Source organism: Lolium perenne, chromosome 7 (assembly GCF_019359855.2).
Source record: "Lolium perenne isolate Kyuss_39 chromosome 7, Kyuss_2.0, whole genome shotgun sequence".
Taxonomy (NCBI): Eukaryota; Viridiplantae; Streptophyta; class Magnoliopsida; order Poales; family Poaceae; genus Lolium; species Lolium perenne.
In genome coordinates, this window is record NC_067250.2 from 192,316,810 (window position 1) to 192,386,935 (window position 70,126).

Genomic DNA, 70,126 nt, shown 5'->3' on the forward strand with positions numbered 1-70,126 from the left:
GCATAGTAACATAGCAGTAAGTGCCAAATGGGGTGATGAATGAGGTCGCCTTTTGGTCAGACTCCTTCATCCGGATCTGGTGATACCCGGAATACGCATCAAGAAAACACAGAAGTTCCGCCCTGCCGTCGAATCAATGACTTGGTCAATGCGCGGCAGGGGAAACGGATCTTTCGGGCAATGTTTGTTCAAGCCAGAGTAATCGATGCACATTCTTAGTATTTCAGAATTCTTTTTGGGTACAAGGACGGGATTTGCGATCCAATCAGTGTGGATAACTTCTATTACAAAACCTGCCTCTAGTAACTTTGCTAACTACATTCCTATGGCGCGGCGCTTCTTGTCTCCAAAGCGTCGCATAGCTTGCTTCATCGGTTTAGACCCCGGGTTTATGTTGAGGTAGTGCTCGGCGAGTTCCCTTGGTACTCCGGACATGTCGGAAGGCTGCCATGCGAAGATATCCATGTTAGCGCGGAGGAACTCGACGAGCGCGTCTTCCTATTTGGGATCCATGTTGGCTCCGACTGAGACCTGCTTGGAATCGTCCCCTTCCTTGAAGTTGACTTTCTTGGTCTCTATCACGGCCTTGAAGGAGTTTTTGTGCTCGGAGATCTGCTTCTTGGTGGTCTGCATTTCAGTCGGATCCACCACGGCTCTGTAGCCTTTCAGCTCTTCTCCAGATAACACAGACTCTGCGAAGGCGGCTTCGCCCAACTCGCACTCATGAGCCTTTTTGTAGTCTCCGGATACGGTAATCATACCCTTAGGACCCGGAATCTTGAGCTTGTTGTAGATGTAGCACGCTCTTGCGTGGAACTTGTGGTAGGTGGGCCTGCCAAAGATGACGTGGTATGAGCTCTTGAAGGACACAACTTCAAACGTGATTTTCTCTTCGCGGAAATTGTGAACATCGCCGAAGGCCACGGGAAGTGTGATGCTGCCGAGGGAATTCGCCTTCTTACCCGGAACCACGCCATGAAACTCAGTGTTGCTGTGTTTGAGCTGTTCCTTGGTGAGGTTCATCCGCTCTAGAGTCTCCAGGTACATGATGTTCAAGCTGGCTCCACCATCCATGAGGCACTTGGAGAAGTCATACCCGTCTATGCGGGGACTTACAACCAAGGCGTAGCATTCTTTTGGCACAATGGCAGGGTGATCCTCCCTGTCAAATGTGCACGGGACTTCCGACCACCTGACATACTGCGGCACAGCCCCCCACGCTCTTTTTCTCGAATGGGTTGGATTTACCTGCGGACCCTGCCTTGGGATCCGGCGAGTTATCATCCTCATCCATCGCCTCGGAACTGTCTTCCTCTTTGTCCTTGTTCTTGCCCTTGCCTCCCTTGCCGCGTGGGCGGTGCTTCCGGGCTCGCTTGTATCCTGCCTCCGGGTCGTTCTTTAGATCATTGACCCACTTGCAGTTGCGGTTGGTGTGAGTGGACTTCCCTGTAACCGGATCCAGGTGGGCCAGGCAGGGCATGTCTCTGTACTCCTCGTAGGTTTGCGGGGCGCGGGATCCGCCACCGTGACCTCGGTGCCGTGCCGTCGACCCTGCCGGCTCCGCCTCCACGGCCGCGTCCTCTTCCGCCTCCTGGACCTCCGCGTTGGAACGCCATGGCGACCATCTCGGATCCGCCACTCTTCTGGTCATCAGGGTTCTTGCGTTTATGGCTGCTGCTGTTGCCGTTATCACGGTTCTTCTTTTGTTGATGTAGGGGGATTGCTGTAGCTGCGAGATCACCGCCTGCGTCATCATCGGCGGTAGTATGATCACTGGCAATGGAGATCATTTCATCCAAAGTCAGTTTATTTGCGTTAGCCAAACAAGTGAGCTTATGCCTCAGCAATCCTCCTCTCTGCAGTCCACCAATGAAGGCGTACATGGCAGTGGTGTGGTCGACATTTTCGCACTCGTTCCTGCATGCCAACCATCGTGTGAGGAAGTGTCTTGAGGATTCTCCCCTCTTCTGGATACAAGCTTGTAAGTCGCTTGCTGTGGCAGGTCTTTTGTAGGTGCCTCTGAAGTGTTTCTCGAAAGCAGTCTTCAGGTCAAACCAGCAAAAGATGGAGTTCTTCTCGAGGTCGCTGAGCCAGATCCGGCTGGACCTACAAGGTACAACTGGAGCATGCGGCAGGCGATATTAGGGGTTCCTCCGGCAAAGGTTACTGCGTTATAGTAATCCTCTATCCAGGTATCCGGCCTTTCGGTGCCATCATAATGCTTCAGGTTTCCGGGTAGCTTGAGGTTCATCCTTGGCTTTGGTACCTCTCGAATCATCCTGCCAAAGCACTTCGGGCCGATGTAGTCGGTTCTGTATTCGTTGAGGCGTTCCCGCGTGTCGCGCGGGCCGTGGCGAGGAGATTGTGAGCGAGAGCGAGATCTCCGGCCGCCGCCTCCGCCTCCACCTCCGCCGCCGCTAGGTGATGGTGAGGGAGACCTGCGAGGGGGTCGATCCGACTTCTTGCTTCCGCCTTCAGATTCTCCTCGGCCTTCCCGGTGCTGGCTCCGGCTCCTGTGGCTGCCTTCGCCGTGGCGCTGGCTGCCCTGGTCGTTCCGGCTCCGGCGAGGCTCCGGGTCGCGCTCCTCATTCCGACTCCTCCTAGGCTCGGGCTCACGATCGTTGTTCTGGTTCCGGCGAGGTCCGGCGTGCGCTCCCTGTTTCTGTTTCTTGAGGGCAGCACGTTGTCGCGGATAACAATTCCACCATGCCCCTGGGGCCTGGTGTTTCCGGCTGGACTACGGCGGCGAGGGGGACGCGGGTAACCATTGGGCGGAGGAGAGGTGTTGCGTTACTTGTCCCGTCCAGAGTACATTGCATCCTTTCCCTTTCTTGGATCTGACGGAGGCATCCTTGATGGGACGGGGATTGGATTTGGGTGTTCTCTGGCTTTCCTTCTGCGTTCCGAAGATCCGGTTCACGACTCGTCATCTCGATGGAGATTGTCGTAGGCGTCCTTCTGCGCAGTGGAGACGCAATGCTCCGGGTTGGATTCCAACTTGCGCGAAGTGTCTGCCTTGCTCTGCTGCCTCATTGCTGAAGCGACGAGCATGCGAACGTAGTCAATGTCGATCTCCTCGTTCTTTTTCTTCAAGATCTCTGCAGCCTTCGTCATATTGTCCTTTGGGGTTGCGAACGCCTGCTGGTCCGTTGGAGTTGCGAAGGTGATCCTGCGGGGAGCTATCAACTCACGCCGGACCCTTTTGACCTCATGATGAGCTTCAACGATCTTGTCCTCCCAATGCTTGCGGAGTTCCTTGACCTTTGCCAGTCCTTCGTCTACCTCCTGCTCGCGCTGGATGAAGTCTTCCACAAAAACTGCGGCGTGCTTCCTTTCCTCCAGCATGGCGGCTGCGGTGTCCTTAAACTTCTTGGCTGTGGCCAGCATCTCCAGTCTCTTAGCTTCTAATGCTTCTACGTCTTCGGGAGTGATGGGTTTGTTAAGAATATCCGAGCGATAAACTGCATCCATGCCTGCTTGTGCAACCATCTCTTCAGGCGACAGGAGGTCCTCCGAGGAAGAATCCTTACGGGGTCGCTCCCGCGACATTGGAGATCCCTGACGGGATGGCTGAGGGTCGGATTGGGTGTTTGTCCCTTCTGATCTAGGTTCTCCCAGCGCCGCTACAGTCGCAAGTACCTGCTTAGGCTGGGCGGAGTCAACTTCAGGCTGATCACCAAAACCGTATTCCCCTAGCTTGCGGTTGAACTCGTCAGTATCCATGGAGGGGGTATCCCCGGAAATTGGGCTCAGATTGCCCAAAATCGACTCTTCAACCGGAGTTTCGCTTTCTCCGACAGGCTCGACCTGATCCGGAACAGCGTCGTTTTCCGGTGCCTCGACCTGCTCGGGACCAGCTCCGTCTTCTTGAGGGGCGGTTCCGGCGGTATGGGCCAAGAAGTGTACGAAGTGGCACCTCTGCTTTTCTAACACCTGGGAGACCCAGGCGGATCTGCATTGGTCTTCCACCGTTATTTCCTGCTCAGGGGCGGATTGGGTGGGGTTTGAAATTTCCAGATCCGAGGCGGAATCTTCCTTGGGAAGCTCCTGCATCTCAGATCGGATCTTCGCGACTGCGTCCAGCTCTGCGGCGGTCGCGTATGTGTTACTTACCAGTGGGTTTCCGTCGGAATCGATGGTTTCCCCGATGAAGATGTGTATGCCGCCAACTAGGACGATGGAGAGCTTGATGGGGTTTGTCCTAGCCGGAATCCAGCACTCATCCGGAGGGACGAACAACAGATTTCCGGTGTAAAGGACGCGCCCCACAGCGATGGTGTCGTCGTAGCTTCCCATGGCGGAACCCTCCCGGTTCCGGCCTCCAGACGCCGCAGGCCCCACGGTGGGCGCCAACTGTCGTTGCCTAATCGACGGTACCTCGGAGGAGGGATCCTCACGAGGGGGAGTAGAAGTAGGGGTCATAGGGCGGAGTGCACACGGGATGGTGGTACGCGATTTACCCAGCTTCGGAACACCTGCACGATGATAGGGCCTACTGCTGCTTGTCTGGAATTATCTGGGCGCTTTCGCGATGTTACAATGAATTGAGGTTCTGCCTCTAGGGCTCCCAGGATCCGGCTTATAAAGGCGCACGGATCTAGGGTTTACAAGGAGAGTCCTACCCGGATACAGGTTACCTAACTACGGTACAATGTCTTGCCGTGCACGTCAAGGATCCGCCCTTCCATCTATGTCGCACCGGATCCGGGTCCCTTAATGGGCCTCCGTGGATCCGGGTTCCTCCTCGAGGTCGGTCGGATCCGGCTCCCTGCTCCTGGGCCGGACATCTTCCGTCAGGATCAACCGCAACTGGGCCGCCCGATGGGCCACATGCCTCATCACCATCTGTGGGCCACCCGGGCTTGCCAGATCTAGGCACCGTCGATGGTACACCCATGAAGTATACCCACAACACTGTTAGATGGTACTCAACTGCATAAAAACATATCAATGGACAAGTCATCTGCCAAAGATGTGCTTCTTCTAGACACTTTCGGGTTCAGCCTAAACAATATACATCGAGCAATACTCCCGGGCTCTCCATAGGGCTCCCATGTCACCTATGCGTAATACAAGCCTCAGGTTGGTTGAGCCATGTGGTGAAAAGCAAATTGAAATAAAGACCAATCAAGTTATTAAAGACCTTCTCCGGGGTAAGAGCGTCGAGTTGGCTGATGTACCTCATGTAGCATTCCTTAGATTCACCATGGAAAGGTTATGTATTGTCCCATATGTACGCCGCGGTAGGAAAACGTAATGGGTCTCTATGATCATTCCAATCATTCCGGCGCATCTCAATGGGACGGCCAACTGGCAAGCGCAACCAAGACCATATGGACAATAGAAGCATACAACCACCAATACTTGCTCCTTTTCCTGTTTTGCAACACGCGTCGCCCAACTGCACATACAAAAACAATATGTATATAGCGAATAAAGACAACAATCCAAGGTACAAGTAATGAACAATGTAGCGAAGAAAGACAACAATCCAGGTGGTACAAGTTATTACCTGTCGGTACAAGTAAGCGAGTGCCGATGTTCCCCAATTGAGATTATGTTCCCAACCCGCAAATAGCTGGAGCCACATGAAGGAGGCATTCGATCCAGTGCCGTCTAAGAAAAGAACCCTACTCACAACATACCACAAGTATGCCCGAGCATACATCTCAACCACCTCGTCCTCGGCGCCCTCGGGGAACTTCTTGAAGTTCCTTTGGATCCAAGAATAAGGAGCACCAACAGACATCTTCTCCGTCGTCGGTGCGTTCCCAATGAGATCCCTCATCGCTTCACGCCATCCATCAGAAGCTGTGTTCCGACACACATGCTCCCCTTTGATAGGAAGTGCCAGGATCATGGAAACATCTTGCAGAGTCACTGTCATCTCCCCACAAGGCAAGTGGAAACTATGTGTCTCCGGTCTCCATCGATCAACTAGTGCCGTGATCGCGCATGGGTTCATATGCAGCGTCGACCGGGACACAAGGTGCACGAAAGGGAGAAGTCCGGTCTTCTTGATATATTGTGTGTATCGCTTATCATATGTCATCTTCTTGCCATGGACCTCATGGCACCTCAAGTGCAACCATTTCAAAACCTCCCCTTTCTCCGCCATAGTCCTTCCGCGGTGCCATTTGTAATAGTGGTCATCTAGGATAGATTTCGGTTCCATCCTACATATGTGAGCAAATATAAACAAGTTACTTCATATTATAAGAACAATTTGGTATAACTATTTCATAAGAATAAGAACACATTGAGAATAATAACAATTCTATTTCCATCCTACATGTGTGAACAATTCTATTTCATTTCTAATAAAAATATTTGAGGGAAACTGTTATCACCAGAATTTAACCGGATCAGAGGTGGGCCGTGATTGAGATGGGCTTAACAAATATACGTAGAAAATATTCATGAATCGGCCTTGTATAGAGAGTTTGGGCTAAATTGCCCGTGTATCTGTAAATAAAGTAGGATACGTGTCGGTTAGGATTTAAAGGTAGAATTTGGCTCGTACACGGTTGGGATTATTCCCACGTTAGAAAGTCTACGGACTATAAATATGTATCTAGGGTTATTGAGAAAGAAGACAATCACGTTCACAACAAAACCAATCTAGGCGCATCGCCACCCCTTGTTTCGAGGGTTTCTTCCGGGTAAGCGCTATGCTGCCTAGATCGCATCTTGCGATCTAGGCAGAATCTTGTTTATCTGTTGTTCATGTGTTGCTCGTACTGAAGCCTTTTTGATGGCGAGCAACACTGTTATCATGGATATGTTAGGGTTAGCATCGGTACTTTCTCGATGTATTTGATTAGTCATGCTACTCCTGGATATCTAGCCACCCTTGTACCGATCTGAGGTGCAAGGGTGGCACCCTGCTTAATCGTTGTTTAGTAGATTCGATCCGTTACGATTGCTCCTTGTTCTTCAAGGATTAGTTTAATATCTACATAGTTAGGCCTTATAAACGGGTTGAAGGATCCAGTAGTACGTAGGGTATAGTTTGCTAGTCCTAAATAAGATGTTCCGGGAATCAACTCCGCGTTGGTTTTTAGGCCTTGTCTAGAGCTAGTTTATTATCACCTTTCGTGTCTGCCAGGCTCAATCACGTGTAGGACGTTCCGGTTATGTGGTGAAAACCCTAGATCGTCGTAGATCGTTTTAACTTAATATTGATCAAGCAGGACCACCATGTTATCGTAGATCTCATACGAATCATGGGTGGATCGGCTCCTTGAGCCGATTCACGGGACAACCTGAGAGCCGATCGAGGCTCGTATTTAATGTTTACGTGTATGCCATGCAGGAAACTAGTCGAAGCAATCCATCACCTTCCTGACCAGGTATAGGTCAGGTGGCACGCCTTTGCACCAGCATCGGACGTGCGTGCCGGATCTTTGCGGGCCGTCGCCCGAGGGACCAGGGCCCTCCAGCAGTCCTGGGAGCCTCCCGGCTCTTCGTGTTGCCCGTCGCTACTCGTCGGTGGGTTTTGGTGGTCAACACATTCTGGCACGCCCGGTGGGACCTTCTTCTACAACAACTCCATCAACATCTGCATCAGAGATGGCGGAAGATCCAGTCACGTACGAGGAGCTGTCTGAGGAGTACAAGAAGAAGTACGACGAGATCAAAGCTCTCTTCGAAACCGACCTCATCGGCTCTTTCCAGAGGACCCGCTCACACGGCATCAGGTGGAAAGGGTTCTCAGCTGAAGGCGCTCTCGATGGAGTGGATCTGTCTACTCCTTCAGAAGTACGCACCAGGTCTCTACGTCAGGAGGTTAATCACATGGTAGCGCACTCGCTACGCCGCCATTCTGAGAGCCTGGTGAACGCTTTAGAGCGTGTTGCGCTGCGCGTGGTCCAGGAAATCATGAAGCATCAGTACTCTCCGTCAGGACCTGCCCTAGGGACTCACCAAGGAGAGAAACAATTCCAGACCCGACCACCACCAGAAGTGCCGAGTTCACCGGCATACGTCGTCTACAAGATCGGTGGCGATCCTAGTGATTACCAGTTCTTGTATGAACCGCCTAAGGAGATCCCGCACGGATACATGTGCACATATGTGCCAGACTGCAATAACTGGGCGCGCACGAACCAGGTTGCAACAGTAGGGATTTCTGGAGCAGCAGGAGGGGTTTCTGGACCAGATCCTGAGAAGCAGGCGTGGCTAGCTAAGTATGCCACTCCAACGAATCATCAAAGCTCAACTCCTGCAGCTAGCACCGTGGATCAGATCAGTGCAATCTTGAGGGACCAATTCGGCATGGTGCCGAAGAGGAGGGCAATCAGCTACTCCAAGCCGTACACCAACGAGTACGATTTGATCCCACTACCACCCAAATATCGGCTCCCTGAATTCTCCAAATTTAGTGGATCGGAAGGCTCTAGTTCAGTTGAGCATGTGAGCCGATATTTGGCGCCGTTGGGCATGATCTCAGCATCAGACCCATTACGTGTGAGGTTTTTTGCGCAGTCTCTCACAGGATCGGCTTTCGGGTGGTACACCTCGCTGCCACCAGATTCAATCCAGACTTGGAAGCAAATGGAAGAACAGTTCCACATGCAATTTCACTCAGAAAGTTCCGAGGCTGGCATTGCCGATCTAGCACAAGTACGACAGAAGCGCGGAGAAACGGTATCTGAATACATTCAGCGCTTCAGGGCCGTCAGGAACCGACGCTATTCGGCTCGCATGAATGAAAAAGAGGCAATCGATCTGGCAGTGGTGGGTCTCGCATCACCGATCAAGGATATGGCTTCCCAAGCAGAGTACACTTCGCTGGCGCATATGGTTCAGAAATTATTGTTATATGAGCAGCGCCACCCAGAGTTGTACCAGGACAAGTTCAAGCGCGCGGTAGTCCTGGTGGAGACGCAAGAAGATGAAGACTCTGCGGGAGAGCAGGAGGTAGCCGTGGCTGAATGGACTCGGGGGGCAAACCCCGTGTCCTGCAAATGGGTTAAACCACAAGGTCCTGCAAAAGGGTTTGACTTCGACGTAAGCAAAGCTGAGCAGATTTTCGATCTCTTACTCAAGGAGAAGCAGCTGAAGTTACCCGAAGGCCATAAAATCCCTACGGCGCAAGAGATGAACGGAAGGCCATACTGCAAGTGGCATAACACGTTCACCCATACCACCAGCGACTGCAGGGTGTGGCGTCAGCAGATCCAAATGGCGATAGAGCAAGGCCGTCTAATTTTCAGCCAGTACGCCATGAAAGTTGACACGCACCCCTTCCCTGCCGTTAACATGGTAGAGTGCACTTACCCTGGGAGGTGCCAGCCAGGTTTCTCGTTCAGCATCAACATGGTAGGACCTGTGTACCACCCTGGTAAGGACAAAGGCGAGAGTAGCCGCTCTCGTAGCAAGGACAAGGAAGAGGCCGTTCCACGTGATCGGCCCCAACGTAGTGACAAGCGCTACATCACAGAAGAGCAAGTGAGGAACGTGCGATACCAGCGACCTCTCTCCGAGCACCTCCTCAACAAATATGAGCGTCAGCACGACCAGCGCCGGCGATACGACAACGACGACGAGAAGGATCGTCGGTCTAGCGTGGATCACAGGAAATATCGTCGGTACGATCGAGGGAACGAAAGATATGAGCGCCGCGTCAAGGAAAAGTCAAGAGAGCAAGACGACGTGGACAGACACTGGGATTGCCCTTTCTTCAAGCATTGCTGGGATTCAGGGATGAGCCGATTGCCTACAATCGGCAACTGCCCAGAGTGTAGACAGAAAAAGAGGGACACAGGAGATGTGTCAGTGTTCAAGCGTCTGGGGCCTCTCCCATCTCGGAACAAGCAAGCTGAGTCCTCTCGGGTGGAAGATCTCGAAGAGTTAGAAGATGACGATGAAGAAGAAGATAGATACCACCGGCCAAGGTGGTGTCCTGATGGACTCAGCCATTCTCAAAAGCGTAGGGTTCAGCGACTACGTAGCGTAGAGGAAGCCGAGAGACGATACCTACACGCGTTAAGGAAAGCGCGGCCTGATCTGGCCGCGAAAATTCAGCAAACTCTGGACGAGGAGGGTCATCCACAGAAGAAAGAGTGACGCCCCAAACCAAAGAAAGCCGATGATACGACATCGGCTGGCACGAACATGGTGTTCATCCTTCCATCGGAGTTTTGTGCTCCAGGAATAGAAGAGGCACCTATAGCTCAGCTCGACTGCGGCCCACGGCCAGTGATCTTTGAGAAACCACGAGAAAGGAGCTACAGGCATCTGAAGGCCCTGTACTTGAGAGGTTATATCAATGGGCAGCCTGTCAACAAGATGCTGGTCGACACGGGAGCAGCAGTCAATATAATGCCATACTCCATGCTACGTCGTTTGGGACGGTCTAGTACAGACCTGATCAAAACCAACGTCACATTGAACGACTTCAACGGCCAAGCATCAGAAGCACAAGGCGTTCTGAACGTGGATTTAACTGTAGGCCGAAAGACCATCCCTACGTCATTCTTCATCGTCGATAGCAAAAGCACCTACGCTGTCCTGCTAGGGAGAGATTGGATCCACGCTAACTGTTGCATTCCATCCACGATGCACCAATGCTTGATACAGTGGGATGGAGATGAAGTGGAGGTCGTCCATGCAGATGATTCAGCCGAAATATCAACGGCTGGCATGAACATTTGGGAAACGGGAGGCCAAGAGCCACTCTCCGGAATCAGTTTGGACGGCTGCGAGTTCATCGACGTGACAACAAACGGAGTGAGGCTGGTCTTATCCACCGGCCTGACAGTATAGTAAGAGCAAAGGCAATGGACATACGTGGCAAGGCCGAACCCTGCGATCGGCCCCAAAAAAATAAAAAGTGGTGATCTCATCTCAAGCATGTCACGTAGTCACAGTAAAGCACGAACAAGATGTAAACCTTCCTTGAGCAATGCAATAAAAGTGGGGGCCGATTCCAGCAATCGGCCCATACTATCCTCGCCATACGTTTTGCCTGTGTTTAACATCGATCTGGCAGGCGACGGAAAGCTAGGGTATGGGTTTACATCGGCTGATGAGCTAGAGGAGGTTGACATTGGTCCTGGGGATAAGCCACGACCAACTTTTATCAGCAAAAAGCTAGATCCACATCTCAGGAGCCAGATGATAGCTCTGTTAAAAGAATACCCAGATTGCTTTGCATGGGATTACACAGAGATGCCTGGGTTAGACAGGAGCATCATTGAGCATCGGCTCCCGCTCAAGAAAGGATTTCAGCCGTTCCAGCAACGTGCACGTCAGATGAAGGCCGATATCCTAGCAGAAGTCAAGAAGGAGGTCGAGAAAATGTTGACCGTCGGATTCATCAGGCCGTGCAGGTACGCTGAATGGATTTCCAATATAGTGCCTGTATAGAAAAAGGATGGCCGATGGCGTGTTGCCATAGATTTTTGAGATCTCAATAGAGCCACTCCAAAGGATGAATATCCCATGCCGGTAGCAGAGACGTTGGTTAATGCAGCTGCTGGTCATAAGGTCTTAAGCTTCATGGATGGCAACGCCGGCTACAATCAGATCTTCATGGCTCCAGAAGATATACACAAGACTGCATTCAGAGTACCAGGTTCAGTGGGCTTGTTTGAATATGTAGTCATGACTTTTGGACTGAAGAATGCCGGTGCAACATACCAAAGAGCCATGAATTACATCTTTCATGATCTGATCGGCAAATTGGTGGAAATCTACATTGATGACGTAGTGGTCAAGTCTGTCTCTGTAGAAGGACACTTGGAGGATTTGCGACGCATCCTGGACCGGACCAGAAAATTTGGGCTAAGAATGAATCCAAAGAAGTGTGCCTTTGGGGTGACGGCCGGTCAGTTCTTGGGTTTCTTGGTTCATGAACGTGGAATCGAGATCGGCTTGAAAAGCCAGGAGGCAGTACGCACCATGCAACCACCTACCACGAAGAAGGAACTCCAATGCCTCATCGGCAAAATCAACTTCGTCCGAAGATTCATCTCCAATCTGTCGGGACGAATTGAGCCGTTTATGGGGCTGGTGAAAATCAAATCTGATGACGAGTTTCACTGGGGGGCAGAGCAGCAGCAAGCATTCGACGAGATTAAGGAGTATCTATCGACACCGCCTGTGCTGGTTCCGCCTCAGCAAGACAGACCGTTCTACATTTACTTATCGGTAGCTGACACTTCCATAGCGTCAGTGGTGGTGCAACTGTATGAGGGTCTGGAAAAGGTGGTTTTCTACCTCAGCAGGAGGATGTTGGATGCAGAGACGAGGTATCCTGAGATCGAGAAGTTATGCCTCTACTTGTTTTTCACCTGCACCAAGCTTCGTCACATCTTTCTGACGGCAGAAATCATCATCATATGCAAATCAGACGTCATCAAACATATGTTGTCGGCCCCTGTTTTAAAAGGCCGACTTGGTAAATGGATGTTTGCATTATCGGAGTTTGATCTCCGGTATCAGCCTGCGAAAGCAGTCAAGGGACAAGCGTTGGCCGATCTCACTGCTGAAAGAATCAATACTGATATAGCAGCACTATCTGTACGTGCATGGGCTATGTTCTTCGATGGATCGGCTTGTGACGATGGTTGTGGCATCGACATTCTGCTCGTGTCGCCTCGGGGGGCAACATATTCCTTCTCCATCAGGTTATCTACCCCTTGCACCAACAATGCAGCTGAGTATGAGGCAATACGCAAGGGAATGGAGTTGCTTTTGGAAGCCGGGGCAGAAGCGGTGGAACTTTTTGGAGACTCTAAGTTGGTGATTTCCCAGCTCACGGACGAATACAAGTGAGAGAGTGAGTCACTCTTCCCATTATGGATGGAATGCCGTGAGCTGATGGCACAATTTCGGTACATCAACTTCAATTGGGTCCCAAGATCTCAAAATACTGAGGCCAACGATCTCGCACAGACGGCGTCAGGCTACAAGGACATACCAGACGGGTTAGAAGTTCAGGTGCAGTTCCTGGAACAGGATGACTGGAGAGCCGATATCTTCAATTACTTGAAGGATCCGGCTCGGGGGGCACCTAAACGGATAAGGTACAAGGCCATGAAATATGTCCTTATAGGAGATGACATGTTCTACAGGACATTAGAAGGGTTACTGCTCAAATGCCTGGGACCAACCGAGTCTAATCGGCTCTTGCACGAGGTGCATGAAGGCGCCTGTGGAACTCACCAATCGGCTCATAAGATGAAGTGGCTGATTAGGCGATCAGGGTTTTATCGGCCCACCATGCTTGAGGACTGCTTTAGGTACTATAAAGGGTGTCAAGCGTGTCAGATGTTTGGGAAAATTCAGATGGTGCCTGCATCAGCAATGAACCCCATCATCAAGCCTTGGCCATTTCGAGGTTGGGGCATGGATATGATCGGTAAAATCCATCCTGCATCAAGCAAAGGCCATGAGTGGATTTTGGCCATTACAGATTACTTCACTAAATGGGTGGAGGCCGTCCCGATGAAGAAGGTAAAATCGGAAGATGTCATCAATTTCGTGAATGAACATGCCATTCATAGATTCGGGATTCCCCAGACTATCACGACCGATGGAGGATCGGTCTTTATTTCTAAGGAATTCAGAAAGTTTTGCGATGACATGGGGATTAAGCTGATCCGATATTCTCCATACTATGCTCAAGCCAACGGGCAATCTGAAGCGTCCAACCAGAGCCTTATCAAGCTGATTAAGAGGAAAGTTGACGAGAACCCTAGGCGTTGGCATGAGGTGTTGTCAGAAGCTTTGTGGGCCTACCGCATGTCATGCCATGGAGCTATAAAAACTTCACCATACCAGCTGGTCTATGGGCAGGAAGCCGTATTGCCTTGGGAAATTACGGCTGGATCGAGACGTGTTACGTTTCAGAATGATCTAACAGCTGAAGAATATGCAGCCCTGATGAGTGATACTATTGAGGATTCAACGGAATTCAAACTTTGGTCGTTGGAGAAGATTAAGGAAAACAAAGCCAGGGTAGCCCGTGCATACAATAAGAAGGTGAGACCAAAGGAGTTTCAGGTTGGTGATCTAGTATGGGAAGTTGTGTTGCCATTAGGGACTAAGGATAAAGAATATGGTAAATGGTCTCCTAATTAGCACGGTCCGTACAAGGTCGACCAGGTTTTGAAGGGCAATGCATACATGCTCGAGCAGTTGGACGGTGTTAAATTCCCAGTAGCCGTCAATGGTCAACACCTCAAGAAATATTTCTCAAGCATGTGGGATGACGGACAGTGAAACATGGGGGCGATGCATAAAATCGGCCAGCAAAATTTTTTTTATATACAAATCACAGCCGATGCACGACATCGACTTCAGAATATAAAAAGCCGATGCATAGTCATCGACTCTAGAGGAACAAGCTCAAATTGAGCAGTTAACAGATTATTTTCAGGCCAAAGACCCTGGCATTGGGATGATTCTCCCATTGGATTCGCTGAGGAGTTGAGTCTGTGCGTTTGAGGTCTAAGATTGGCATGGACACGGATTGGACCTGTTTGGACGGCAATTTGGAGGATTTGATTTTATTCTCTCAAACGAAGGCTGCAAGTTACTGTGCAAATAGGCAACTGATTTGGCCTTAATCGCGATTCATGGAAAAGACCGATGCGCTGCCATCGGCTCTTTGCGCGTTGACTTACTCTGGCAATCGGCAAAATTAAGGTGAAATAAAGTCAACATAGAAACATTTTCTTCATTAATAGAAGGGATTTCTTACAAAGAAAGAGCCGATTGCTCGAGGGAGGAAGAACAAAAGAAAGGTCTATTGACCAATCTGCTACTACTACTAGACCTATACTAATAGGTGCTGCTCTACGGGCCGTTGCTGCCCTCGTCATCGTCGGAGCTGCCATCGGCGCTGCTGCCGGCGGGCTCCTCGTCGCTGCTCCCGTAGCCCTCATTGGGAGCCTCCTCCTCCTCGTCGTCGTCGTCGTCGTCATCTGATCCGGCGCGGAAGCGCTTCGCCAGCGGGTAGTCTTCGGGGGAGTCGTCGTCCTCCTCTTCTTCCTCCTCCTCGGAGGAAGTGTAGTCGTCCCAGGAGAACAAGTCATCCTCGCTCTTCGCCTCCAGTTCCCCATCGGCAAGGAACTGGAGGTCATCGTCCCCGCTGGTCAAGGACTTGTCATCCTCAGACCAGACGGAGGAGTCGTGATCCTCCTTGTCCCACTTCGGTGGGGCGAGGATATCGTGCGCCGCCAGCGAGTCCCACTCCGGCGTCGGCTCACGAGAGGAAGAGGATAGGGAGGAAAGACCCGACGAGGCGGAGGAGGAGGAAGAGGAAGACATTGCTACAGGAGATGGGGGTTTTTTGGTGCCGATGGCTAGAACAGAGCAAGGGGATGAAGAGGCGAACTGTTCGGCGCGGTTAAATAAAAGGAGATATAGTGGAGATTTAATGCCACAGCAGTTTCCGAGGAAGTGGTGCCAAAAGAGAAAAAAAAACTGTCAGATCACGCGGAGAAGTTGAGAAGGCAATGCATCATGATGAAGGATACTGCGACGGTTATGCTCTGCCACGACATGACCCGACGAAGAAAAAACAGAGTGGTTTTGGAATTATCATTACCAAAACCAGGGGGGCATGTGTTATCACCAGAATTTAACCGGATCAGAGGTGGGCCGTGATTGAGATGGGCTTAAAAAATATACGTAGAAAATATTCATGAATCGGCCTTGTATAGAGAGTTTGGGCTAAATTGCCCGTGTATCTGTAAATAAAGTAGGATACGTGTCAGTTAGGATTAAAAGGTAGAATTTGGCTCGTACACGGTTGGGATTATTCCCACGTTAGAAAGTCTACGGACTATAAATATGTATCTAGGGTTATTGAGAAAGAAGACAATCACGTTCACAACAAAACTAATCTAGGCGCATCGCCACCCCTTGTTTCGAGGGTTTCTTCCGGTAGCGCTATCTTTGCCTAGATCGCATCTTGCGATCTAGGCAGAATCTTGTTTATCTGTTGTTCATGTGTTGCTCGTACTGAAGCCTTTTTGATGGCGAGCAACACCGTTATCATGGATATGTTAGGGTTAGCATCGGTACTTTCTCGATGTATTTGATTAGTCATGCTACGCCTGGATATCTAGCCACCCTTGTACCGATCTGAGGTGCAAGGGTGGCACCCTGCTTAATCGTTGTTTAGTAGATTCGATCTGTTACGATTGCTCCTTGTTCTTTAAGGATTAGTTTAATATCTACATAGTTAGGCCTTATAAACGGGTTGAAGGATCCAGTAGTACGTAGGGTATAGTTTGCTAGTCCTAAATAAGATGTTCCGGGAATCAACTCCGCGTTGGTTTTTAGGCCTTGTCTAGAGCTAGTTTATTATCACCTTTCGTGTCCGCTGTGCTCAATCACGTGTAGGACGTTCCGGTTATGTGGTGAAAACCCTAGATCGTCGTAGATCGTTTTAACTTAATATTGATCAAGCAGGACCACCATGTTATCGTAGATCTCATACGAATCATGGGTGGATCGGCTCCTTGAGCCGATTCACGGGACAACCTGAGAGCCGATCGAGGCTCGTATTTAATGTTTACGTGTATGCCATGCAGGAAACTAGTCGAAGCAATCCATCACCTTCCTGACCAGGTATAGGTCAGGTGGCACGCCTTTGCACCAGCATCGAACGTGCGTGCCGGATCTTTGCGGGCCGTCGCCCGAGGGACCAGGGCCCTCCAGCAGTCCTGAGAGCCTCCCGACTCTTCGTGTTGCCCGTTGCTACTCGTCGGTGGGTTTTGGTGGTCAACAGAAACATGGTAGGCAAGATTTCTAATCCAACATTACCAACCTAACAATACCTCACAGATGTACTAACCCCTAACTACAGGAATAACCACAAGGTTGTCACACATGTCAAGCCATATCAATTCGGACCTAAATAGTTAATTTGGGGATGAACTAGGGTTACCCAAAACCGGCTAAACCTTGGCTTAAACCAAAAATACGGAGGAAAATCGATGGGGAATACCTTCAGATTTCGAAGGGGAAGTAGATCCACCAAAGTGATAGAAGGATTGGAGGCTTTAGAGTAGGGATTTGAGTGGTGGGGAGAGGGGCGGGTGCGGCGGCGCCATGCTTCAGCCCGCATCTTTGTCTTCTGGACGAGGGGGGTACCGAGAGGGGCTGGCCGCGTCGTTCTTTAAGTCGGGGGGGGGGGGGGGGGGGCATAGCGCCACCAGGCGCGGCGTCGTGGACGCATGGCGCCACCAGGCGCGACGTCGTGCGACCATGGCGCCATCATCCGGGGCGTCGTCCTGTGTTGCTTGGCTCCGTCTGGTGCGGCGCAAGAAAAAGGTCAATTCGTGAAATCTTTTCCGTGACAGGTTATTTTGTGCGTTGTTACCAGAAATAGATCAGTTTTGTCAAAATTGACTGGGAGAAATGGGGAAAGGATACACGATATGTGCCTTGGGCCTGGATATATAGCCACTCATTGGGCTGATATCAAGGCTTAAATAAGTTTATCCGGTCCAGAGTTTTTTTCGTTAGAGCCCAAAAGTGATCTAAATCGGAAAGCGTCCCGGATTTTCCGAGCCGGTTTATTCGGATCTGGTAGAGTTGGTTTTATCCCACACCGTCAAGGCCTCAAGGGTGATTATTAAGCAGTTCCTCGCATCCATAAAAACCCAACCCAACCTTTGCAAAGGCCGAAAGTAATTTGGTCATCACAGTGACAGTTTTCGGCGGTGAGAGGAAAGTTAGAGAGTAGCTGACTGCCTGGTCTCCGCACCGCACCGGCGAGTCGACCTCTCGGCAGGCGAGGAGCGAGCGGCGCCTTCGGCGGTGGCCCAGCGACGGTCCTATTGCCGTCTTCCTCATCCGAACGTGGCCGGCACATCCCCCGCGGAGGCCGCGACCAGCCTGTTCGTGTGTGTGGCGGCGGCGCCAGATCCGGCATCCCTCGGGTACCCCGCCGCCGGATCTGACCTCGCTCGGGAAGGTAGGCGCGGATGTAAAGAAGAGCGTTTCCCGTATCGTCGTTTGCTGTGAGTAAGTAAATTTACTTCTTACCCGTAAAAATGATAACTTTACCTTGCCTCGCTGTGACTCTGAGCAGCGTTTTGACGAATTATCCGAAATTTCTTACTCCATACCAAATTTCTCCACTTCTGTAGATACAGCTTGTTGTTAAAATCTGAAATGCCAATGCTTCGCGAAATAAGCGCACTCGTTTTGGTAAACTGACAAGAAATTCTAGCTGCTCAACTCACAGAGGTTGCTTGTTATCTCTTTTCCCCCAAGCAGGTTGGCCTGGGGAGTTAGATTTCTCTGGTGTTTTTTTGGTAACAAAAAGCTCTTTTACGAGCTAGGTTCAAGCTTCCCATTGTTCTCAATTGGCAATGAAAGGCGTCACATGGGGTGTTCACCACCGTCGACCGAGGTACATACTGCAGAGGATCACCAATTTCTGTTCATTGATTGATCAGTCTGCGTAATTCGTCAGTACTTAGTACTACTACCCTTTTGTTTGCAGTCGTTCCTATGAAATGGAGGTTCAGCCATTTGCAAAAAAAAGAAAAGAAATGGAGGTGCAGCCAGACGCTGTCAGGGACTGGTCCGAGCTGCCCCTTGACGTGCTTGCTTTGGTCTTCGCCAAACTTGGCGCAGTCGAAGTCCTCATGGGTGCAGGCCTTGTGTGCCACTCATGGCTCGAGGCGGCAAAAGTGCCTAGCTTATGGCGATACGTTGACATGGAGCACCATGAGGTCTTGCGTGGAAAGAAGAAAAAGACGCGGGATGTCTTGTGCGCAATGGCAAAAGCGGCCGTTGACCGCTCCAATGGAGAGCTTGAGGTGTTCGCAGGGAGCGAGTTCGTTACCGATGATCTTCTCAAGTATATTGCAGAAAGGTACTCTTGTTTCAGTACAAGATTTCTGTCCTAAAATCACACAAGCTAAAAGTGCAAAGCCTAGTTCTACAACCATTTTATTGGGTACTGCTCTCTGATTTCTAAACTGAATGTAGTCAAACTAGTTCATATAGATGAGGTATGTGCATGGATTTTTCTGAGCGAATGTAGTAAAACTTGTAATTGGTATATATAAGGTCAAAGAAAAAATGTGAGTACTTTGTTGTGTAGCTGCTTAAGTATCTATTTGCTCTCCATGCATTTTAGAGGAAAGCATAAAACCAAAAGTTGTAGGTAGATTATTGCCAAAAGGAAGATGGGGAGTCTCTTTATTCCTTAATGCTATAATAACATTATTATGATCCCCTTTCCCTCTTTCTGCAGATCTTCCTCCCTTAAGAGCCTCAGTCTCGACTATTGCAATGTTTCGAATGAAGCATTCACTGAGCTGATAATCAAGTTGCCTCTTCTCGAAGAACTTCTCATTTCCTTATGTCCATTTGTTGACGGCGACGCATATGAGATCACCAGCAGAGCATGCGCGCAACTGAAGCGTCTCATGTTACGCCAAGGGTCGTATGGCGGCGAGAGAGAGGGGCCACTTGGAATAGAGTTTATGCAGGAGCTGCGATACCTTACTCTCGTCGGAAGTGATATCACGACGGAGGAGCTGGTTGCCATCATCGATGGCTGCCCTCACTTGGAGCGCCTTTGTGTGCGCAACTGTTGCAACATCGTTGTCGATGGAGCACTGCGAGCGAAATGTTCGAGGATCAAGACTCTGATTCTTCCCACTTTGCAGTGCCGCCGTATCCATTTTCATCCTGATGATGGCATTTTCACTGACAAGTTTGACGATTGGAGGTCTGCTTAAATGTGATGGTTCATCTTGAATGGCTGCTAGCGATCTATGTATGTACTGATCTTGCATGGCTGTGTTTTGTCATGTGGGATATGGATGGATGGGTTCAGGTGGTTATTGGCACTGCTACTCTGTGATATTGCTACTACAGTCCAAATAAGGAGGCAAGGTCTCCGTTTCTGGTGTTCCAAGAAGTTCCCAGGTGTGCGCATGCAATGTTCACACCTAGGTCACGAGCTACTTCAAGGTTGTGCGCTGCATCCAGCAATGCTCACACAGAACCATCACTAATGCCGTGGCGTCACCCTCCTGTGCTGTGCTGTCGCAACACCATCATTCCTCCGAGCCTTCCTTTTTTCTGTTCGATTAGTAGAACATTTTGGAATAAATAACCATTCTTCATTAATGTACTGTACTGCTTTAATATTAGCAGTGGCATGGTTCTTTTCGATGTGTAAGCTGTGAGTGCCTTTGATCATTTGGACATGTGGTTGTATGCCTGTAAAACCTAACTGCTTGGATGCTGAATAGCAGAGAAGAGATTGTATGGGTTGATGATTCTACAGTTTGTCAGGGCTGAGTATTTCATCATCATATAAAGGCCTCATTCCTTTGCAATCTTTGCCCATCGGTTGTTTCACAAAGCTGCAGTAGTGTGACTGTGATCCAATTGTCTCAGACGAGAAGAGTTTCAGTTGCAACCTGAAGACCCCGCCGCCGGAGAGCACTGTCTTAGCCACTTCTGGGTGCGCTCTGATCTAACCTGAAGTTCCAATTGTCTCACAGGGCCAATGTCTTGGCCACTTCTGGGCGTGCTCCTGCTACTACTTTGATGGCCCTGGCAGGACTACTGCACCGCAGGAGTGGGCCCTTGACGCCAGGCCATGCTCGTGGATTTTATGTGAGAAGGCACCCCAAAAAGAGGGCTTCTATGAACTCTGCCTTGTCGACACTTGGAAGTAGAGGTTTTTCTCTAATTCTCGTCCTAGTCCTACTTGAGAAACACTGTTATTACTTAGTATATTTTACTTTACTTAGTAGATTGTCTTATTTAGGTGAGGAACTAAAGTGCACATAATCCAAGGTATTATAGATAAAATAATTGCAAATAACAGAATTGCAACATTTGAACCGCAAAACACATAGTATTAAATCATCACAAAATAATACAAGATCATCTGTATACACATATTGCAAGGTAGAAGCATCACACATATGTTCTTATTATATGAAAAAGTCATCAGTAAGTCTCATCAATACATGTCATTGACTCTAAGTTTAATTAGTTTAGTTCTGGTTATCAGCCCAAAACTGAGCTTGGAGCCACTTCACTGTATTCTTTTCCACCTGGAAAGCCTTAGCTAGGACATCGTCTGAGATTGGTGGCTTTGATCCGAAGACTGCGTTGGCAATGGTGATTGCACCAGGATTCTGGCTGCTGAGTGCGGCAATCGCTACGGCTGGCTTGTTAGCGCAAGGGTTGAACTGGAAGTGGATGAGTCCTTGAGGGAACACAAACACATCACCTTTCTCGAGCTTCTTAGTGAAAAGCTTGTTCTCCGGGTTAGAAGTCACAAACCCGACATATAGTGCACCCTCAAGCACCGTGAGGATCTCTGTGGCACGAGGGTGTGTGTGTGGTGGGTTCTCTCCTAGGGGCGCATAGTCTATCCGCGCAATGGAGATGCCGAGTGTGTTAAGGCCAGGGATTTTCATGGCGTTGATCAAGGTCACGTTGGACCCAACCTTGTTGGTGGTGTCCATAGGCTTGTCGAGGTTTGCTGCCATGAAGAAGTCGTCCGCGCTCACGACCTTCGGGTCCTTGCACACAAATCCGTTGACAAGCACTGCACAGAGAATTGATATCCATACATATGGTCAAAAAGAATTCCTTGCAGACGAGGTCAAAACAGAATTTCAGAAACAAAACACATGCAGGATAACATCCATGTTCTATTAATACATCAGGAAGAAGGCCTATAAAGTGCAGCACAGTGGTTGAGCTTAAGAAGAGCATGTGTAAGTAAGTATATATCTACCTGGAGAGTACTTGTCGGCGACGCAGAAGTCCTGAAGAGGGCTTGGGTCAGAAGCCATGGCCTGCCATGAGACCAGCGCTAGAAGAGCAGCAAGAAGGATGTGGGAGGTTGCCATTTGATTTGGTCGTGGAGTTTAGATGGCCAGTTGATGATACATAGTTTTTCTGTGGAGAAGTAGGAGGCGTGTTTATATATACACCTTAAGGCTGCTGTAGTAGGAGGGGTAAGGTACGAATATGTTGTGAACAGGTCAAGATGGCGCTACATCTAGGTAGAGTATCTTAACTGGTCTTGATTACAATTTCAACTCATAATAGCCTTTTGCTGGTTCATAGGTGCGAACGCGTGCGCCGCGTCTGCCCACCGTGGTATTATGGAAGTAACCATTCTATCTGACGGTATGAATATGTTGTGAACAGGTCAAGGAGTTACGTCTAGGTAGAGCAACTTAACTGGTCTTGATTACAATTTCAACTCGTAATAGCCTATTGCTGGTTCATAGGTGCAAACGCGTGCGCCGCGTCTGCCCACCATGGTATCATGGAAGTAACCATTCTATCTGACACATAGATCGTCTAAATTAAAGGATGCAAAATGCTAGTTTGGTAGCCTGAGATGATGAATTAAATACCTCTTTTTACTCTTAAGAGAGGTTATTTGATAAGCCACAGCTTTAGGTCTCAAATGATCCGCGAAAGGTCTTTTTGCCTGATTTGATGATGATGTTGTGGATAGTTTATGTAAGCAATCACTTGATTTTCTAGTTCATTGACCTTGTCATCTCGGTACATGTTTTTTCGCTTAACACGACTGTCATTTTCATTGGTACTTTAATCAGAAATGTGATGTATACACCTTGAGGCTGCTGCAGTAGGAGGGGCAGGTATGGATCACGTTTGTGAACTGGTCAAGGAGGCCCAGTGGCCAGGTAAAGCACATAACCATCCTTAATGACGATTAAATGGTCATCTCACAAGCACGTACATGTTTGAAGTGTGATAGCCTTTTGCTAATCCTCTTTGGTGCGGACGCATGCTTTCATTCGTTTTATTTTTGGAAGTGACCATTTTATCTGATGTGGAGATGATCTCAAATTTAAGGGTGCAAAATGCTTGTTTGGTAGCCTAAATTGATAAAAAATATTTTCTTTTTAGACTTAAGAGATGCTTGTTTGGCACTCATTTCGATATAAGCCTCAAAATTCTATTCACTACAGATTTATAGATATGTTTATGGATGCAGTGGCACAAACCTGCAAATTTTATTGAATACTGTGGCCATTTGTGTCCTGTGGAAAAACAAATTGTCCAGATTCATATTACAGGAAGTTTTTTGCGTTTGTTGCGAAGGTCTCAAGTGATCATTACTTTGAACGAAAGTCATTTGTAAGCACAATATATCCCTAGAAAGTCGTTGATGAGGGATGTTGTTACTGGCCTATCTTAGCTATCTCTGCTCTTCTAGTTCATTGACCTTGTGGTCTCCTTTACATGTTTTCTCGGTTAACATGACTGCCATTTCTGTAATAGGAAGGTGATGTAACCATCCTTGATTCAAACCTCACATGTTAGATTTATAGCATGTTGAGATATTAGAAAAATAAGATACTAGTACATTGAAAGGCCGACAAAACAAAAAATTCCAGCACACAAGCCACCAGCAAGAGACCATTTCAGTCTTCTATTCACAGTGATGTAGGTTGTTGTAGTCAACTACTCACAGTTGATCTAGACAATGCTTCAAGAAAACGATGACCAAGTAAAACTACAGAAGATTAAAATCTATCATACCTCATAAGATGAAGGACAAGGGTAGGTGCGGATGGGAGATAGTAAGCCCAGCTGGTGAATTGGCACTAGCCACTAGCTTGGTGCCACTGCAATACTCATGTATGCAAATTCATCCCTTTTCTTCTCATGCATGAATCTTCTTGTCCGCGTGGTAATGGGTTGCGACTTGGAACCACCGTCCGTGCATTGCAGTGACTTGGTAGAGACGGAAAATATGAAATAATAATAATTACTACTCGGTCATCAGATTACATAGCAGCCTTAACTACCTGGCAAAAACCGTATCTGCTACCATACCTCTTTAAAGAAAAAAGTGTGCTTTAGAGATATTCAAACGAAATTTGTGGAGTTGATGCAGAATAACTTAATCAGCACGTTACAGCAGCCAGAGACCATTTCCATCCATTGGTCTCTTCTACTGGACTCCTTCCTTCTGCTGCTCATATGGTTACAATGCTTTTGGCACCTATATAAGCATCCACCCCCTGCATCTTCAAAGCACCAGCCACCTTTAAACACACAAGCAGCAACACAAGAGAAGCAGAACCAAAACGTCTAAAACCAAATGGCCTCCTCTTCTTCTTTTCTTGTCTTTGCTGCTCTTCTTGCGTTGGTCTCATGGCAGGCCAAAGCTTCCGACCCTAGCCCACTCCAAGACTTCTGTGTTGTCGATAAGAACTCCCCAGGTATTATTTACTTCATCACTTCTCCGTCATGTTATTAAGCTGAAACCACTCTCTGGACATTATAATCATGCCTAAGTAACACTGTAAAATCCATACTTATAATTTACATCTCCTACGCATGCAGTGCTTGTCAATGGGTTTGTTTGCAAGAACCCGATGGATGTCAATGCAGATGACTTCTTCAAGGCAGCCAACCTTGACAAGCCTAGGATAACCAACAAGGTTGGATCCAACGTCACCTTGATCAACGTCATGCAGATCGGTGGCCTCAACACTCTAGGTATCTCACTAGCGCGTATTGACTATGCACCCTTAGGTCAGAACCCACCACACACACATCCTCGTGCCACCGAGATCTTGACAGTGCTTGAGGGGACATTATACGTTGGCTTTGTCACATCCAATCCGGAAAACAAGTTCCTCTCTAAGGTGCTCAACAAAGGAGATGTGTTTGTGTTCCCTGTGGGGCTCATTCACTTCCAGTTTAACCCCAACCCCTACAAGCCAGCGGTTGCAATTGCGGCACTCAGTAGCCAGAACCCAGGGGCTATCACCATTGCCAATGCAGTGTTTGGATCGAAGCCACCGATCTCAGATGATGTTCTTGCCAAGGCGTTTCAGATGGAGAAAAATACAATAGATTGGCTCCAGGCTCAGTTCTGGGAGAACAACCACTACTAAGTCAGAACTTGGTTGTTTGTCGACTTCATGGAAGATCTACATTTGAAGTGTGCATATTTATTTCTTTTGTTTCTAGCTTATATGTATCTTAAGCAATAAAATAAATGGTACATATGCCATTCTAGTGTATGTCTCTGTGAGGCATGAATGTATTTATACCTTTTCAATACTTGCTAGTATTGTTTTTTGTCAGACTTGCATCATGTACTGCTCTCGCGTGCCTTATTTCACCAACCAAAACTGATGACTTTGTTGCCCTTTTACAGAACTACATATCTTCGGTAGGAATTCGTTATATACGTTTTTGACCTTCGACGTGTTACTATATTTATATTTACACATGTATATACCAGTTGTTCTAGTTACTTCCTGTCCTCATTCGTTCTTGTAACAACTTCTAGGGTTGCAATATAAGCGAAGATTAATTAGGATCACTAATGTTGTACTCCCTCCGTTTCAATATATAATGCCTATAGATTTTCTGCACGGTAATTAGCGCAAGTCATTTTTTAACACAAAACCCCCTTATTTTCAGTCTATAATGCCTATAGGAGGTTGTACCGTAAATCAGTTCCCAGATTTTGTGCACGGGATCAGATTGGTTTCCTTATTTTCTGCTATTCAACTGATCGTAGAAGGGGTTCTTTACAAATAAACGCAATCTACTCTTATATTATGAAACAAATGCAGAAAATCTATAGGCATTATAGATTGAAACGGAGGGAGTATCAAAATACACGATAAGTGAAATGTTAAAGGATCAAGACCCTGATTCTTCTCACTTTGCAGCACGTGCTCTAACGGCTGCTATTAATTAGGATCACTAATGTTGTATCAAAATACACGATAAGTGAAATGTTAAAGGATAAAGACCCTGATTCTTCTCACTTTGCAGCACGTGCTCTAACGGCTGCTAGCGACCTATCAATATAATGATCTAGCATGCCCAGTTTTGTCTGTGGGATATGGCAGGATTGGTTCAGGCAGCTGTTGGTACTGCTGCTCTGTGATACTGCTACTGCAGTCCAAATGAGGAGGCAAACTCTCTGGTTTCAGGTGTTCAAAGAAGTTCCCAGCCTGGAAATCCCAGGTGTGTGCATCCAGCATTCACACCTCAGCCACCAGCTATATCACGGTCGTGCGCTGCATCCAGTTAGAACACGCACATCACCATTGCTAATGCAGTGGTGTCCCTCTCCGGTGGCATGCCATCGCCACACCATTATTCCTTCTGATCATTCCTAACTTTCTAGTCGATTGGTAGAGCTTTGTGGAATACATAGCTATTCTTCATAAATGTACCGTATTTTCTTAAGATTAGCAGTGGCATTCTCGATGTGTAAGTTACGAGTGCATGTGATCATTTGTACATGTTCTTTTATACCTGTAAAATGTCACTGGCTGTATTCTGAATATCATAGGAGAATAGATTGTATGGGTTGAAAATTAAGAGTCAAATATTCTACAATTTTTCAAGGCTGACTATTTCAGCAACATATAAAGACCTCATTCTTAGTAATCTTTGCTCATCTTTGCCTGTGATTTAACTGTTCCAGATGAGCAGAGTTTTCAGTTGCAACCTGAAGACCCTGCTGCTGAAGACCACTGGTTTTGTGCTGTCACAGGGAGCCTCGAGCAGTAGGTACCTTACCACGTCAGCCTGGAGCATTATCTTCTTACCGCTCGAGCTTCGAGCGGCGGTGTATTATTTATGCAAAAATCCAAATCTGAGTATTATTTGTGAATATTTTTCCCCAGTGTGGGCCGCTTCTGGGTGCGCTTGGGCTGTTATTTTGATGGCCTGACACTATCAAGTATTTTACAGTAGAGGGCACCCACAAGAAGGGGGCTTCTACAAAGTCTACCTTGTTGACACTCAGCACTAAGAGGTAAATATTTTCTATAACTCGCGCCCAATTATCAAACTTGACTTAGTATATTTTGCTTCGCTATTTGTAAAGTATAATTGACCAGATAACTGGGCAAATCTATGAGCTATATTCTTTGGATTGACTCACTTAGTATATTTTTCTTCACTTGGAGGTTTACTTTAATTCTTGTCATAGTCCTACATGACTAAAACTGTTGTTACTTGTTGCCACTTAGTATATTTTGCTTGACTATCCATGACATAAAAATTGTTGGATACCCAAAGATAATAATGAGTTTTATTCTTTGGATTGATTTTCTTAATTTGGGTGAATAACTTTGTTACACATAATCCAATGTAGTAGATACTAGTCATGCAAGAATGGAATTGCAACATTTGAACCGTAAGACACATAGTATTAATTAATCATCACAGAATAATACAAGATCATCTGTTTACACATATTGCAAGGTAGAAGAATCACACATATGCTCTTATTATATCAAAAGGCATAAGTAAGTCCCGTCAATATATGTCATTGACTCTATGGTTAATTGTTTTAGTTCTGGTTGTCGGCCCAAAACTGAGCTTGGAGCCACTTCACTGTATTCTTTTCCACCTGGAAAGCCTTAGCTAGGACATCGTCCGATATTGGTGGTTTTGATCCAAACACTGCGTTGGCAATGGTGATTGCACCAGGATTCTGGCTGCTGAGTGCGGCAATCGCCACGGCTGGCTTGTTAGCGCAAGGGTTGAACTGGAAGTGGATGAGTCCTTGAGGGAACACAAACACATCACCTTTCTCGAGCTTCTTAGTGAAAAGCTTGTTCTCCGGGTTAGAAGTCACAAAACCGACGTATAGTGCACCCTCAAGCACCGTGAGGATCTCTGTGGCACGAGGGTGTGTGTGTGGTGGGTTCTCTCCTAGGGGCGCATAGTCTATCCGCGCAATGGAGATACCGAGTGTGTTAAGTCCAGGGATTTTCATGGCGTTGATCAAGGTCACGTTGGACCCAACCTTGTTGGTGGTGTCCATAGGCTTGTCGAGGTTTGCTGCCATGAAGAAGTCGTCCGCGTTCACGACCTTCGGGTCCTTGCACACAAATCCGTTGACAAGCACTGCATAGAGAATCGATATCCATACATATGGTCAAAAAAGAATTCCTTGCAGACGAGGCCAAAACAGAATTTCAGAAACAAAAAAACATGCAGGAGAACATCCATGTTCTATTAATACATCAGGAAGAAGGCCTATAAAGTTCAGCACAGTGGTTGAGCTTAAGAAGAGCATGTGTAAGTATATATGTACCTGGAGAGTACTTGTCGGCGACGCAGAAGTCCTGAAGAGGACTCGGGTCAGAAGCCATGGCCTGCCATGAGACCAGCGCAAGAAGAGCAGCAAGAAGGATGTGGGAGGTTGCCATTTGATTTGGTCGTGGAGTTCAGATGGCCAGGTTATGATGCTTTGTTTTGCCGTGGAGGATAAGTAGGTGGCATATCTATATATACACCTTAAGGCTGCTGCAGTAGGCGGGGGCAGGTATGGATATGTTGTGAACTGGTCAAGAAGGCGCTACGGCTAGGCAGAGTAACTTAACAGGTCTTGATTACAATTTCAACTCATAAAAGACTGTTGCTGGTTCATAGGTGTGAACACGTGAGCTGTGTTTGTGCACCGCGTTTTCATGGAACCATTCTATCCGCGTTTTCATGGAACCATTCTATCTGACGCATAGATAGTCTAAATTAAAGGATGCAAAGTGCTAGCTTGGCAGCCTGATATTATGAACGAAATACCTTTTTTTACTAATTTGGAAGCAACAGCTTTAGGTCTCAAATGAGCATAACTTCGGATGAACGTTTGCAGGTTCATATACTGTAGCATGCTATATATCCACAAAAGTCGTTTTGCTTGATTTGGTGAGGATGTTGAGGATGGTTTATGTAAGCAAGCACTTGCTTTTCTTGTTCATTGACCTTGTCTTCTCTATACTACAAATTAGAACGCCAGATGACATTTCCCCTCATGCACTCATTTCGATACGAGCCCCAAAATTCTACCTACTACAAGTTATAAATATATCTATGGATGCAGTGGCACAAACCTGCAAATTTTATTTAAAACTGTGAACATTCGTGTCCTGCGGAAAGACAAAATGTCCGGACTCATAGTACATGAAGTTTTTGCGTTTATTGCGTACGTCTCAAGTGATCATTACTTCGGATGAAAGTCTACCCATAGGAAGTTGTTTTGCATAAGTTGATGAGGTATGCTGCTACTGGCTTGTGTGAGCTATCGTGTGCTCTTCTAGTTCATTTACCTTGCGGTCTCCTTTACATGTTTTCTTGGTCAACATGACTGCCATTTCTTCAATAGGAAGGTGCCAGTAACCATCGTCATTGATTCATTCCTCAGATGTTAGATTTATTAGTAGGGTTACGAGATATTAGAAATAATATTGTACATTGAAAGGCGGAAAAAAGAAAATTCCAGCAAACAAGCCACCCAGCAAGAGACCATTTCAGTCTTCTATTCACAATTGATGTAGACAAGGTTAGGTGCAAACTGGGAGACAGTAAGCCCAGATGTGGAATTCTAATATTCTAGCACTAGTAGCTAGCTCTTGGTGCCACTGCAATACTAATGCATGTGCATTCAACTTTTTTTTTTTATATCATGCATGAATCTTGTCCATGGTGGTGATGGGTGGCGACTTTTCATGGAACCACCGTCCATGCACTGAGGTGACTTGGTAGGGATTCAAAATATGAAATAATAATAATTACTGTCCGGTCGTCAGATTACTTAGTATCCTTAGCTATCTGGTAAGAATCGTATCCGCTACCTTACTTCTTTAAAGAATAAAAGCGTGCTTTAGACAAATTCAAACGAAGCCTGTAAAGTTCATGCAAAATAATTTAATCAGTATGTTGTAGCAGCCAGAGACCATTTCCATCTGTTGGTCGCTTCTAAGGGACTCCTTCCTTCAGCTGCTCATATGGACACACTGCTTTCTGAGCCTATATAAGCATCCATACCCTGCACCTTCAAAGCATCAACCACCCACAAACAATCTAGCAGCAACACAAGTGAAACGGAACCAAATGGTCTCCTCTTCTTCCTTACTTGTGCTTGCCATTTTTCTTGCATTTGTCTCATGGCAGGCCATAGCCTCCGATCCTAGCCCACTCCAAGACTTCTGTGTTGTGGATAAGAAATCTCCAGGTAATTGTTTACTTCATGACTTCGGCTCTCTGGAGATAATATGCATGTTGAAATAACACTAGAAAATCCGCACTTACATATTACATGTTCAATGCATGCAGTGCTTGTCAATGGGTTTGTTTGCAAGAACCCGATGGACGTCAATGCAGATGACTTCTTCAAGGCAGCCAATCTTGACAAGCCTAGGATGACCAACAAGGTTGGATCCAATGTCACCTTGATCAATGTCATGCAGATCGCTGGCCTCAACACTCTAGGCATCTCACTAGCGCGCATTGACTATACACCATTAGGTCAGAACCCACCACATACGCACCCTCGTGCTACCGAGATCCTGACGGTGCTCGAGGGGACATTGTATGTTGGCTTTGTCACGTCCAATCCGGAAAACAAGCTCCTCTCCAAGATGCTTAACAAAGGCGATGTGTTTGTGTTCCCTGTGGGGCTCATCCACTTCCAATTCAACCCCAACCCCCACAAGCCAGCAGTTGCAATTGCTGCACTTAGTAGCCAGAACCCAGGGGCTATCACCATTGCCAATGCAGTGTTTGGATCGAAGCCACCGATCTCAGATGATGTTCTTGCCAAGGCGTTTCAGGTGGAGAAGAATACAATAGATTGGCTGCAGGCTCAGTTCTGGGAGAACAACCACTACTAAGTCAGACCTTAGTTGTTGGTTAACTTCATGGAAGATCTACAGTTGCAGTGTGCAAACAGATTGAGTTAGTTTCTAGCTATATTTGCATCTTAAGTATGAAATGAATGGTATATATCCCATGCTAGTGTATGTGTCTGTGAGGTATGAATGTATTTCTACCTTTTCTTGTCAGTTTTGGTTTTGTTAGACTCACATCATATGCTACTCATGTGTCTTGTTTCCCGATGATAAACCAAAACTAGTGATTTTGTTGTCCTTCTCCAGAACAAAATATCTTCATTAGTTATTCAGTATATGTGTATGTTTTTTTACCTTCAACGTGTCATAATATTTTTATTTACATGTCGTATCTCAGTAGTTGTTCTGACCACTTCCTACTCTCATTCCTTTTTGTAACAACTTCTAGGGTTGCAATATGAGCAAACATGAATAAATATCACTAATCTTGTACTACCAAAATCCACCGTAAGCTAAATATTCAAGGATGAAGACGGCAATTCTTCTCGCTTTGCAGCATGTGCACTATTTTTACCATTTTCATCCTGATGGCGATTTCCATGACATTTTAAGGATTAGAGGGCGGCCTAAATGTGATGATTTATCTTGAATGGCTGTCAGTGATCTATGTGTATAATGATCTAGCATGGTGAGGTTTGTTGTGGGATTTCTCCTATAAATGTCCCTAGACTACCCGGCCAACCAAGGCACTCAAAAGGGGCAAAAACATCTGGTCCGTCCGTTTCACCATACACAGTAAATCTTCAATCCCACTTTCCACCACAACCTTCGGATCGGTGAATATGTTTCTCACTTGTTCAGTTTTCCTCCGAGTCAATGACACGCGGGGCCAGCTACGTGCGGGGGCCGATGATTGGAGACTGTGACGCTGTTTATTTCGAGTCGTCTTTCTTCGCGTCCACATGCGGTGAAACCCTAGATCAAGAAAAAGCATCCAATCCCTCGTCCTAGAGCCCCGCGCTCTTCTCGTCTCCTTTCTCCCGCAGTGAAAACCAGATCGAGCCGTCGCGCATCCTGCCGGCGGCCGCGCGGCCGCGCGGCTGGTGGATGGCGGGATTTGGAGGCGGCGTTGTGGAGGTTGCTGGCCGGCCATCTTCCGCCGTTCCGTGTCCCTCTTATCTCGTCTTCTCCAAGCCCACGTGAGGCCGGAGATGGCACTCCCAGGCAGAGGAGGCCACTGGCGCACCGCCAATCCCCTGGATGGAGCCCGACGGGGACTGCGGCGTTCGTGGAAAGGAGGAGGTGCGGCAGGAGCGCACACGGAGGTGGGCAGCGGCAACTCCTATCCTCGTCCCCGTCCTCTCCTCTTCTCCCGCCCTCGATGTCGTCTTCCGGCGGAGCGATGGCAGTGAGCACGCTCCTGCTCGGATGGGCCGGACGGGGACGGTCGTAGTGGGAGGCGCTTGGGGAGAGCGCATGGAGAAGGTGGCGGTGCAGAGGGGTAGCAGCGGCGCATCGGCTGGAGAAGGTCGTCGACAGCCGGCTGGGCTCGAGATTTCCTTCTCTGGGGCGGACGGGAAGGTAGGAGCACTGCCGCCTCCGTGCGCTGCTCGTCGACTCCTGGGGACGCCTGCTTGTCTGCGGCGCCGCAAGCAGCGCGAACCAACAACGGAGGAGGCCATGTAACAGAAGAAGACGGCGCGAGAAAGGGTGGATGCAGGGCGAATCGAGCGATGCGGGCGATGGAGTGGTGGTCAGGTGCACACGTGGGGCTGGGGAGTGGCACTCCGCATACGAGCGCGCGCAGCTGTCCAGCTGATAGCAAGTACGGTGAGCTGATTTACTCCCATCTTTCTTCCCTTCTACTCATGTCTCTGTCTGTTGCTAGACAATTTTTGTTGGAAGAGTAGCGAGAGGATCAAGGAGGGGCGGCGCTGGCCCGGCGCTGTGCCACACGAAGATGCATCACATCTCCCTCCTCATCCCTTCTGATTGGTCTCCCCAACCTGAGATTCTTATTCTGACTCGTATCAGGGCGTGGTGCTATCACAGCGGCAAGTAGGCAATCAACACCACCCCTTCTCCTCTTTATTTCTTGATTTTTAGAAGGATTCATCTTAATTTGAGATGTTAATTTGTGATTGTGTTCTTTCTCTTGTATCTCAGGGTGTGATCCTGGCTAAGATGAGGTGGCTATCACTGCTTGTAGTTTTTCCCCACCACATGTTTGTTGAAATGTCTGACTCAAATTGAAATTTCTTTTATAAATGTAGGCGATGTCATCTCCTCTACCAGATTGTTCAGTCGCTTTTGTCACACCATGTGATGTGTAGATCAAGTGTTCATCATGCTGTACAGCTGGGAAGGAAGGCCGCAAGGTGAGTCAATGTGCTCTTTTTATCTTCTCCGTTTCTGAGCATATGTTCAACACCACTCGCTTGATTTAATCCCCTCTATTTGTTTCAACAATGGAAGCATGTATTAGTGAACCAATTGGAGGTGCCGTTTGAGTCCTGCTACATCATTGATATCCTAGATATCCACATGGTACGTCAAATTTTTTCTGTTCCTTTTGTGTGCTCTTGATATTAATTAATGTGATGACTAACTGCAATCACCCTATTCGAGAGCGATGTCGAGCAGGGAGCTATGTTTTGACAATGGGAATTGTAGTTTTATCTTCCAATCTTTTAATTCGAACCAAACTTTGTATATCGTTTATCATAGAACATGTCAAAATTATATGTAGGGTTAGTATATCTGTGCAATCATCTAATCATGCATCATTTGATACATATATCTGGAACTTCTAATAAAGGATATATGATATAGTTTCATTTCATAATAAATTCCTCTTTAACTACCAATGAAGACCATGTTGTGGTATTAAGGAATATCTAATTGAACTTTTGTACTGTAACAGTGACTAGACTTAGCTCTAAAGTGTGCATATGGTTCTTTCCATGCATCATGTACCACACACCTGCTACACCAGTCAGATCAATACATGGTAATAATAGATATTTGTTCATAAAGTTTCCAGACAGAGTAATTACATTTTTCTAAAAAGTTGATTTGCCAACATGTACCACCTTGTTGGTGTAGTGAGTCGGTACAGATCAGCTCGGTCCATACATGCACTATATATATACTGGCTAAGGATGTGTAAATATAGGAGGGTAATTAGAAGCTACCATCTTGGTGCCGCTGCATAAGGTTCTGATAATGCTTTATTTCAGGTATGTGCAGAATTCTACTAGGGATAAAAATCAGTCGAGTAAAAGAGGGATGAAAAGTTGCAGTCTTTGTGATAATCATGGGAGCCTGGGACATGTTCACTTAAACTATTCTGCTGCCGTTTTCTTTGGTATTTGCAGACCTACATCCAGTATATGATAGTCCATTGATTTAATGGTTATGGTAAAGATGAGAAAGTTGGTTGATATGGGGTTTGTGCTTTATATAGGGCAATATGGTTTTCTAGAAAAGGTACTTGAACGCTTAATTTTTTTGATTGCTTTGGTTTTGTTTCAATTCCATTTACTGGTATTGTTCTATTTTGAGGATTTTTATTTTACCGAGCTTCCTTATGGCGCGACGACCGGGCGAGACAGGTCGATATAAAATGGTTAATTTACTTGTTCATTTAGATAAGGGAGGAGAAGGGAGCATGAGATGAATAAATGTGTCTCTGATGATTGTTTCCATGGCTAGAAACATGGTCAAAAGCCCCATGTGAATTTCCTCCCCTTTTTTTTGTTTGGGTACCTTTTTGGGTGAGACATTTGTTGCTTCCAAGGGTTGCCTGGTTGCGCTCCACCAGCGCTGGGTATGAACCTACTGGTGGAGTAGCATGGAGATGGAGAGAATAGGAGCATATGGTGGCTGGGTAGTGGTGTTTTTATGAGATGGAGATAAAGTGGCTCTAATCTGAGTGTATTCTAATCAGATATTTTATTTGTGATTTTATCTGTGATGTAATCTTGCTGATTTGATTTGGATTGTGTAGAGGTAAAATTTCCAATCACCAACTGATGCTTTTGAGTTTTAACTTTTGCTTCTATGCTGAGTAGATTGGTCTAGAGGTGAAGGCCTATAAGGGCTTGTCAGGATAAACTTTTGCTTCTGTGCTGAGCAGATTGGTCTAAAGGTGAAGGCCTATAAGGGTTTGTCGGTTTGCAAGGCACCGGTTCTTGAGGCAAGCTTATTTGGATCACGTGGGCAGCTCAGGCGTGGAGCAGAAAATCAAGGAGATTTGATTTGGAGTTTGGGAAGGTAGTGTTGTGCAATATGCATGCAACAAGTCTGTTCCACAGTGCATGTCTCACTCAGTTGTTTTTAGACTTGTGATTGCATTTTGTCATTTTAAGGCTTCATTGGATCTCTGGATTGCTTTGACGTAGGAAGGATTCTGTTACCATTAACTAACACACGATGTTAGTGCTGGTGCTTTTGTGATGAGTGGCGAATGAGGTACGGAATGAATATAAAAGGATATGCAGCAGGTTCCATTAATTATCTGGCACATTCTTACTTTGTCAGAAACCCTAAATGGGAAATTGCATAAGCTGTATTTTACATGTAGCATACAAGGGTGTGTATCTTAATCGAAAAAAGAGTGTGAGTTTCTTTTTATTGCGGAATTGAGATTGACAATATAAAACAATTAGTTCCTGTGGTGTTTTGTTCATGGTTTCTTTTCGTAATGTACATGATTGCTTTGTCAGTTCAGCTCATTGTCCTTCAATCCGTTCAAGTAGATCTTTTCTACAGCATCAGGCGATGCAATTATTAAGCTATTTGACTTGTGCACACTATCAAGAAGCTTGCATGCTTTCGATAACCATGAGTGTGAATTTCTTTATTGGTGCATGTCTTCTTTAATCAGTATTTCTGTTTATCATGCTCAGTTTTATGGTTCCCCATTGGTCAGTCAATCTACCCGCTCTTCTTCAGCTTAACTGATATGCTATTAAGTAACTGATGTTTTGTGCTGCACAGTTTGCGCCTGTAGGGGGGGAGGTCTTCCAGGTTGAGTGGAATCCAAATTTGGAGGCTATATTGTAGCTTCCCACAAACAAAAGGGTTATGATATGGGACGTTAGTAGGAAAGTTTAGTCAAATCTGCTCCTATATTCTATTTTATGTTTGCTTTTGGCATCTTATTTTCCCTCTCGCCACATTGTTATTTATTGGTGAATCAGTCCGAATTGAAACCGAAAAATATGTAATGAGTTTGATCCAAAACAACAATCTGTCTGCATTTACTTCTGCCTTATCAACTGCCAATGCTCTTAATTTGAAGCCAATTCTCATTAAAATGGTTAGCAATAATGTTAATAGGAGAATAGTTCTGGAAGGATTTATGACTGAATGTACATTTAAAACCGAGAGTGTGAACTGTAATTGAGCTTTATTCAGATTTGGGCACTTTTTATTTATCGCGGATTCGGAACGAACTATAATTGAGCTTTATTCAGTAGAATAAAACAAGCGCATTTTTTGGAAACTGTGCAGCTGCAAGTTCTTTGCAATTTATCTGGTTGTGTTCATATAGTAGAGCGGACAATCTGTGCTGCTGCAGTGTCAAGGTAGTGAGCGATTAACAACACCATGTTGCATACATGGTACATGGTTTTTCCATTTTTAAATGCAGAAGCAGGACTCAACATTTTCAGCTTTGTTTTTGGTAAAACTTATTGACAAGGTTGATTAGAAATTTTATCCTTTTATTTACATGTCAAGACGACATCTCTCACGGAGTATTTCATCCTACAGTCTGCTTCCTCGAGCTGGCTGCGTGGTTCGGTGGTCGTTATTCATTCCGTCGTCTTCTCTTCAGTTCAGTGTTTAGTCATGTGTGGCTTGGTTTCTGCTTGATCTTGGTTTTTAGGCTGTAGTAGATGCACTACACACCTAATGTCCTAATGTGCATAATCATTAATGGTACATAATGTATCCCCATGGCAATATCATCTGCTCATTAAGAAGGCCACTATCATTGATGGCAGCGCTGACCAGCAAGCTGCCTTTTGCCCTTGCCGTGGTCAATCTTGGTTGTTTTCACACGGATGGATTTAGTGGCATATTGTGTGTGAACATTGAAACTGATTCTCATGGCCTTTAAGTACAACTTCATAGAGTAGTGTTACAGCAGATGGACAGAGGTAATTACGTTGGTTGGTGCTTTCAGAACGATGGACAACTGTTGACTTGCAGGCCCTCACTGTCCCTGCAGCTAGAGTTTCATATCTCGTGCTGAGGTATCACTGTCTCATATCCACTGCTTTTGCTTCTTCCCATAGAAAAGATAGGCTGCAATTTAACTGTGCTATTTATTGTGATCACTTAGTTGCAGATTCCTTGCCACCTTCTTCAGGTGCAGGGAGTGTTCCCAGATATTGTTCTTCTGCTGAGTTGGTTGCTTTTAGGCATTTGATTAGCGGGGATAGGTCAGTTGGGATAGCGTCAGACTGAAGATCTGAAGGTCACGTGTTCAACCCACGATCACTGCATTTTGACATTTTTTATTTTCTTGTTTACCACCAATCTGCCATTTTCAGTTTAGAAGTAGATCATCTGCCATTTGAGATTTAGAAGTAGATCATCGGCCTAGCATGCTCCTTGGTTTAACTCATGTTGCTTTGCATAGTTAGTGCCGAGATGAGAAAGTGTAATTCTTTCTCACCTTCCCTCTCAGCTGAGTCTCCATTTAACTGTACCAATAGCAAACATGACTATTTTGTTGCATCTGTGAGTATTCATCTACTTCTGGCAAAAGCAGTTTTGTAGACTTTCCTTCGTGCCACTATTTTCGTGGTGGTGTATGCAATCTAACTGACCTATCTTGCAGGTAACTAAGGATATACATTGCCAAAGTTCCACATGTATCCTATGTTCCCTGCTTTGGTTTGGATACTTGCTTGCCACCTTTGGTATGTGTCCACATTATGGTGTGTTTTTTGTTGGCTTGTTGGATCTGAATGTTGCTTCCTGCTTTTCTGTCTTCCTCTAGGATTCAGTATATAGGCATATATATACAATATTATCTAAAATGGGATGAACCTGCACGTTGCTGGGATCACGGTAAGCAGATATGGTCTTTGCGCTGCAGCCTTTTGCGTCTGCGGATGATACCATCTGACTTAAAACTTATTAGCTTTGTTTGTTGATTTTTTGGGTTTTAGATTGGGAACTTATTAAATCCATATAATTCTGAACCATGCTTTGAAATGAAAAGTAGTAACTACAGAATGGTGTTTCAAATTATACATCATTATTTTATTTCTAAATAATCCTTTACTTGCTTCTTTTTCAGTTGGAAATTAGCTTCCTGGGTAGATCGATTTCAAATAGCTATATTGAGGCTTCGTAAATATAAATTTTGTAAGTAAAATTATATTGAGGCTCTATATCCGTCTTAACATCAGATACATTTTCTATGCATCCTGGTCATATCATGTCATGCTAATATGATGTGTTCAACAAATACATTCCCTTATGGTAGACTGCTGATTTTTTATTTATGTTGATAAGTATATTTAGTTAAAGCTCACTGAAACTGTTGTTATTGATCAGGTGCAGGTTGAGTGGGAAACAAAAGAGCATGTGCCAGCTCAAGCGACAAAGAGAAATTGGGGCGGTAAGGGAGGAAAATTGGGCACCCAAAGTAAGGGAAAAGAGAGGAAAGCGAGAGATGAGCAAACCAGTCCACAGAAATTGGTTGAGAGAGGAGCTCTCACCTTTCAAGCGGCAGCCAGCTTGATCCTCTGCCGGATCTGCACCAACATCCTCCTCCGCCAGCTTCTTGTCTTGTCGGCCAGCCTCCTCCTCTCCAGCATGGCACAACCCTCTCCCAGGAGGGTGGCAAGGTATGACTCCTCTCTTCCTCATCGACTCTCACCTCTCCGCCCACCTGCTCCTATTTAGAATGTGCCTCCTTTCTCTCTACTGTATGCTCGTGGTGTTGTTGTGCCTCTATAATAGTAGTAGTATTTGTTGGATTCGGATGTTAGCTGCATGCATTTGGAGGTTAGCTACTAGCTGGTCCATGTGAGATGTTGGCATTTGGATGTTAGATGCATGCTTGATTAATCGATTAAAATATTTGCTATGCTGGTTGTCTCGTTCGAATAGTACCTTAGTGGATGTCATTTATGCTAGATGATTAGAAGAGTACATGATGATGCTCTGTTTAGTTTTCTAATTGATTACTCTACTGATGCTCTATTGGTATATTCAGATTTGCAACAGAAGCTATTGTGTTTCTGACATGCTTGATCATGCGAAGTTTAATCCTTTTTTTAATCTTTTGCACACATTTATATCAAGTTTTTACCTCGATTGCGAACTAGGTTCTCATCAGGTCAGTCGCCTGGAGATTCTTTGAATTTTGTGATGAATGATAAGTACTTACATTTTTCTTAGCATGTGACTGTCAAGCAAATATGTGTCGTTTCAGTTTTGCCATATACATTTGTTGTGTCATGACTGGTGTGCGATCAAGCATTCTAAGCACGTGACTGTCAAGCAAATATGTGTCGCTTAAGTTGTGTCATTTTTCTTAGCACGTGACTGTCAAGCAAATATGTGTCGTTTAAGTTGTGTCATCTTCTTGATATTATGTAAACCTTAGAATGCTTGATCGCACACCAGTCATGGTTAGTAATTGTTTTTGCTTTTTATTACGTGCTTGTAGTTTCTCTTTCGTAAGTATTATTTTTTTATACTTGATGGATGCACAAGTATATGAGACATCAGTCATGAAGTAGGAACTAATTATGTACTATATAACAAACTCTTTCATTATTAATATTTGTTCCACTATTGATTTGGATTCCTTAGAAAGGATAAACAGTGATGTTTTTTTTTGTAGTTTTGGCGATCCATGATCGCTATAGTTTTGCATTGCTGTTCAATACACAATGTGGCCTGATGTTTAATATTGCAAATTCTGCCGCACAACTTGAGTAAGAGTGCCTGCTACGGCTGATCCAGGATACGCCCAAAGAGGAGATCCATATTGTGTACATACAAATTATTGCCAAGTGAATTAAGTTTTAATTTTTAGTGCAAGGAGTAATGAGCACAAATATATATGTGATCTTTGACAACAATATGCTTTTCTTAGTGATAAATTTAAATTAGTGCTTAGACATATTGAGCTCTTCATCGATCTATGTATCACATGAATACATTAGAGTTCCTTATAAGTGATGAATACATTCAAAACCCTGAGGACTGAATACATTTAGGCTCCTTACAAGTGATTGCATTTGTACCACCCTAAGGACCGACATCAACAAGGTAGCAGCATGCGCTAAAACGAGACAGAACTTGTGGTTTAAATTCTCACACTGTCACCTGGGCATATAGTCAAATAATTCCGACTCTAAAGTAAATGAATCTCAAACGCATATACTCCGTCCGTCCCGTTTTAATTAACTTGGGGGAGAAAAAACGCTTTGGAAACTGATTTTTACATTCCCGTCCTATGCAGTTTCAAATTTTAAAACAGACTCCCTAAGATTTACCACCAGCTCGCCAATCGATCGATGGGTCCAGCTGGGATCGATCGAGGGAAACAAAGGCGTATGAATAGCAGCAGGGATCATCAACGTTCGACGAATACTGGGCCAACGAGATCGTCGTCGGCCAGGCCGCGGATGAGGTGGTCAGCGTCGCCGCTAGGCGCGCGGAGGCGGGCGGCTACTCGTACGGCTGCGCCAGGATGTGGCTCTCCATGGGCTGCCCTCCCGCTCCCGGCAAGGGGGTGAACGGGAGCCTGGTCGACGGGAGGCGGTCCTACGATCGGGAGCTGGATCGCTTCGAGGACGGCCTGCGGCAGTGCATTGACGATGTGATTCCGGATGATCCATGCGGCTGGGGAGAATTGGGGATATAGGCGCGGAGCGGAGCGGTTGGTCTGGGTCGAGCGGAGTGTCCGACGGCCTGATTCGTGACGAGGAGGACGTGCGGGTAGAGAGTAAAAAACAACAGGGTTTTTTTTGTAAAATTACAGTTGAGTTAATTAAAACGGAATGTAGGGAGTAGAAGGAAGTCAAGTGCCTGCCATTAGATTAATAGAGACCCATATGTGGCCAGGTTTGTTACGTAGATGTTGAATACCAACTTACAAATCAATGAAATTACAAGCAAACAACATATACAAAGAGAAAAACATTCTAAAAACAACGAAGCCATGTTCAGCGAACAACATATCGAAGCCAAGGAAGCCACGCTGCAAACTCATACTGTCCATTGCCAAAGAATTTCTCTCATGGCATAAGTTGTGTATAGATTCCTACGATACCGAGATCCAACACTTGCGCCATTCAGTCACATCAATTAATGCTCACTCGAGTTGCATGCAGCCTTGGGTGAGCTCAGCCTTGGCCGAGCTGATACTGTCACCAGCGCAGGGTGGCGTGTGCTTGAGATTCCACTCGAGATCGACCGGATTTTGTAGTCAGTCGAGTTGTAGTGTTCAGTAATCAGAACTTGTCAGGTCGTTAAATTTCAGAGATGTAAACTGGTATGATTTTCGGAATTATATGGCCATATCCACTGTAAATTTATCCCAAAGCTGCTAATGTATGAGTTTCAGCGCTGCAAATGTATGAGTTTTGTGCACTATCCAGTCATCTACTACAATGCCCAAGCTTGTACATTGTAGTTTGAAGTTTTTGTGTATTTTTTAATCGACTTGCTAGATGGAATGGTGTTTAGTTAGAGAAGATGGGTGCTTGCTTGGTAGCCTATCATATGTACTGTCCCTTTTGATTTTGCTTGTAGGTCTTCAGATAGTATTTTTGCTGGCAAACCTTCTATAAACAAGATGGTATATGCCCTTGCCATGCTCTATAAAGAAAAGGGATTCCATGTGTTTGTGCATGTGGTATTCTCCAAACTGTATTTCTCTCTTATTAGCACAGATTTAACTATCTCCTGATATTTCAGGCATTGTCTTCTATGGTTTACCACATTAGTAAAAACTGTTGTTTGCAGAATATTACTATCACAGTTACCCCTGTGTGGAAAATTAACGACTACAGGTCCATTTTTGGCTGAGATTTTGGTTTTGAAAGTGTGATGTACCTAGCTTGGCATGTACATCTTGACATGGCTGTTTATCCCAGGCTCCAGGTGACACAATAGGGATTTGTGCCAATTATCATCGGTCATCATAGTGTGATGCAAACTTGTGTCTCTACACCACTAATCTGACCATGATTTCAAAAATTAGTTTGCTGGCTGACTGAAAATAATGTTTGTTGCGTGGTAGTACTTGATTGCCACTTGACTAACATCTTGTGTATATATCTTGAAGGAACTGAGCTCGGCAATCGCCTCCAAGCGAGTGGCAAGAGAAAACAATGACTTGTGCTATATTACTAGAGCTAGAATCGTTTGCTGGTTTTAGACCTTAGATTAATCTTTGTAGATTGTATGACACTGACATCAAATTAAAATTCAGTATAAACCATCATGTTTACAAATAGTGAGAGTTTTGTTGAGGACATCTAACTGAAAGAGGTTTATTTTTGACATCAAATTCTTCATGAAATATGTCAGCATCCACGGCCAGCTCGGAGCATGTCCGTGCGCCATCGGCATGTGATCATGTTGGAGTTGATGAGTGGCAGAGCCTCATTTCAAAGGTACATGTTAATGTAATTGTGTCTGCTAAAGGCACTCAATTTCGAATGGTATGACTTTCAAAAAAAAAAATTCGAATGGTATGTTTGGAACCTGGTTACATAATGTATGCAAGTATTGCAGGCGTTGTATATGCGGTCAACTACAGTTTGTGTGTCCGTTTAAATAGCTGCAGCAGCTGAACATCACATGTATCTATTTTTTTCTTGCTATGTAAGAACTATATAATTGTAAGTGTCATCGGATGTAATGCACATATGATATATGCACACTCTGGTAGTTCTGTTTATTGCGTTCGATCTCCTTTTTAGGAACTTGGTTCTCCTGTTTCATAGCTTCATCTTGCATAGTACGTTGGCATGTTAACATACTCACTAGGCTGGAGTGTATTGGTTCCAAATTTTGGGATATTATAGGCTAATATTTCTTGTTTGTTCTTGCTTTGTTCACACGATCATGTGATTATTTAGTTTAGGTATGCAGTTACAAACATATCAAAGGCACTATTTAGGATCTTCACTAAACAAGATTTGTAATGCTGAGTTTTGTGCTCTTGCCAATGAATATTTCCCTGCCTGATTTGAGGAAGATGCATGGTTTTCAGACTACGGAAATTTATTGTTTATTTTGGTTTGGTCATTGTTTATTTCGGTTTATTTCTAACCCTGGATTATGTGAATGGATCATATCAAAAGTTCATAACAGATGCATCTACTTCCAGCAAGTGTTTCGGTTCACTTGTGCAAACATCCACGCGATATATTGATGATTTAGTTATATACCATATGGTGCTTACCAATGTGGTTCTGGTAAAGCGTGATAAGTTATAGAAATTGTGAAATATTTAATATCAATGGACAATAGCATAAAATGGGAAAACAAAATCTCATGGCAAAAATGGAAGGCGAATCTAATAGAACCGTAGATACTCTCCGCATTAACTTTGAATGACCAATACATGAAAGATCGTCTTACAACTATTTTGGTATGAAACATCCTGTATAATTATGTAAAATTTAGAGGAACAAGAAATAAACGCCATATTTGATGCGTATATAGCAACTCAAGACATGAACCATCACCAAAAATATAGATTTAAGCACTGAAATAAATTATTTATTAAATTACCGTCCTATATATCAACATTCATTGGCATATTAATACACTTTCATTTGCACTTGCGCGATTTTCTGCCGGCATGGCGGCGAAACTACATCCTCCACGGCGGAGGCCTTCTTCGATTCTGCTGTTGGAGCTTGGCGCCTCCTCTTCATCAAGTGGTGTGTCCCCGGTGAACTGAAGGTGACCGGCGGCTTCGACTCTTCGTCAGGAATGGAGCTGGATCCTCGGCGGCGACGCTTGAGGACGCCGGCGAATGGAGCTGGATCCTCGTGCAAATTTTTTTTTGACCCTTTTGATAGTTGTATCTACAACTGGTACCAATCTTTTTTTCAACGTTTTCATTTTCCTGCCATGTAAAGTGCTCTCTATATTAGTTAGGCATAAAGTAGATGCCCAAGATATATTTAGAACATGTTTGGTAATGTATAATGTCTCCATTCCAGGTTATAGATTTTGCTTTCAAACTATTATCCTTCAAATGTTTTTCATTTTCTCCAACCTCTTTAATTGTGTCCATGGAGCTCGCTGAACTGTGGTTCTTATGTAACAGCGAGACCCTTCAGTTATGTTATAAAATATTTAATTATTGGAGTGATTCATATGCATGCACCAGTGCATGAAGGAAGAAGATTCTCTTGTATTACTTTATGACTTATTCTCATTGACCATTGAATGGTGCACGCATATGCTGGTGTGTAATGCTTGTTCCGGTATATATTTGTTCTTCGGACACAGTGCACATAGAGATGAGCCTCTTAGTGCATGATTCTTTGAAAATATACTTATATGGTTATGATATATTGAGTATTTCTATTATGCACTTATATTATTGTTTCCTCCGAGCATCAGAAAGTCTTCTCTTGTTTTGTTGTTTTTTCCAGTTTACAAATGATCATCCATAAGGTTCAGCGAGCTCAAGCAGCAATCAGTCAATACGAGAAGACTTAGTAGTTCATCTTTGTTTTAAGATGCAACAAGCATCTGCTATGGTTCCTGAAACGACACCATTCTCTGCAACGCTGCAAAATAATCTGGACAAACTTTGCTGAGTTTGGATGGAAACAAATGAAGTAATGAGAATTTAGAATACTTTATTTTGTGGCAATCTTTGTGAATTTGGTATGTTTTCCCATGCCTAATCAGACTTTGGTATTTAGGTCTTTGGGCTTATGTGTTTCTCTGTGTGCACTGTCATGTGTAGTGAATCTAAACATCATCTCATTTAAGTGCCAAAGTAACTGATTATTGACTTCTGAACATGGAGCAACCAATTAATGTAAAACTTATGGCTTGATTAATGTCCCGTTTTGCCTTTGCGCCGGGGCACAACGGGTCATTTATAAATGGCACAATTGCCATCATATACGTTCCTGGGATTGTATTAGACCACACACAAAAAGAGATGAAATGAATAAGTGGCAGAATTGCTATCCTATAAGTTCCTGCCTTGAATTGCCATCCTATAAGTTCCTGGCTTGATTTGAAAATAACTGGTCAACTTTAGCACTCTGGTCTCGGGTTTTTCATTGAAAAATATATGACCTACTGTTTCGCTTTTGCCTTTGCGCTAAAATTGTCATATTTTATTGCAACATCTTGATAGAATCGTGTGTCTACAATTATACTAATCAGTCAAATTTTAAGCTAATTATTAATACTAAAATGTAAGCTAAAACTTATAATTTAAATTCTGCCTGCATTCTGCCATTTGCAAAGGTACAGGTGACTATAATTGTGTGTGTGCTGAAGGCATTAAATTTCAAATGGTTTGTTTGAAACTTGGTTACATAATTTATGCAAGTATTGCAGATTTTATATATGCGGTCAACTACGGTTTGTGTCATTTTAAATAGTTGCAGCAACTGAACATCACATGTATCTATTTTTTTCTTGCTATATAACAGCTATATAATTGTGTGTGTGCTGAAGGCATTAAATTTCAAATGGTTTGTTTGAAACTTGGTTACATAATTTATGCAAGTATTGCAGATTTTATATATGCGGTCAACTACGGTTTGTGTCATTTTAAATAGTTGCAGCAACTGAACATCACATGTATCTATTTTTTTCTTGCTATATAACAGCTATATAATTGTAAGTGTCATTGGATGTAATGCATATATAATATATGCACACTCTGGTAGTTTTGTTTATTGAGTTCGATCTCTTTTTTATGAACTTGGTTCTCCTGTTTTACAGCTTCATCTTGTATAGTATGTTGGCATGTTAACATACTCACTCCCTAGAGTGTATTGGTTCCAAATTTTGGGATATTATAAGATAATATTTATTTTCTGTTCTTGCTCTATTCACACAATCATGTGATTATTTAGTTTAGGGCTGCGGTTACAAACATATCAAAAACACTATTTAGGATCTTCAGCACAAGATTTCTAATGCTGAGTTTTATGCTCTTGCAAATGAATATTTCCCTCGGGTTTTTTTAACTACGGAGATTTATTGTTTATTTCGGTTTGGTCATTGTTGTCTTCCAAAGTTCACCATGGATTATGTGAATGGATCATATCGGAAGTTCATAACAGATGCATCTACTAAAATAAGCTAAAACACTTATGGTTTAAATTCTGTTCAGATTCTGCCATTGCGCGATAGCGCAACGGGTCATCTAGTATGACAGAAAGAGTAGTAGGCCGTTGACAATTCTACTTTGTGATATTTTTGTGAGGCCAAACAGTGGTAGTGCTTCCCACTGCAATTTTTATACTATAAGGAGAAGTATTATGTACAAAAAATATTTAAAAAGATCAAAAAACTTAAAATTACGTGTGCAGCCAGTTTCCAAATTCTTGGGCATATTTCTTCCTTATCATAAGGCCAACTAGGGTCAATTCATGCAATTAAATTGCTTTCCACCCTTCAAAAGTATGTGATATTGGTACTGTAGTCCGAATGAGGAGGCACGCGCTCTGGTTCCAGGTGTTCCAAGAAATTCCCTTGTGCCCATGCAATGTTCACACCCCGGCTACCAGGTCGTGCGCTGCATCCAGCAAAACCTACCATGGCCTTCCCCTCCCGTGGCATGCCATGGCTGGAGCAACCGTCATTCTGAACCTTCCTGTTTCTGTTCGATTGGTAGATCATTATGAACTAAATAGCGGATCTTCAAAAATGTACTGTACTGCATTAAGATTAAAAGTGGCATGGTTGAGGTTCTTCATGCGTAAGCTACGAGTGCCTGTGATCATTTGGACATGTGGTTGTATGCCTGTAAAAGATCTGGTTGGATTACAAAGAGCAGAAGTGAATAGATTGTACGGTTGAAAATACAGAGTCAAGGATTATACAATATGTTAGGGCTGAGTATTGAGTCATAATATAAAGGTCTCATCTCCTTCGCAATCTTTTCTCATCTTTGCTAATCAGTTGTTTCACAAAGCTGTAGCAGCGTGACTGCGATCCAATTGTTTCTTTTTTGAGGAATGCTAGCGGTTTTCTGCTGTCACAGAGGAAGTGTCGGGGTGCTTCTGGGCATGCTTGAGCTACTACTTTGACGGCCGTGACAAGAGTAGGTGCCGTGCCGCCAGACCTTGTTCATGGGTTTTATGTTAGAAGGCTCCCATAAGAAGTGGGCTTCTACAAAATCTTCCTTGTCAGCACTCAACAGCGAGAGGTAGAAACTTATTTTAGTTTTCAACTTTTCATCATAGTCCTGTATGACTATGGAATTATTTTGCATTTTTTGCTTCATAATTCCTGGCATATAAATGATATGATGATAAATAAATTAAATTTGTTTCATTTTTAGGATTGATTCTCTTAATTTGGATGAATAACTTAGTGAAACATAGTCCAAGGTAGTAAATAATGAACTGTAGTTGATACTATAGGCATGGAAGAACAAAACTGCAACGAACTGTAAAACAAATATTATTAATTTATCATCACATGACAATGCAAGATCATGTGTACATATTGCACGGTAGCATCACACATATGTGTTGTTCTTATATCAAAATGCATATGTAAGTCTCGCCAATATATGTCATCCACTACATGGTTAATTGAATTAGTTTTGGTTGTCTGCCCAAAACTGTGCTTGGAGCCACTTCACTGTATTCTTTTCCACCTGGAAAGCTTTAGCTAGGACATCATCTGAGATAGGTGGCTTTGATCCGAACACTGCATTGGCAATGGTGATTGTGCCAGGATTCTGGCTGCTGAGTGTGGCAATCGCCACTGCCGGCTTGTTTGGGCAAGGATTGAATTGGAAGTGGATGAGCCCCACAGGGAACACAAATACATCACCTTTCTCGGGCTTCTTGGTGAAAAGCTTGTTTTCCGGGTTTGAAGTCACAAAACCGACGTAGAGCGCCCCCTCGAGAACGGTGAGAATCTCAGTGGCACGGGGGTGTGTGTGTGTGCCTGTGTGGTTGGTTCTCGCCTAGCGGCGCATAGTCGATCCGCACAGTAGAGATGCCGAGCGTGTTAAGGCCAGGGATCTTCATGGCGTTGATCAAGGTCACGTTGGACCCAACCTTGTTGGTGGTGTCCCTGGGCTTGTCGAGGTTGGCTGCCATGAAGTCGTCCGCGCTCACGACCTTCGGGTCCTTGCACACAAATCCATTGACAAGCACTGCATACAGAACCAATATACATAAGAGTGTCAAAAAAATAATTAGTTGCAGGCGAGGCCAAAAGAGAGTTTAAGAAGCAAAACACATGCAGGAGAAGCTCCATGTTCTATTAATATATCGGGAAGAATGTCTGTAAAGTGCAGCACAATGGTCGAGCTTGAGAAGAGCGTGTGTAAGTATATATTTACCTGGAGAGTACTTGTCAGCAACGCAGAAGTCCTGAAGAGGACTTGGGTCAGAAGCCACTGCCTGCCATGAGACCAGCGCAAGAAGAGCAGCAAGAAGGATGTAGGAGGTTGCCATTTGAATTTTTCGTGGTGTTCAGATGGAAAATTGATGTTTAGGGAGAGGAAGACGAGGGATGTCAACGAAGTCAAATGCATCAAGGACGGAGATGATCAGCTTCTTGTGAAGGATGAGGCGATCAAGCGTAGATGGCGGGAGTACTTTGACAACCTTTACAATGGAGAGGCTGAGAGCTCTACCATTGAGCTAGACGACTCCTTTGATGATACCAGCATGTGCTTTGTGCGACATATCCAGGAGTCTGAGGTTAAGGAGGCGTTAAGGAGGATGAAAGGCGGCAAGGCGATGGGTCCTGATGGTATCCCCATCGAGGCGTGGAGAGGCCTTGGAGACGTAGCGATAGTATGGCTAACTAAGTTTTTCAACCTCATTTTTCGGTCAAACAAGATGCCCGAAGAATGGAGGCGGAGTATTTTAGTACCAATCTTCAAGAACAAGGGGGATGTTCAAAGTTGTACTAATTACCATGGAATCAAGCTGATGAGCCATACTATGAAGCTATGGGAGAGAGTCATTGAGCACCGCTTAAGAAGGTTGACAAGCGTGACCAAAAACCAATTTGGTTTCATGCCTGGGAGGTCTACCATGGAAGCCATCTTCTTGGTACGATAGCTGATGGAGAGATACAGGGAGCAAAAGAAGGACCTTCATATGGTGTTCATTGATTTGGAGAAGGCCTATGATAAGATACCTCGGAATGTCATGTGGTGGGCCTTGGAGAAACACAAAGTCCCCAATAAAGTACATTACCCTCATCAAGGATATGTATGATAATGTTGTGACAAGTGTTCGAACAAGCGATGGCGACACTGATGACTTTCCAATTAGAATAGGGCTACACCAAGGGTCAGCTTTGAGCCCTTATCTTTTTGATTTGGTGATGGATGAGGTCACAAGGGATATACAAGGAGACATCCCATGGTGTATGCTCTTTGCGGATGATGTGGTGCTAGTCGATGATAGCCGAACGAGGGTTAATAGAAAGTTAGAGTTGTGGAGGCGAACTCTCGAATCGAAAGGTTTTAGGCTTAGTAGAACTAAAACTGAATACATGAGGTGCAGTTTCAGTTCTACTAGGCACGAGGAGGGAGAGGTTAGCCTTGATGGGCAGGTGGTACCGGAGAGATACACTTTTCGATATTTGGGGTCCATGTTGCAGAAGGATGGCGATATCGATGAAGATGTGGGCCACCGAATCAAGGCTGGTTGGATGAAGTGGCGCCAAGCTTCTGGCGTACTTTGTGACAAGAGAGTGCCACAAAAGCTAAAAGGCAGGTTTTATAGGACAGCTATCCGACCTGCGATGTTGTATGGCGCTGAGTGTTGGGCAACGAAGAGACGACATATCCAACAGTTAAGTGTAGCAGAGATGCGCATGTTGAGATGGATATGTGGCCACACAAGAAAGGATCGGGTACGGAACGACGACATACGGGAGAGAGTTGGGGTAGCACCGATTGAAGAGAAGCTGGTCCAACATCGTCTCAGATGGTTTGGACATATCCAACGGAGGCCTCCGGAAGCGCCAGTGCATAGCGGACGGATAAAGCGTGATGAGAATGTTAAGAGGGGTCGTGGTAGACCAAACTTGACATGGGAGGAGTCCGTTAAGAGAGATCTGAAGGTTTGGAATATTGACAAAGATTTAACTATGGATAGGGGTGCGTGGAAGTTAGCTATCCACGTTCCGGAACCATGACTTGGCTTCGAGATTTTATGGGTTTCAACTCTAGCCTACCCCAACTTGTTTGTTGTTGTTGTTGTTGTTGTTGTTGTTGTTGTTGTTGTTGTTTGATGTGGAGGAGTGGGAGGCATGTCTATATATGTTGTGAACAAGTCAAGAAAGCGCTACGGCTGGGTAAAGTAACTTAACAGGCTTGATTACAATTTCAACTCATAACAGCCTTTTGCTGGTTCATAGGTGTGAACTCGTGCGCCGCGTCTGCGCACCATAGTATCATTGAAGTAACATTCTATCTGACGAATAGATCGTATAAATTAAAGGATACAAAATGCTAGCTTGGTAACCTGAGTTGACAAATGAAATAACTTTCTTACTCTTACGAGAGGTAATTTGATAAGACACAGCTTTAGGTCTCAGATGATCATAACTTTGGATGAAAATTTGCAGGTTCACTGTAGCACACTACATATCCACAAAAAGTCTTTTTGCATTATTTTGCTGATGGTTTATGTAAACTATCGGTTGCTCTTGTAGACCTTGTCATCTCCGTACATGTTTTATCGCTTAACACGACTGCCATTTTCGCTTACCTTGAGGCTGCTGTAGTAGGAGGGGCAGGTATGGATTACGTTTCTGAATAAGTCAAGGAGGCCAATGGCCAGGTAAAGTACGCAACTGAACTGAACTGGTCTTGATTAAATGGTCATCTCACAAGCACGTCCATGTTTGAATTGTGATAGCCTTTTGCTGGTTCTCTTTGGTGCAAACGCGTGCTTTCATTCATGGCTTTTTTGAAGTGACCATTAATTTATCTGATGCAGAGATGATCTCAATTTAAGCCTGCAAAATGCTTGCTTGGTAGCCTAAGTTGATACAAAAATATACATATATTTTTTTAACTTAAGAGATGTAATTAGAAGGCCAGACGACATTCCCTCTCAGACACTTTTTTTAAACAGTAGGCCTAAGCCCCACGTCAAATTAATAACGTTGACATTGTTAATACAAACGTGCTTACACAGAATTTAGAGGCAACCGGAAACACAAGCACACGGAAGATAAACACAAGAGCACAACTTGAGGCACCAATGCCACAGCCCGACACTACAGACTAAAACTATGGGGCACACATCAAAGGAGGAAGCAGCTAGCAATGCGCCATCGTCCGCTTCAGCTGACACATCAGAGCCCGTACTCCGCCGTCTTCACCTCCGAAAGGGACCCCATGTCCCTCGCTCGAAGAGCGCCGACCCGTCCGGAGGCGAAGGAGTTCACCCTATAACACCAGGGTCGTAGTCTTCTATTAGCAATTGATCTAGCCGATGCATCGAGAAAACCTTGACCAAGTAAAAGATTTAAACCTATCATACCTCATAAGATGAATGACAAGGTTAGGTGCAAATTGAGAGATAGTAAGCCCAGCTGGTGAATTCTAATGCCACTGCAGTACTCATGCACGTGCATTCATCTTTTCCTTTCATGTATGAATCTTCTTTCCCGTGATGATGGGTGGCGACTTATCGTGGAACCACCGTCCATGCATTGGGGTGGCTTGGTAGAGCTGGAAAATATGAAATAATGACAGTTGCTACTCGGTCGTCAGATTACTTGGTAGCCTTAGCTACCTGGCAAGTACCGTAACTGCTAACTTACCTCTTTAATTAAAGAAACAACGTGTGCTTTAGACATATTCAAACGGAACTTGTAAAGTTGATACAAAGTAATTTAACCAGCACGTTCTAGCAGCCAGAGACCATTTCCATCCGCTGGTCTCTTCTACTGGACTCCTTCCTTCTGCTGCTCATATGGTCCACTGCTTTCTGCTCCTATATAAGCATCCACCCCCTCCATCTTGAAAGCATCAACCACCCACAAACAATCAAGCAGCAACACAAGAGAAACGGAACACAAATCCTAAAGCCAAATGGCCTCCTCTTCTTTCTTCCTTGTCCTCGTTGCTTTTCTTGCGTTGGTCTCATGGCAGGCCATAGCCTCCAATCCTAGCCCTCTCCAAGACTTCTGTGTCGTCGATAAGAACTCTCCAGGTATTGTTTATTTCATGTCTTCGGCTCTCTGGAGATTATATGTATGTTGAAATAACACTGTAAAATCCATACTTATAATTTGCATCTCCTATGCATGCAATGCTTGTCAATGGGTTTGCTTGCAAGAATCCAATGGATGTCAATGAAGATGACTTCTTCAAGGCAGCTAACCTTGACAAGCCTAGGGTGACCAACAAGGTTGGATCCAACGTCACCTTGATCAATGTCATGCAGATCGGTGGCCTCAACACTCTAGGCATCTCACTAGCACGCATCGACTATGCACCCTTAGGTCAGAACCCACCACACACGCACCCTCGTGCCACCGAGATCCTGACGGTGCTCGAGGGGACATTGTATGTTGGCTTTGTCACGTCCAACCCGGAAAACAAGTTCTTCTCCAAGATGCTTAACAAAGGCGATGTGGTTGTGTTCCCTGTGGGGCTCATCCACTTCCAATTCAACCCCAACCCCTACAAACCAGCGGTTGCAATTGCTGCTCTTAGTAGCCAGAACCCAGGGGCTATCACCATTGCCAATGCCGTGTTTGGATCAAAGCCACCAATCTCAGATGATGTCCTTGCAAAGGCGTTTCAAGTGGAGAAGAAGACGATAGACTGGCTTCAGGCTCAATTCTGGGAGAACAACCACAACTAAGTCAACTTTGGTTGACCTACATGAAAATCCTATGTTTGTAATGTGCAAAGAACCTTCCTTTTTCTTGGCCCATCAGTATGAATGTACTTCCTCCTTTTTAATAATTAATAGTATTGGTTTTTATTATGTATGCATCATATGGCACTCTCGTGTGTGTTGTCTCCCAACAATAGTTCAAAATTTGGGACTTTGTTGCCCAAAGAAAAAAATATCCTCATTGATTATTAATTGAGCCTAAGTTTGATGTTGACAGTTGTACACATGATGCAATGTTCTATTTTTGTTTTCTGTATACCATATGTGTAAACGAGACACCATTCACAATTAGCCTTACTGTTGAGTTAATCTAATCGCACCACTAGAAAAATGGGCTCCTGGTACGACTACCGTGTGAATATTAGAAAAATGTTATATGACTGGTGTATTTCTATATATGTATGAAGCTCATGGAAATTTACGAAAGGAAGTTATTGTTTGAGTTGTTTCCTTCCCACGAAGTCTATGCCGCATAACCACTTTATTGGTGTGCTGGAAATATGTACTTTACTTGATGGAAACAAGCTCTATGCAATATAAAACTAGAAAACCCATGTTAAGTAATTTTACTAACAAATGAGCTAAGTTAAGTGGCCTACAATTTATTAATATACAACATATAGTAACACTTCTTGCTGAATAGATTTTCAAACCATTCTCTTGGAAGGGATGCAAGTAGTTGCTCAATTGTCATGCAAACCATGTAAGTTAGAGTACTAATATCCGTAATATTCACATTAGGCTGTACTATATTATGCATACAACTCGGCGCACCTAGCGAAGATGTGAATCAAAGATCTCGACAATATATTTGCAAGGGAGATTTTACGGTGCAATATATTTTGCGATTATATTTCCATCTTCGGGGTCGGTGACACCGTCGTAACGATCGGCGAAGACCTCCCAAATAGAAGTAGATATGTCGATGAAGTTGAATCTTTCGATGCTTTCCGAGTCGCTATCTAGATCAGAATCCGTGAACGACCCAAAAGAAAGTCCGCCGAATAGATCGGCGAGTTCTCCGCCGGCGGTAGGCTTGACGTAGCTTGCCAACGAAGTCTCCTCGTCGCTTGACTCGGTTGACGACGATGATCCCGAAAAATTGGAACTAACCGCTAACGGTCCCGAAAAAATTGGTGCCGCTAGGCGATGTGATCCTTCTCTCCCGACGTAGAAGTGAAAACTTCCGAACGTCATCTCCATTGGCTCCTCTAGATAGGAATATGCATCCACACGGGTGGGAGGGTGAGGAACAAAATCAACGAGACCAGTTTTGATCTGTTTACCTCCATCCATCGCGTTGCTTACCACCGATGATGTCGATGATGTTGAACGTGCCATCGAGATCAGCTCCTTGTCGCCTCTAATCCCCATAGACGACACCAATTGACAAGGTATTAACTTGTCGATGCCTACAAGTTGTAGACTAGGGTTTCGTGGAAATTAGAGGGCAAGTAGATCTCGAAGGTTTGAGCCGAAAAGGTACTCGACTGCTAAAAACTAGGGCTGTGTTGACAATGAATCGATCCTTTCTTTCTCCCTTAACCCCCCTTATATAGGAGACGGAATCGAGGGTTTCGTGATGCACAAGTTACAAACAGCGAGAGACTCTTTGAGTTCGTCCCGTATAGTTACAAGTTTCTATTCGTAATACATCTATATCTCCCATAATTGACGCTTATTGGGCTTCCAGGCTTCGTAATCTTCAGGTCGTGGGCCTTCAGTAAACCCGGGTACCTTCTTCGGCAGACCCATTTGGGATGCCTATGCCAACACCACTAGCGGGTATGTATTTACCTTTGGAGGTGGCGCAGTGTCATGGAGATCTTGCAAGCAAACCATATTGACGAGGTCAACTATGGAAGCATAACATACTGCTTTGGACACAACCACTGTTGAATCAGAATGGTTGCGTGAGCTCTTGATGGACTTGCTTATGGTTGAAAAACCTGTACCAGCAATCCTTTTGAATTGTGAAAATTAAACTGCAATTGTCAAAGTGAACAATTCTAAGGATAACGCGAAGTCATCAAGACACGTCAAGAGACACTTGAAGTCTGTCAGGAAATTGCGGAACTCTGGAGTAACAACTGTTACATATATTCAAACAAACAAAAACCTGGCAGATCCCTTTACGAAGGGACTATCACGTAATGTGATAGAAAGTGCATCGAGGGAGATGAGTTTGAGACCCGTTGAAGTTACACTATAGTGGTAACCCAACCTTTGTGATCGGAGATCCCGTGAATTAGGACCTGGTAAGAACAAACTAGTGGTTTAATTGAGTAGAATATTATGTAACCATCTCTATGTGAAGATGCACAACTCTCAATTGTTGTAAGGCAGGTTGGCAACAAGACTTAATGTGTTTATGTTGGCTATTTTAGCAAATATGTTGTCCTACAGAGCATTCTTGAAATAACACACCTATATGAGTTCGATTGTTAAACGTCGTAATCTATGAGATTTGGGTGATCTCTAGTAAACTCATGAAGAGACCACGAAGTATGACGCATATGGTTCACCCACGGGGTAGGCTACTGGCAGCCACATACTGGTTATGACTTTGAGTGAAACCCTGTTCACGCAAAACTTGCAATTCAAGGCTTAGTCCACTGTTCAAGTGTGAATGGATGTAGCTTAAGGTTCTAGGCGGAAGTTCAACTTAAACACTGGTATATAAACAAGCAACAAGTATTGGTAAATCTCTAAATGAGGATTTGAGATTTAGTGGGGGATTGTTAAAATATTGGGCCCACACTTAGTGTCCCATATTAGATTTCAGATTTTTCTATAAATCTCAAAGCCCACATAGTGGCAGCTGCGGGGTCCCCGGACCAACTGTCCGAAATACCCTGTTATGTATACAGTTCACGATCCCATGATCAGTGCGCCGTGAACACACATAATCGAACTGATATCAAATTACACCATCCAGTACAAAGCGGAATAAGAAAATTACAATAAGGTCTCATGACCATTACTTACATAATAGCCTCGAAGGGCCTAACTAAACATCAGAGTAGCATCATCACTTCAACAGCGCGGAGCCCAAGTCATCTTCCATAAACCCTACAGGCGACTGACGGGGAAGACGTTCCTAGCTCGCATAGACGTCACCAACTCCTTCTTCATCCGCCGTGTTCCTCCAAGTCTGGCCAAGTAAATAGCCAGGGACAAATCCGTGAGTACATTGGAATTGTACACGCAAACCATCACGAAGGTACTTTGCAAGGGTGCAAGATAACAAGTGCTAATCTAAGATGACAAGAGGGAAGAGCTAATTTCTCATGTGGAAATAGCATGTGAAAGAGAAATAGTTTTCTCTTGTGGATATAGCATCCCGGTATCTCAAGTGATGGGGACACTAAGGTGGTCCTATGACATCTCTATATCATTATTGAAGAAGATATTTCAAAAGATAACTATGACATCTCTATATCTTTATTGAAGAATATACTTCAAAAGATAACTATGACATCTCTATATCTTTATTGAAGAAGATACTTCAAAAGATAACTATGACATCTCTATATCTTTATTGAAGAAGAGTTCCTCTACATGAAACACTAGGAAGGGTTCACCCAATTTTGTTTCTTTTTCCTCGACCATCTCCATATGGTCGGCTCAAGCCTTCCCGTACCCTTTCGGTACATCCAACACATTCTCTTTCTTTGTAAAGCACTTTATAAAACAAAACTCGACACAGCTCGGCAACGGCCATCCCAACCGTCCATGACCGCGGACACGGCTATTCGAATAGTTTTGACTCTGCAGAGTTTGCACACTTTCACCACAACTATCCGGATACCTATCGTGTGGGCATCATCCCCGCATAACGACATATGCCATGACGGATACCCGAACATAACCTTTCGCCTATTCGACTTAACACGAGGACCTACCCTATGGAGTATGTACCTCCCCGGCACCGTGGCAGCTCACCTCTTCTTGAGCATGGCTCCACCGCCAAGCCAGGAGACCCATAGTGTCTTCCGAACGGGTCAGCCCCGAAGGCCTCCCGTTATACTATTGTCCCAACCATGGCAACCCGGACTCGGGGGTAACCATACCCTTGTATAGTTGTGCGGTGCCTCATGCTACGAAGAACAAATGAAAAGTTAAGCCCCGTGCCCACGTTGGAGTAGCTATGGTTGCGCAGTTTAGTTTTTCCGGGCGAATACAGAGAACCATGTGCCGTTTTCTCAAAAACCCAAGTCACACACACTTTCCTCTTTCCAACCATCTTTGTAAAGATCCTTTCCTTTCATAAACCATACGCTTGGGTAAGATTGCCTCACCCAAGGTTTTCACAAACATTTACAACAAGGTAAACCTTGAGGGGTAACTAACCTAAAGTTTCATGAGTTGAACTAATACAACACTATGGCCGAGATGAGGGTCATCATGCCATTGAGATTAAAAAAAGAGGTAGTGGAGTGGATCATACTTGCTTGAACTAAGCATGTATTATGACAACATAAGAGGAAATAAACTTTCAGATTTGTGGTGCTATCTAACCCAATCAATAGATAGGAATGAGAATTGACCAACACCAACACCATTTAGGGAATTAGGCATACTCATCACAATTTGAGAATACACCAAGATTATGGTATTGATACCTCTACACTAGAAGGTGGTGTAGTATGAATCTTGTCCCGAGGTGGAACATGTTCAAGCTAAAATTTAGAAAACAAGTTGGATAGCAATGGCCATGATACCATACACCCAACCAATTACCAAAAACCTTGACAAGATCAAACTACTAGAGGTACCATGCTTGCATCCAAGCATAGATGACAACAATATGGAGATCATCACACATAGAACCAAGATGCTATTGATAGCACAAGATGACATCCAAAGAGACATCATATCAGAGATCAAAAGATGGCTTGCCTTGGTTGGCTCATATGTCCCTGGACTTCTTTAAATTTTTCAAATAAGAATTCCAACAAACTAGATAAAATCCTCGTCCGAACCACTTCTTCTTCTTCCCCGGAATTGTTCGCATCTATCGCCGGAAAATATAAAAGGAACACAATCAACACATTGCACCAATAAAACAAACATGCAATAATTAGAAACTAACCACTCAACTAAGGGCTATCCTGCTAAGGACTTATAGTTATTTAGAAACAACTTTATAAAAGAAAACCCATTTATTTCACTTGATAAAAGCATGAAAGCTTCACAATTGAGCAATTGCCTCGATGGTTATCACCAAGGCATGAATTAAACATCCCCTGGTATATAACACTATCAAGAAGACAAGTGCAATGCTTTGGCCTCAAAAACAGTCATCTTTTATTTTCAAACATTTTTTTAAGAGGTAGAAATTATTTCTCTCTTTTATTTTGTTAACAAAACACTAAACCAAAAAAAAGGAAGTAGACCATATACCACACCTTTGGAAAACTTGAGAAAACAAAAGAACTGAGTTTGAGAGGCAGAGTTTTTTTTTTCCAAAGCATAGGTTGGCCATTTTTACTAAAAAGAGTTGGTCAAAGATTTTAAATAAACAAAAGATTTGGTACAACATTTCATGTGATACACACATATTACTAACAGAAACAAATATGAATGAACAAAGACTAGCAATGTTTTTTCTAGATGGCCAGTAACAAAACAAGGTCAACACAATTGGATTCATCCAAAAATATTAATCCTACAATTTTTAAAATTACAAACACTAAACAAAATACAGTGGTCATGTTTAATGCACTACAAATCGTACACAAATCCTAAAATATGGGACCTGTGGCATTGGAAAGGTAATGAAATCTGTGATCTAACATAACTGGTTTCATCGAATTTGGGATTGTGGATCTGGAGATAATTGCGATTTAGTGCCACTGGTTTTGAAGCAAAAACAGAAAATTTCCATTTTGAAAATGGGCGGGAATTGTCTAGGCTGCGCGGAATTTCAAAAGTGGGCCGGCCCAGGTAGGTTTCCAGGTGGAGGGAGGAAAAAAAGAAAGGAAAAAAAAGAAAAGGGGAGAGGGAGGGCCCGAGGCGGGGCCCATCTGCATGGGCCGACGTGGCCGACCCATGCAGCCGCACGGGTTGTCTCCCTCGTCCTCGCGACCATACATGCACGCAGGTGGACGGGAAAAGAAGGCGGGGACAGGGCGGAGACTCACCTGGGACGGCGGTGGTCGACGACGGAGCTCTGGCGGGTTGATGGCGCGTCGAGGAGAGCCCAGGCGCGCGTCCATGGAGGCTCGATGGAGGCTCTCTCCTCCACGGTAGCTTCTCCCGGCGTCGTCCTCTTGCAATGGCGTTCAGGCGGATGGCGATGGGGCGGTCTTCGGCGGACCTGGGCAGCGCGGAGGCGAGTGTTAGGAAGAGGAGAAGAAGGTGAGCATCGAGCCAGGGAGGGAGAGGGAGAGACGGGGCCGGGGCGAGTGCGTTTTGCACCCATCACCACGCGGTGACCATGCCGGCGCGTTTTGCCCCGGCGAGCAGCAGACGGAGAGACACCTCGTCGCTTCTTTGAGAGGGTTCTGGGGAGGGAGAGGAGAGATGGTGTGAGGACAGGAGGGCTGGGGCGGAGGGGCTTTTTATAGCCGAGGCTAGGTGCGTGGGTGGAGGTTGTGGCCAATGGCGGAGCGCGCGGCAAGATGTTGGCCAACGAGCGTCGTTTTGCTGACGTTGGGGCGGTGCTGGGGCGTGACGCAAGCGTAGGGACGTCAGCAAGAGGGAGGGGGCGCGCGGGAAGGGAAGAAGTGGAGCGAGGGAGTTTCCAGAGCTGCTGCTCTCACGTTCTATCTCGGTTAGGGTTTAGTGTTGGGCCCCTTTTTGGGCTGCTCAACTTAGGTTGGTGGGAAAGGCCTGGAGGGAGGTCCAGGGAGTGCTTTTTGGTGGGTTTTAGGTCGAGGTAAGGGGGTGCACCTGCTGGGCACAAAAACGATGGCCCGGCCATGCTTGGGGATTGATATATGAAAGGGAGGAAATTCCACAAGAGATCTGGGAGGAAGAGAGAGAGATGAAATGGTGCAAGATGATGTTTTGGTGTTTATCATTAATTGCAGGACAAGGGCTGCAAAAAGTTTTGGCAAGATTTGAATTTTTCAAGTGAAGGTGAGAGGGGATGGTGATGACATCAATTTGAATCTTGATGAAGAACAGACAAGCAAAGTGTAGATGAGAAGGAGTAGGGGTGATATTTTTTTGGAGATGTCCAAATCACAAGACATTAAGGCAGATGTGATTATGGCCCATCACATAGAGATTTTGGTCAAATGCATGAAATGGTGGGGTCACCATCTCAAACATTAAGTAGAAAGGAAAATAATAATCCCTTAGGTAGGAATATTATTATGAGATGAGAAAAAAAGTATAGATCCTATTCCCAAGATTGTAGGTAGTTGGGTTGAGATATTATTTAACAAAAACCAAAGAGACTTAGAGTGAAAGAAAAATTAGGATTCTAGATTGGTGATGCAAGGGAAAAGTTGGCTACCTCTCTTATCCACACAAGAGAGCAAGAAGAGGGTGGCATGCATGACTACCAAGGTCAACGGGTGATGCTAGAGATGGTTGTCCAAAATGATTTCCTGAGTAGTGTTGGAGGGTTTTGGGTAGAAAATCCACTTGTTGGACAATTGACCAACTACCCAAATCAAGCATAGATGGAGTTGTGATCTTGTTTGAGATGTATTATTGGTAATGACCCTACCATGGATATTTGATCGCAGATCAAATAGCTTTTAATTTATTTTGGTGTCTGGCCTTGTTTGTGATATAGATTAAATAAATATGCTTTCTTGAAATATTTGAAAAAGAGGCCTTAGAGGAGTAGAATGATCCATAAGGGAATAGAAAATATGGGTCATTCCATTTTAGTTTTTTGGGAAACCAAAACTACACATAAAAGCTTTCACAAGATTTGAAATTCACATAGAGTAAGGGTAAGCCATTTGGTAAATACTTTGTGCCAAAACAAAACAATGTCTTTTTAGAAACTTTTTTGTGATACCATATTCAAAGGTGATCATAGTCAAATTTAAAAGAAGGGCTTTTGTCAAAATCCTTTGAATAAAGATTTTGGGTCATAGGTCAAAACAAAAAGTGGTTTTGAGGTTTAGGTCAAAAAGGTTCTATTATTTGAAAGAGAGGAGGTTAAGGTAATACAAGAGTGATCATAGCTTCACTATTTTCCGGAGACTAGAAATTGTGTGTTGAGGTACTTATGGGGAAAACACCAAGCATAGGGTTTATGCATGGGTAACAAGAGGAAAAGAATGTTCCAGGGTCACGCATGTGTTATATTTAGTGAATTGTTAAGTTGTTTTAACACTAGAGGTGTTGATCTATGAGGTAACTCAAGACAAAACTCCACAAGAAAATCAAGACAATTCATATTAACAAACAGATCAAGACAATTCATCTTAATTAGCGTTTAGAAAAAGTTTTTGTTCCCCCTGATTTTTGCACTAAGGACAACTAAACATGGTTCCACAAGTTGGGTTGTGACAGATCTTCCACCCTTAAAATAATCTCGTCCCGAGATTACTAAGCGTAGAACTAGAGGGGTTTTAAAGTTGACTAAAGTTAGTCTCCATATTTCTGTAGATGTGCCGTTGTTGAGAGGGTCGCAACTTCAGCTTCTGAGAGACACGGTATATTTTCTTCCGAGGGCAAGCTTCGTGAAGTGGTTGACTACTCCATGGAGGTGTTAGATATGAAGCTTCTTAATGATCCTAGCGGGGGTTCATGATTCAAGGAGAGTTAGTGCTCCCCAAAGGTGCTTTAGCAGGGTTGAAAACTTTTTAGAGTTAGCTTAAAATTTTAGTGGAAGACGAAGTCTTCCACCCTTAAAATTGGTCCCCGGGGTTTTTTGAAACTCTAAGCTTCGGCCACGGAGTCTTGTCGAGCGCTTTTTGAAGGAGTCATTGATCTCTCGTCCTGAGTCGAACATCTTCAGGGGGCTATGTGTACTACACAACTTTAAGAGGCACCTAAGGTGTTGACTAAACCATATGGGATGCGCGGTGAGTTAGAAGGTTGATGAAACGCCTGGTTGGTATCCACCTGAAGCAGCAACAAATGTTGTCGAAGGAAATCTTCAGCTGGAGGGTCTGTGATGACTTATACCAGTGAAGAAGTGAGCGGGTAAAGTACATCTAATCTTGAGTCTTGAATTATCTTCATGAGCTTCACTTGATGACGACCAGATGAACCATGCAGGGTAACTTGGCTTCGGGGTTGTAGTTCACTCAGCTCATTAGACGGTGTGTTAGAGAGTGATTTTGAAGAAGTTTTCCTCGAGGTTAGCGCGATTATACTCCAAGGTTAGACCAGGTTAGTATGCCTTCTCGCAGAGGTGCAGTCACTCTTGACGGTAGGGGCTTCTATTTCGTTGGCGTAGTACAGTCGCTTCAGCGGATCTTGAAATTAGTCAGCGTAGATAGGGGTCTGGTTAGTTTTTCCGAGGGTTAAAAAACAACTGTTAACAGGTTTAGAGTTAGAGTCTTCCGTTAATCTATCCAACTAACTAGCAGTTAGCAATACATTAGCGAGGTAGGTGAGGGTAAAAACATCTTAGGGAGGCTTTCTAAGCTAGGTTATCGCACCAAGAGGGTTTTTCAGACCTAAAGACCAAGACAAACATACATACAACCAACAGAGAAAAACACTCAAGGTAGCACACTAGGGAACTACAAGCAATCATCACACCAGACATGGTACTCTAAGTACCCAAGGGGCATAATACGCAGGGGTAGCTCAATCAAAGCGATTGAGTTTGTCCTATCCATACTATAGGTTTGGGGTTGGTCAAATATGTTGACCTCTTCATCTTGTTGACATCGACTTCAACATGGATTCTCAGAGCAGTTGGTGGTGAAGCAGGCCTGGTGTTGAGTCGTCGATGTTGAGGCGGAGGCGAAGACTGTGCAAGACTCTTAGTCTCATCATCCTGGGAACGTGAGGTCTTCAGAGGGGTAGCTGTTGAGGAACTCTCAAAGTCGACAACTTCCTGCAGCTGGCCTAAAAATTACTAGTCAAGAACTGAGGACTTGATCCTTGACGACTGCGAAAAGGGTGCGAGTCCATGGAGGAACAAGGTCATCTACTTGACATACTTTGGTGACAACCAAAGACATGATGTTATCATCCCTATAGGGGCACTGCTAAGTAGGCATCCAATCTTCAATAGCTGTCGTTGGAGATGCATGAGACTTCCTGGAAGGTTGATCCATCTTCGACTTCGAGTCTCCGGTTCTGGGTTGGGGACATCGTCCAATATGTAGCTTTGAAGTGGGTGAGACAATAGAGTAAGAATTTTCAAACATTTCCATAAAACAGAGAGATAAGAATTAAAAGTTTTTGAAGGGATGAGAAAAATTGGAAGTTATTCTTCCGCCTACTAAAGGAAAATTTGCTTTGTAAATAGTTTTGACCAAGTACTTGTTTCCTAACTAACGTCCATGCTAGCTAAGGTCTCCTACAGTCAGGATAGATCTGATACCAGCTCTGTGGGGTCCCCGGACTAACTGTCCGAAATACCCTGTTATGTATACAGTTCACGATCCCATGATCAGTGCGCTGTGAACACACATAACTGAACTGATATCAAATTACACCATCCAGTACAAAGCGGAATAAGAAAATTACAATAAGGTCTCATGACCATTACTTACATAATAGCCTCGAAGGGCCTAACTAAACATCAGAGTAGCATCATCACTTCAACAGCGCGGAGCCCAAGTCATCTACCATAAACCCTACAGGCGACTGACAGGGAAGACGTTCCTAGCTCGCATAGACGTCACCAACTCCTTCTTCATCCGTCGTGTTCCTCCAAGTCTGGCCAAGTAAATAGCCAGGGACAAAGCCGTGAGTACATTGGAATTGTACTCGCAAACCATCACGAAGGTACTTTGCAAGGGTGCAAGATAAGAAGTGCTAATCTAAGATGACAAGAGGGAAGAGCTAATTTCTCATGTGGAAATAGCATGTGAAAGAGAAATAGTTTTCTCTTGTGGGTATAGCATCCCGGTATCTCAAGTGATGGGGACACTAAGGTGGTACTATGACATCTCTATATCTTTATTGAAGAAGATAGTTCAAAAGATAATTATGACATCTCTATATCTTTATTGAAGAAGATACTTCAAAAGATAACTATGACATCTCTATATCTTTATTGAAGAAGATACTTCAAAAGATAACTATGACATCTCTATATCTTTATTGAAGAAGAGTTCCTCTACATGAAACACTAGGAAGGGTTCACCCAATTTTTTTTCTTTTTCCTCGACCATCTCCATATGGTCGGGTCAAGCCTTCACGTACCCTTCCGGTACATCCAACACATTCTCTTTCTTTGTAAAGCACTTTATAAAACAAAACTCGACACAGCTCGGCAATGGCCATCCCAACCGTCCATGACCGCGGACGAGGCTATTCGAATAGTTTTGACTCTGCAGAGTTTGCACACTTTCACCACAACTATCCTGATACCTATCGTGTGGGCATCATCCCCGCATAACGACATATGCCACGACGGATACCCAGACATAACCTTTCGCCTATTCGACTTAACACGAGGTCCTACCCTATGGAGTATGTACCTCCCCGGCACCGTGGCAGCTCACCTCTTCTTGAGCGTGGCTCCACCGCCAAGCCAGGAGACCCATAGTGTCTTCCGGACGGGTCAGCCCCGAAGGCCTCCCGTTATACTATTGTCCCAACCATGACAACCCGGACTCGGGGGTAACCGTACCCTTGTATAGTTGTGCGGTGCCTCATGCTAAGAAGAACAAACGTCAAGTTAAGCCCCGTGCCCACGTTGGAGTAGCTATGGTTGCGCGGTTTAGTTGTTCCGGGCGAATACAGAGAACCATGTGTCGTTTTTCTCAAAAACCCAAGTCACACACACTTTCCTCTTTCCAACCATCTTTGTAAAGATCCTTTCCTTTCATAAACCATACGCTTGGGTAAGATTGCCTCACCCAAGGTTTTCACAATTACAACAAGGTAAACCTTGAGGGGTACCCAACCTAAAGTTTCATGAGTTGAACTAATACAACACTATGGCCGAGATGAGGGTCATCATGCCATTGAGGGTAAAAAAGAGGTATTGGAGTGGATCATACTTGCTTGAGCTAAGCATGTATTATGACAACATAAGAGGAAATAAACTTTCAGATTTGTGGTGCTATCTAACCCAATCAATAGATAGGAATGAGAATTGACCAACACCAACACCATTTAGGGAATTAGGCATACTCATCACAATTTGAGAATACACCAAGATCATGGTATTGATACCTCTACACTAGAAGGTGGTGTAGTATGAATCTTGTCCCGAGGTGGAACATGTTCAAGCTAAAATTTAGAAAACAAGTTGGATAGCAATGGCCATGATACCATACACCCAACCAATTACCAAAAACCTTGACAAGATCAAACTACTAGAGGTACCATGCTTGCATCCAAGCATAGATGACAACAATATGGAGATCATCACACATAGAACCAAGATGCTATTGATAGCACAAGATGACATCCAAAGAGACATCATATCAGAGATCAAAAGATGGCTTGCCTTGGTTGGCTCATATGTCCCTGGACTTCTTTAAATTCTTCAAATAAGAATTCCAACAAACTAGATAAAATCCTCGTCCGAACCACTTCTTCTTCTTCCCCGGAATTGTTCGCATCTATCGCCGGAAAATATAAAAGGAACACAATCAACACATTGCACCAATAAAACAAACATGCAATAATTAGAAACTAACCACTCAACTAAGGGCTATCCTGCTAAGGACTTATAGTTATTTCAAAACAACTTTATAAAATAAAACACATTTATTTCACTTGATAAAAGCATGAAAGCTTCACAATTGAGCAATTGCCTCGATGGTTATCACCAAGGCATGAATTAAACATCCCCTGGTATATAACACTATCAAGAAGACAAGTGCAATGCTTTGGCCTCAAAAACATTCATGTTTTATTTTCACACATTTTTTAAGAGGTAGAAATTATTTTTCTCTTTTATTTTGTTAACAAAACACTACACCAAAAAAATAGGAAGTAGACCATATACCACACCTTTGGAAAACTTGAGAAAACAAAAGAACTGAGTTTGAGAGGCGGAGGTATTTTTTTTCCAAAACATAGGTTGGCCATTTTTACTAAAAAGAGTTGGTCAAAGATTTTAAATAAACAAAAGTTTTGGTACAACATTTCATGTGATACACACATATTACTAACAGAAACAAATATGAATGAACAGAGACTAGCAATATTTTTCCTAGATGGCCAGTAACAAAACAAGGTCAACACAATTGGATTCATCCAAAAATATTAATCCTACAATTTTTAAAATTACAAACACTAAACAAAATGCAGTGGTCATGTTTAATGCACTACAAATCGTACAAAAATCCTAAAAATATGGGACCAGTGGCATTGGAAAGGTAATGAAATCTGTGATCTAACACAACTAGTTTCATCAAATTTGGAATTGTGGATCTGGAGATAATTGCGATTTAGTGCCACTGGTTTTGAAGCAAAAACATAAAATTTCCATTTTGAAAATGGGCGGGAATTGTCTGGGCTGCGCGGAATTTGAAAAGTGGGCCGGTCCAGGTAGGTTTCCAGGTGGAGGGAGGAAAAAAGAAAGGAAAAAAAGAAAAGGGGAGAGGGAGGGCCCGAGGCGGGGCCCATCTGCATGGGCCGACGTGGCCGACCCATGCAGCCGCACGGGTTGTATCCCTCGTCCTCGCGACCATACAGGCACGCAGGCGGACGGGAAAAGAAGGCGGGGACAGGGCGGAGACTCACCTGGGATGGCGGTGGTCGACGACGGAGCTCTGGCGGGTTGATGGCGCGTGGAGGAGAGCCCAGGCGCGCGTCCAGGGAGGCTCGATGGAGGCTCTCTCCTCCACGGTAGCTTCTCCCGGCGTCGTCCTCTTGCAATGGCGTTCGGGCGGATGGCGATGGGGCGGTCTCCGGCGGAACTGGGCAGCGCAGAGGCGAGTGTTAGGAAGAGGAGAAGAAGGTGAGCGGCGAGCCAGGGAGGGGGAGGGAGAGACGGGGCCGGGGCGAGTGCGTTCTGCACCTGTCACCACGCGGTGACCATGCCGGCGCGTTTTGCCCCGGCGAGCAGCAGACGGAGAGACGCCTCGTCGCTTCTCTGAGAGGGTTCTTGGGAGGGAGAGGAGAGATGGTGTGAGGAGAGGAGGGCTGGGGTGGAGGGGATTTTTATAGCCGAGGCTAGGTGCGTGGGTGGCGGTTGTGGCCAATGGCGGAGCGCGCCGCAAGATGTTGGCCGACGAGCGTCGTTTTGCTGACGTTGGGGCGGTGCTGGGGCATGACGCAAGCGTAGAGACGTCAGCAACAGAGAGGGGGCACGCGGGAAGGGAAGAAGTGGAGCGAGGGAGTTTCCAGAGCTGCTTCTCTCACGTTCTATCTCGGTTAGGGTTTAGTGTTGGGCCCCTTTTTGGGCTGCTCGACTTAGGTTGGTGGGAAAGGCCTGGAGGGAGGTCCAGGGAGTGCTTTTTGGTGAGTTTTAGGTCGAGGTAAGGGGGTGCACCTGCTGGGCACAAAAACGATGGCCCGGCGATGCTTGGGGATTGATATATGAAAGGGAGGAAAGTCCACAAGAGATCTGGGAGGAAGAGAGAGAGAGAGATGAAATGGTGCAAGATGATGTTGTGGTGTTTATCATTAATTGCAGGACAAGGGCTGCAAAAAGTTTTGGCAAGATTTGAATTTTTCAAGTGAAGGTGAGAGGGGATGGTGATGGCATCAATTTGAATCTTGATGAAGAACAGACAAGCAAAGTGTAGATGAGAAGGAGTAGGGGTGATATTTTTTTGGAGATGTACAAATCACAAGACATTAAGGCAGATGTGATCATGGCCCATCACATAGAGATTTTGGTCAAATGCATGAAATGGTGGGGTCACCATCTCAAACATTAAGTAGAAAGCAAAATAATAATCCCTTAGGTAGGAATATTATTATGAGATGAGAAAAAGGGTATAGATCCTATTCCCAAGATTGTAGGTAGTTGGGTTGAGATATTATTTAAAAAAACCAAAGAGACTTAGAGTGAAAGAAAAATTAGGATTCTAGATTGGTGATGCAAGGGAAAAGTTGGCTACCTCTCTTATCCACACAAGAGAGCAAGAAGAGGGTGGCATGCATGACTACCAATCTCAAGGGGTGATGCTAGAGATGGTTGTCCAAAATGATTTCCTGAGTAGTGTTGGAGGGTTTTGGGTAGAAAATCCACTTGTTGGACAATTGACCAACTACCCAAATCAAGCATAGATGGAGTTGTGATCTTGTTTGAGATGTATTATTGGTAATGACCCTACCAAGGATATTTGATCACAGATCAAATAGCTTTTAATTTATTTTGGTGTCTATGGCCTTGTTTGTGATATAGATTAAATAAATATGCTTTCTTGAAATATTTGAAAAAGAGGCCTTAGAGGAGTAGAATGATCCATAAGGGAATAGAAAATATGGGTCATTCCATTTTAGTTTTTTGGGAAACCAAAACTACACATAAAAGCTTTCACAAGATTTGAAATTCACATAGAGTAAGGGTAAGCCATTTGGTAAATACTTTGTGCCAAAAATAAACAATGTCTTTTTAGAAACTTTTTTGTGATACCATAATCAAAGGTGATCATAGTCAAATTTAAAAGAAGGGCTTTTGTCAAAATCCTTTGAATAAAGATTTTGGGTCATAGGTCAAAACAAAAAGTGGTTTTGAGGTTTAGGTCAAAAAGGTTCAATTATTTGAAAGAGAGGAGGCTAAGGTAATACAAGAGTGACCATAGCTTCACTATTTCTGGAGACTAGAAATTGTGTGTTGAGGTACTTATGGGGAAAACACCAAGCATAGGGTTTATGCATGGGTAACAAGAGGAAAAGAATGTTCCAGGGTCACACATGTGTTTTATTTAGTGAATTGTTAAGTTGTTTTAACACTAGAGGTGTTGATCTATGAGGTAACTCAAGACAAAACTCCACAAGCAAATCAAGACAATTCATATTAACAAATAGATCAAGACAAATCATCTTAATTAGCGTTTAGAAAAAGTTTTTGTTCCCCCTGATTTTTGCACTAAGGACAACTAAACATGGTTCCACAAGTTGGGTTGTGACAGCAGCCTTGTGAGTTTGAGCCCAAGTTGGTGGCAGCTCACTAGGGGGTGGCAAGAGGTGGAAAGTTTAGTCCCACATTGAAAGTTGGGAGGAAGTTAGACCACCTTATAAGGTGTGTTGTTCCACCACTAGTAAGTGAGTAAGAATAGGAGTGGTTCACGCGCGCTCCTCCTCCTCCTCGCTCGCTCGACTCTACACGACACGACACGACGCGCGCCGCCCTCGTGGTGAGTGGATTGAGCCTCGAGCCGAGACTTTCCTTACTTTTTGCAGCTCAGGAAAATGAATAGAGTTCTAGATGAACGCGTCGCAGTTAGTCGGTTCGGGTCGCTCCCGGACCGTGGGCTAACTCGAAACGTGCGTGCGAGGTGGGCGTGGCCCATGTTGCCTAGGGTTTCCCGAGCCTATATAATCTCTTGCCCAGCTACCACAGAAACATATCTACACGAGTTAGGGTTTTCCCACCTCTCTCTGCTTGTGCCTCCATCGTAGCCTACTCCATCCCGCGCGCCGATGTGCATCGGCGAACGGGAGAGCAGGTCTCCGAAACCGCTTGTCCTTGCGATCCGGTACGGGAGAGGGTGAATTAGATTTTTGGGAAGCGCTCTGAGCGACTGCTCAAGCTCTTCATCATGGGTCGCCTTCCGTCCAAGTCGGGTGGTGCAGCCTACCATCGTCTTCAACGCCGTCTACTTTGACACGTCGTCCCTGTCGTCAACTGTAGGGATTCGTTGCATAGAAAACAAAAAATTTCCTACCGCGAGAACGCAATCCAAGCCAAGATGCAATCTAGAAGACGGGAGCAACGAGGGGATGATCAAGACTCACCCTTGAAGATTTCCAAAGCCTATAAGAGTAGGCTCTTATTGCTGCGGTAGACGATCACTTGCCGCTTGCAAAAGCGCGTAGAAGATCTTGATCACGGTGCCACGATCGGGCAGCACCTCCGTACTCGGTCACACGTTCGGTGTTGATGAAGACGACGTCCTTCTCCCCGTTCCAGCGGGCAGCGGAAGTAGTAGCTCCTCCTTGAATCCGGTAGCACGGCGGCGTGGTGGAGGCGGTGATGGAGAACTCCGGCGGAGCTTCGCTAAGCGTGCGGGAGAGGTGGAGGAGAGGGGGGCGGCTAGGGTTTGGGAGAGGGGTGGCCGGCCACTAAGGGGGTGCGGCCAAGCTATGGCTTGTGGTGGCCGGCCCCCTCCCCTATGCCCCTCATTATATAGGTGGATCCCCAAGTGTTGGACTACAAGTCTTCGAATA

At 44.8% G+C, this 70,126-nt stretch overlaps 6 protein-coding genes, 1 long non-coding RNA gene and 1 pseudogene across 8 annotated transcripts; 5 read left to right on the forward strand and 3 right to left on the reverse strand.

Moving 5' to 3' along the window:
- The first annotated feature begins 17,593 nt into the window (after positions 1–17,593).
- LOC127314654 (putative F-box/LRR-repeat protein 23) lies at positions 17,594–20,273 on the forward strand. Of its 2 annotated transcripts, none has more exons than XM_051345165.2 (4): positions 17,594–17,991; positions 18,247–18,382; positions 18,476–18,850; positions 19,235–20,273. In XM_051345165.2, exons 2-4 carry the CDS (start codon positions 18,342–18,344, stop codon positions 19,722–19,724), a joined length of 906 nt encoding a protein of 301 aa, XP_051201125.1. In that variant the 5' UTR covers positions 17,594–17,991; positions 18,247–18,341; the 3' UTR covers positions 19,725–20,273. The 2 variants fall into 2 exon arrangements, with proteins under 2 accessions (XP_051201125.1, XP_071679173.1); XM_071823072.1 differs by having other exon boundaries at positions 17,594–17,941.
- Positions 20,274–20,405: 132 nt separating this feature from the next.
- Positions 20,406–25,102, forward strand: LOC127314656 (germin-like protein 8-11). The gene is made up of 3 exons (XM_051345167.2): positions 20,406–20,677; positions 22,590–24,227; positions 24,352–25,102. The coding sequence occupies exons 2-3, from the start codon at positions 24,107–24,109 to the stop codon at positions 24,906–24,908; spliced, it is 678 nt and encodes a 225-aa protein (XP_051201127.1). The 5' UTR covers positions 20,406–20,677; positions 22,590–24,106; the 3' UTR covers positions 24,909–25,102.
- On the reverse strand, positions 20,896–21,893 carry LOC127314661 (germin-like protein 8-7). The gene is made up of 2 exons (XM_051345172.2): positions 21,752–21,893; positions 20,896–21,559 (listed from the first exon to the last, which is right to left on the reverse strand). The coding sequence occupies exons 1-2, from the start codon at positions 21,864–21,866 to the stop codon at positions 21,000–21,002; spliced, it is 675 nt and encodes a 224-aa protein (XP_051201132.1). The 5' UTR covers positions 21,867–21,893; the 3' UTR covers positions 20,896–20,999.
- A 2,080-nt stretch (positions 25,103–27,182) lies between the features above and the next one.
- LOC127314660 (germin-like protein 8-7) lies at positions 27,183–28,240 on the reverse strand. Its single transcript, XM_051345171.2, has 2 exons — positions 28,088–28,240; positions 27,183–27,897 (listed from the first exon to the last, which is right to left on the reverse strand). The coding sequence occupies exons 1-2, from the start codon at positions 28,200–28,202 to the stop codon at positions 27,338–27,340; spliced, it is 675 nt and encodes a 224-aa protein (XP_051201131.1). The 5' UTR covers positions 28,203–28,240; the 3' UTR covers positions 27,183–27,337.
- Positions 28,241–29,563: 1,323 nt separating this feature from the next.
- LOC127314657 (germin-like protein 8-11) lies at positions 29,564–30,921 on the forward strand. The gene is made up of 2 exons (XM_051345168.2): positions 29,564–30,004; positions 30,106–30,921. The coding sequence occupies exons 1-2, from the start codon at positions 29,884–29,886 to the stop codon at positions 30,660–30,662; spliced, it is 678 nt and encodes a 225-aa protein (XP_051201128.1). The 5' UTR covers positions 29,564–29,883; the 3' UTR covers positions 30,663–30,921.
- A 2,083-nt stretch (positions 30,922–33,004) lies between these two features.
- LOC139833017 (uncharacterized) lies at positions 33,005–39,545 on the forward strand. Its single transcript, XR_011747999.1, has 5 exons — positions 33,005–33,167; positions 33,860–33,987; positions 34,759–37,555; positions 37,939–38,006; positions 38,199–39,545. It is a non-coding gene; the product is annotated as an uncharacterized lncRNA (long non-coding RNA).
- A 7,882-nt stretch (positions 39,546–47,427) lies between these two features.
- LOC127314655 (germin-like protein 8-8) lies at positions 47,428–48,328 on the reverse strand (annotated as a pseudogene).
- Positions 48,329–51,860: 3,532 nt separating this feature from the next.
- LOC127314666 (germin-like protein 8-11) lies at positions 51,861–52,813 on the forward strand. Its single transcript, XM_051345175.2, has 2 exons — positions 51,861–52,030; positions 52,131–52,813. The coding sequence occupies exons 1-2, from the start codon at positions 51,910–51,912 to the stop codon at positions 52,685–52,687; spliced, it is 678 nt and encodes a 225-aa protein (XP_051201135.1). The 5' UTR covers positions 51,861–51,909; the 3' UTR covers positions 52,688–52,813.
- Positions 52,814–70,126: the final 17,313 nt, after the last annotated feature.

Coding starts and splice junctions, on each gene's coding strand:
- LOC127314654 (XM_051345165.2), top strand. CDS start 18,342: ATGAAAGGCGTCACATGGGGTGTTCACCACCGTCGACCGAG. Junction 18,383..18,475: donor GTTCACCACCGTCGACCGAG/GTACATACTGCA, acceptor TTTTGTTTGCAG/TCGTTCCTATGAAATGGAGG. Junction 18,851..19,234: donor CTCAAGTATATTGCAGAAAG/GTACTCTTGTTT, acceptor CTCTTTCTGCAG/ATCTTCCTCCCTTAAGAGCC.
- LOC127314661 (XM_051345172.2), bottom strand. CDS start 21,866: ATGGCAACCTCCCACATCCTTCTTGCTGCTCTTCTAGCGCTGGTCTCA. Junction 21,560..21,751: donor CGCCGACAAGTACTCTCCAG/GTAGATATATAC, acceptor TTCTCTGTGCAG/TGCTTGTCAACGGATTTGTG.
- LOC127314656 (XM_051345167.2), top strand. CDS start 24,107: ATGGCCTCCTCTTCTTCTTTTCTTGTCTTTGCTGCTCTTCTTGCGTTG. Junction 24,228..24,351: donor TGTCGATAAGAACTCCCCAG/GTATTATTTACT, acceptor CTACGCATGCAG/TGCTTGTCAATGGGTTTGTT.
- LOC127314660 (XM_051345171.2), bottom strand. CDS start 28,202: ATGGCAACCTCCCACATCCTTCTTGCTGCTCTTCTTGCGCTGGTCTCA. Junction 27,898..28,087: donor CGCCGACAAGTACTCTCCAG/GTACATATATAC, acceptor TTCTCTATGCAG/TGCTTGTCAACGGATTTGTG.
- LOC127314657 (XM_051345168.2), top strand. CDS start 29,884: ATGGTCTCCTCTTCTTCCTTACTTGTGCTTGCCATTTTTCTTGCATTT. Junction 30,005..30,105: donor TGTGGATAAGAAATCTCCAG/GTAATTGTTTAC, acceptor CAATGCATGCAG/TGCTTGTCAATGGGTTTGTT.
- LOC127314666 (XM_051345175.2), top strand. CDS start 51,910: ATGGCCTCCTCTTCTTTCTTCCTTGTCCTCGTTGCTTTTCTTGCGTTG. Junction 52,031..52,130: donor CGTCGATAAGAACTCTCCAG/GTATTGTTTATT, acceptor CTATGCATGCAA/TGCTTGTCAATGGGTTTGCT.